Source organism: Helianthus annuus, chromosome 4, assembly GCF_002127325.2.
Source record: "Helianthus annuus cultivar XRQ/B chromosome 4, HanXRQr2.0-SUNRISE, whole genome shotgun sequence".
Classification (NCBI taxonomy): domain Eukaryota; kingdom Viridiplantae; phylum Streptophyta; class Magnoliopsida; order Asterales; family Asteraceae; genus Helianthus; species Helianthus annuus.
Window position 1 is genome coordinate 76,341,668 of NC_035436.2, and position 72,089 is coordinate 76,413,756.

The 72,089-nt window shown below is 40.1% G+C and overlaps 2 protein-coding genes and 3 long non-coding RNA genes across 5 annotated transcripts; 1 reads left to right on the top strand and 4 right to left on the bottom strand.

Moving 5' to 3' along the window:
- Positions 1-11,174: 11,174 nt before the first annotated feature.
- On the bottom strand, positions 11,175-12,530 carry LOC110883140 (ATP-dependent DNA helicase PIF1-like). The gene has a single exon (XM_022130971.1). It carries the CDS (start codon positions 12,528-12,530, stop codon positions 11,175-11,177), a length of 1,356 nt encoding a protein of 451 aa, XP_021986663.1.
- Positions 12,531-16,418: 3,888 nt separating this feature from the next.
- Positions 16,419-19,673, bottom strand: LOC110883141 (nuclear transport factor 2). Its single transcript, XM_035989355.1, has 11 exons — positions 19,658-19,673; positions 19,441-19,532; positions 19,193-19,330; positions 18,816-19,104; positions 18,498-18,724; positions 17,976-18,150; positions 17,494-17,615; positions 17,360-17,419; positions 17,224-17,290; positions 16,698-16,919; positions 16,419-16,597 (listed from the first exon to the last, which is right to left on the bottom strand). The coding sequence occupies exons 1-10, from the start codon at positions 19,671-19,673 to the stop codon at positions 16,819-16,821; spliced, it is 1,287 nt and encodes a 428-aa protein (XP_035845248.1). The 3' UTR covers positions 16,419-16,597; positions 16,698-16,818.
- Positions 19,674-20,234: 561 nt separating this feature from the next.
- Positions 20,235-30,770, bottom strand: LOC118491667. The gene is made up of 2 exons (XR_004891822.1): positions 30,657-30,770; positions 20,235-20,462 (listed from the first exon to the last, which is right to left on the bottom strand). It is a non-coding gene; the product is annotated as an uncharacterized LOC118491667 (long non-coding RNA).
- Positions 30,771-31,570: 800 nt separating this feature from the next.
- On the top strand, positions 31,571-59,257 carry LOC118491090. The gene is made up of 3 exons (XR_004890331.1): positions 31,571-31,673; positions 55,521-55,524; positions 59,130-59,257. It is a non-coding gene; the product is annotated as an uncharacterized LOC118491090 (long non-coding RNA).
- Positions 57,857-58,310, bottom strand: LOC118491089. The gene is made up of 2 exons (XR_004890330.1): positions 58,197-58,310; positions 57,857-58,084 (listed from the first exon to the last, which is right to left on the bottom strand). It is a non-coding gene; the product is annotated as an uncharacterized LOC118491089 (long non-coding RNA).
- Positions 59,258-72,089: the final 12,832 nt, after the last annotated feature.

Here is a 72,089-nt window from a genome sequence, read left to right on the forward strand (position 1 = left end):
CAATTTTTGTGTAAAATTATGGAAACAGAGATTAATTTTTGTACGTTGTATTAATACACGTGTAATTTCGTACACAAATGTATGATTATGTGAGTTTTGACAAAGTATGCACATATGCATACAATGTGATATGTACATATAAAGTATGTAAAGTAATATGTATACATTTATAGTTGCATATACAATATGTTTTACATATACAGATGCATATAGATTAATGGTAGGCATATATGCATATATATTAATGGTATGCATTTATGCATATATATTAATGGTATGCATTTATGCATACAGGTTGTTGAATAGACAGTATGTTTACATGTACATTTGCATATAGATTAATGGTATGCATTTATGCATACAAGTTGTATAGCATACAAATTGTTTTATATTTACAGTTGCACATATATATTAATGGTATGCATTTATGCATATTTATTAATGTTATGCATTCATGCATAAAGGTTTTTTGAATTTACAATATGTTAAATGCATATAGATTAATGGTATGCATTTATGCATATAGTTTGTTGTATATGCAATATGTTTACATTTTCATTTGCATATAGATTAATGTTATGATTTTATGCACATACATTAATGGTATGCATTTATGCATACATGTTGATGCATATACAATATATGTACATGTACAATTGCATACAGATTAATGGTATGCATTTATGCATATAAATTAATGATAAAATATGTAAGCGTCCATGTTATCAGTTTTAGTATATTAACTGTTGGTGTACTTACGTCTGCTGACTACGTCTTACATCGAGTCTTGAAGAATGAACAGATCAGATATGGCACGGATACCTAGAAATACAAGTTGTATAGGGATCGCTTATTAGTCAATAGACTAGGTCCGTTTTTGTGTCAGTCTTAGATCAGGATCGCTTATTAGGACATGTGCTAGGACCGCTTTTCTGTCAATGTAGGACCGCTCATACGTACATGTACGTATGAGCGGACCAGAAAGTCTATATATAGGTCCTATGAGCGATCAGAAAACACATAGTTGATGGTGTTTTGTTCCGGTACTCTGCCGAAGTGTTGTCAGATCGTGTAATCTTGCAAGATATCAATAATACAGCAAGTTTAAAGTGTATACAGCTTAAATAGCACCGAATTATTAGTTTCCGCCTCTTAATTCGGACACGAACTTCTCTGAACGACTCAAACAGGGCCGAGAACGATCCTACAATTGGTATCAGAGCTCAGGAGGAGGAGTTCTTGCCATTTTAGCTGCAATTCTTCTGTTTTTCTACACTTTCTTCATTTTTTTTCAAAATTTTTCACGGTAAAACAAGCTCAAAATCACACAGTGCACTCGAAATCATGAATTAACAAATCCTTGAAGTTTTCAGAACTAAAATCGACCTAGAAAGCTGTTTTTTAGGTGGTTCATTTATTCGGATTAGCGCAAAAGGTGACGTAAGCATCAGGATCGCTCCAAATTACTTGAATGAACCGCTCCAAGGATCATTTTTAGGTTAAGGTTCGCTCGAAAAAATCAGCTTGGTCCGCTCCAGTGACAGTTTCTAGACCGCTTATTTGACAATTTCTGAACCGCTCGGTCGGACATTGTTTGGTCCGCTTTTCGTAACATCACCTGGACCGCTCGAACGAACATCTCCTTGTTCGCTCGAACGAACAGCTTCTGGTTCGCTCATCTGGATTATTAATTTGGACCGCTCATTAGATCAATTAGTTGGGCCGCTCATTAAGACAGTATATTTCAGTTCGCTCTTTTGGACAGTAGTATAAGATTTGGAAATTGTTGTGAATTTGTGAAAAATTTGAACAATGGATACTGAATTTTATAATGCTTTTGCTACCCCCACCTCGATTACTCAGAGTGCTTTGATTGAAAACGAAACCGGAACGTCTCAGAAACCACCGAAACTCGTGGATATTGACGATTATAACGTGTGGTCTGAACGTTTTGGCAATTGGGTCGAAGCTTATCATCTCGATGCATGGGAACACACCGAGGAACCATATGTTAAACCCACAAAGAACGATGTTGTGAATGGTACTCCGCTAACACTTAGAGAGATGAGTACTGCAGATAAAAAGAAATATCGTGATGAGAAACTGATGGTGAGTTTACTTCAGCAAGCGATAAAAGAAGATATTTTGATACTGCTTCAACATGACGGAACTGCATACTCAATGTGGACAGAATTGGAAGCAAAGTTTACGGGAAGTGATGATATGTTAAAGAACAAAATGTCTCTCATGAAGAAAGAATTTGATTTGTTTCGGGGATTGAAAAATGAAAACACCAAGCAAATTACTGATAGATATTGTAACTTGGTGAGAAATATGACAAAGTTAGGCATTAAGAAAGATACTGACGAATTAATTGAAAAACTTGCAGATGCGCTTCCATATGAAACATGGGGAACATTTTTGATGATGCTGAAGTCCAACAAAGCAGAATATAAAAAGATGAAGCTAGGAGACTTCATAAAGCATTTGGAAGCTCAAGAGATGGAGCAGAGAAAGATCGCTAGGATGAAGAACTACGATGGAGAACAAGATATTAGTTTGTACTACAAGCATGGTGTTACTGATTCAACAAAGTTTTCTCCTAAGATCGAAACTGCTTACAGTGTTAAAGATTCTCCTGAGAAGACGGCATCTCAAGGATCAAGCAACAGCACAAGATTTTCATCTTTCGATCCTAACATCTCTGTTACAAAGAATGGTAGAAAACTTCAGTGTAACATTGTATTAAGCCTTGAAAATGATCAAGACTACACTGAAGAAATTGCTAAAAATCAAATGTCTTTGTTAGGGATGATTTTAGAGTCTTATAGTTGTTTTGTTGCAGGAAAGATCGGAAATCCAATGCTCACGAAAGAGGATTACGATCAAATTGATGCTGAGGAAATGGAATTGATGGATATAAAATGGTGTATGGCGAGTGTGATGAGACGTGCTGAAAAGTTTAAACAAATTACCGGCCGTGATGATTTTCGTAATGCAACCGTTTCAGCTTTAGGTTTTGATAAATCTAAAGTTACGTGTTTTTGTTGTCGGGAAAAAGGGCATTTCAAGAGGGAGTGCAAAAACCGTGAAGCTACCGGAGCCCAGAATCCTTTCGGAAATAACGACTATCATAAGAAGGCCATCTATCATCAAATCACACCACCAGCACAGCAGCAGGCACAAACAGCTCATGGGAGAGATGTGGTTGATAAAAGAGCATGTGTTGTTAGTCAGGGAAAATATGATAATTTTACCTGGGAAAAGTATCTTCAGAAAGACAGCAAAGTGTGTTTAGCTGAACAAGATAATGAGAAGTTGGTAGAAGGTTTTACTTGGGATGATTTTTGTCCAGATCAAAATCTTTTGGCCAAAGAGATGTCCAAAAATACTTCTCATGCTTTCTTTGCTAATGCTTATGATTTGAAATGTGCAGAAAGGTGCAGAAAAAGTCATGGAAGCTGCTGAAGAAAAACGAAGAAGGACCAGAGAAGAGGCAGAAGAGGAAGAGCGATTGAAGGAAGAAGCGAAAGCTGAGAAAAGAAGAAGAGCTGAATTTTTACAACCGAGCAGAAATGTCAAAGAAGTTCCAGAATTTGAAGTAAAGATTGAAACTGAACCGGTCATGGTCCAAGAAAAGTGCATGAACTGTGATTCGCTGATTAAGCAGAACAATGAGTTGTTGCACAATATTCACAAGTTGAAAGAATCATATGATACTATGAACAGAGAAATCAACAAATATACAGATTCTGATGGTGAACAAGCTGAAGCTATGAATACTTTGAAGATAGCTTATCTGAGACAGCTTGATACGGCAAACTTTAACATAAAGAAATGTGCAGATCTCGAGCTTGAGTTGGCAACACAAAAGATAGAAACTGAGAAAATTAAGAAATTATTAGATAGTTACTCATGTTCTACTTTTGTGGTTGACAGGATTTATCCGGTGGTGAAAGATTTAAAGACGTTCAAAGAAGAGGAGACATCGGATGAAGAAAAATGTGTGACAAATGATGAAGAAAAGTTGAAAGTTTCTGGTAAGAAACCGAGTGTATCCTACAATAGATGTCCGCCCCCGGTCGAAAATGGATATTCACCTCGAAAACCAAATTCAGAAAGAGTCAATAAAGCGATCAATTTGAAATGGGAGTCTGGGTCGTCGGATAACTTACTAGAAAGTATTGATGTCACATATACGTCATCAGACACTGATCATGAGTCAAAGTTAATAAAAAGTATGGTCGATCAGGTGTTAGACACAGATGACAATGAGGAATCCAAACCGAAGTCAAAACCCGAGTCAAAGTCTGGGTCCAGTGTGTCAAAGCCAACAGTCAAAAAGGACAAACGGGTTTATGATAAAGAATTTTTACTTTCGAAATCTAATTTGAATGATGAATCAGTCAAAGTGGCATATACTTTGAAAGGTTCTGACAAATTATATTCTGATGAAAGTTTTCCAATAAGAAGTGTCAGACTTGAAATGATTCAAAAGGTTTTCAAAATAACAGAAATTAATATTTCTGAAATAAAAGATTTAAATCTTAATGGAAAACCTAAACAGTACACTTCAAGAGATCAACAGAGAATCAACAAGAAAATGGGTTACAATTGTGGTTATAGTTTCCAAAAGAAACCAAACCATAATCGTAATTACAAAAAGAAAGGTCTTGGTTTTGTTCCACAGAAAAACTATAAAAATGAAAAAGTTTATAAACCAAAAACAATGTTTGTTGCAGGAAAAACAACTGAAGCTGAAAAAGAAAAATCATTCAGAAATCAGACAAATCAAGAATTCCTTGCTAAGAAGCAAGAGGATATGAAGAAGAAGAAAGATCTAAAGAAGGTTGAAAAGAGATCTTGTTTTCAGTGTAAATCTGTAGGTCATGTTGCGAAAGATTGTCCAAAGATATTTCGACCAAAACAAGAAGTCTCAAGAAAAATGAAAGAAAAAGTTGTTGAAAGACTGAACTACTAACCCGGAAATTTATTGGCTTTGAAAATTCAACTTTTGAAAAAGGAGAATGTTCAAAGAGTGCTTCAAAAAGGAAAGAAAATATGCCAAATCAGAAATGGGTTGTGAAAGGTTCAGGTAATTGTTCTGGTGATGATTCTGATTCCATAAAATCAGAGGAGCCACGTGTTGAGAAAAGGATTGAAAAGAAAGTTCCGAAAGTGGATGATGTGAATTTTCCGCCACTAAATGTTAAAAATTAGAAATCTAAAATCGGAAAAATTGAAATTTCAAATCAGTTTTATTCTGACAAGAAGAAAATGGATGTTGAAAAAACTTTCAACGGAAATGTAAAACGCATCTTTGGAAAAATGGTCAGTGGTAAGGCCCAAAGCATTAAAGTTTTTTATGCTTCCAAAGGATGGGTTTACAAGTCGGTAGAAAGGAACGATGAAAATGATGAGATTACACCCAAGGAAGGTCAGGCTTGGGTGGATATATTTTTTCAAGAATGAAAACCTAACTTGCCGGAGATCCCAAGATGGTATCGTGGATCATGAATCGGCATCCTTCTTAATCTGTGTTTGAGGTTTTGCAGGACTTGCCGGAACTCCCAGGTTTGTAAGCGAGGAGTAGGAATCGGCACTTTGAGAATTCAACCAACAGATGGTAATTGGTTGAAAAACAGGTTTGAAAGTCTTTAGTTGTGGAAAGTTGTTGCTCGTACAAGTGGTTAAACCAAGGTCATTAAATTGAACTTGATTTAATTATCATTCATGAAATTGGTAAACAATGTGATGATTTTGCCCCATTTTTACAAAAGGTAAAAGCAACTAAAATTATTTTCTGGAAAAACCATTCTGATTATAACAAACTTAAGTGTTTTGAAATCTTTTTGGGAAAATAGTTTGTTATGAGGGGGATTTCTGATTGTTTAAGCCTAACAGATGGAGAATTGAAGTGTTTCAATATCAGTTGTCATGTTCTGTACAGTTTGTTTTCAATTTTCTTTAGATGTATTTGAATTTTAGGGGGAGTAAGAATTTAGAAAATCCAAAAACATCAGAAAATGTGAAAAAGTAAAAAAAATGATAAAATTTGAAAAATGAGTTTTTGTTGCATAAAAGAGGAAATGATAGTACATCAGTGGACTATCACAGCACGCTAAAGAATTGTAAAGTCAAAATGTGATAAACAATCTTACTGTGGATGTGTCAGTAGATTTTCGCACATTTAGTAATTTGAAACGAGATATACACCTAAATCAAACTTGCTTGATTCGTGGGTAACTATTCTTGGATATATGGGTAACCCCCGAAATCTTGTTTGAAAGGTCCTGTATTCTGAGATACTAGGTCTTTATGCTCAGTGATATCTGGGGTATTATTCCGGGACTTCTGCTGTATGGAAATACTGACCTAGTCCCCGAATAATACTTTCTGCGAAAAGCTTTGAAACATAAGCGCTGCCCTCAGCAATCTGATTAAACAATAAAATTGATAGTCATTGCTGTTGTAAAAAAGATCCTCTAAAGGGGACCCACCAAAAGTCAAGCCGTCATCTCTCTGCTGAACGGAAGTTCTGACCTGAGCTCTCACGGTTTCGCATCTACCCCTTTACAGATATCATCTGTTGTATACTCACCTGTAAGACTGAATATTTGGGATCTGGATACGGGAGTATATTCAAGTGGAGTGATACACAATTAAGTTTAAGTCTATAAAACATTAATATCGTATCTCGAATCAATTGAAATTTGTGTGAAAATTTAAGTGGACAAACATACTGACAATCTAGGTAAATTGTTTAGAACTGAGAATGTTTAAAGCTTAACGGTGTTAGTGATATGTCTCAAAACTGATATGATCCTCTTGCACAAACTCACAAAAAATATTGACTGTAAATATTTCATTTATGCATTTACTTTCATTCAGAAAATCCAAAAAGATTTTTGGTGTGTTTTAGTATAAATTTTGAAAAGTCAAAAAGATTTTCGACAACTGGTGTTGAGATGCTGATTTTCGAAATTCAAAGTGCTAAACTTGAAGAACTGGTTTGGGAAGTGTTTGTGTGTAGATGGTAAAGTTGTTTTGATAAGAATCAGTAATAAATTCTTGAATGCAAAATCATTACTGTTTTGGTTTAATATAGTTTCTAAATTGTTGAAAAATTATTTTGTAGAAACTTATGGTTTGGTAGAGATTGTGCAGGACTTGAGCCAGATATTGATCTTGAGAGAGAATGGAGCCAGGTATCGATTTGGAACCTGATGGGAGCCTGTTAACGATTTTAGAACCAGTGAAAGTTTGAATTCCAGACTACGATCCCAGCTGTGTGAGAGGGGGAGTCTGAAGACACCGTGTCAACATTCAAGAGAAAAGAGTTTGTTGATGATGAAGATAAAAACTGAGGATTCTTGAAGCGATAGATATTTCAGAGGCAGATTGTCGACTGATGAAGATTGTAGATAGACATGTGCGAAGACTCTATGAAGACTCCGTCAACATCCGAGGGGGAGTCTGTTGGTGCACTTACGTCTGCTGACTACGTCTTACATCGAGTCTTGAAGAATGAACAGATCAGATATGGCACGGATACCTAGAAATACAAGTTGTATAGGGATCGCTTATTAGTCAATAGACTAGGTCCGCTTTTGTGTCAGTCTTAGATCAGGATCGCTTATTAGGACATGTGCTAGGACCGCTTTTCTGTCAATGTAGGACCGCTCATACGTACATGTACGTATGAGCGGACCAGAAAGTCTATATATAGGTCCTATGAGCGATCAGAAAACAGATAGTTGATGGTGTTTTGTTCCGGTACTCTGCCGAAGTGTTGTCAGATCGTGTAATCTTGCAAGATATCAATAATACAGCAAGTTTAAAGTGTATACAGCTTAAATAGCACCGAATTATTAGTTTCCGCCTCTTAATTCGGATACGAACTTCTCTGAATGACTCAAACAGGGCCGAGAACGATCCTACATTAACATTGTTTAATTGCATGTTTGTACAACAGGTGATGAAAGGGAAAAAAGGAAAGTGACATTTAGAGCCGATGTTACGAAAACTGATGCAAATCATTAATCTATATGCATTTAACATATTGTAAAAAGGAAAGTGACATTTAGAGCCAATGGGAAGGGTTGTTAAAAATTTTGGTGTGCGTGTGTCACTATCTAACTCATTCTTACGTTGTTTATTACGATTGGAATCAACAGCAGTATCATAGCACATTAAGAATTGGACAAGGGAGTTTGTTTCTCTAGAGATTGTTTTGAAACGTGCATTAGAACTTTCGCACCTGGATGTCATTTTCATCAAACAGCATAACGGAATATCTCTGAAATAACATGGTGCCCAACGTGTGCGAATGTTATACATATCGGTCAACCATTTGTGATTTTCAAGTTTATACTCCTTCATTAAAAGTTGCCACTGTGATTCAAATGTTTCAACTGTTATGAACAAGTTCCAAACAAGTTTGTGTATTGATTTTCTCAGATTCCCATTTGCAAGTATATCACCAGATATCTGTAAGTGGTTAACAATTCATAAATAAAAAATGTTAAATTATAATATTAGTAAAAGAATGATGATATATATGTACATTGAAATATTGAATAAGATAAAGTTAATAATATCGTTACCTTGGCGGGCAGTTTATCCGTTATGTGCCACATACATAAACGATGGGTGGATTCGGTGAATACATTTAACACAGCTTGTTTCATAGAAGCATCCTGGTCAGTAAGTATAAGTGAAGGTTGTTTTTTGTGGGCTTTAAGGAACATTTGGAGCAGCCAAGTGTATGATTCAATTGTTTCATCATATAGTAATCCAGCACCGAAAAGTACACAACGTTTGTGGTGATCAACACCAGTAAATGGAACAAAAATCATCTTGTATCTGCAACATATGTATTGTAATATGTATTAATAATACAAATCATAAAATAAAGTTACGACATGTATGTAAAAAAATGTATGTTGTGGTATGTAGGCGTGAATAATCAGAATTTATGTGTATGATGATAAAATAGAATATAGTGTTATATTAACATATGCACATATGCATATGATGTAATGTATGAGTAATGATATGAATACAAACATGTATGCAGATGATATTGTATGCATATATGCATGTGGTTAATGTTATATATGTATATTTTAAATAGCATAATATGATTATATGCAGTTATGCATAAGTTGATATGAGGCAAATAATAAATAAATATATGGTGTATGCATAAGTGCATAACATGCAAATTATAATAAATTTGAAGTAAGTATGTTATGTATATATGTATACATATTAATATACAAAAAATGAATATACAACATATGCATATGTGCATGAATTACATCTAAACATGTGATTATAAATATATTGTTATTTAATAATACTGAAAGTTGACATACTTGTTTGTATCATATGTAGCATCAAATCCACATACATCTCCGAAAGCTTCGTAATTACGTAAGGATACAAAGTTAGCCCAAAAAGCGGAACGAAGCTCGTTGTTTGTAACAACATATTCAAAGATGAAATCTTGACGGTTTTGGCTTCTTGCTTGTAAGGTGTCAACAAAAAGGTTTGCATCGCAGGCACCAATGAATAATCGAAAGTCTCTACTTACATTTTTAAAATCCACTGTAGTACCCTTCACATTTTGTGGTCCACCTTTTAAGGAAACTTGAATATTGTGGGCAATGCTTGGCCCAATTTTGTTTAACCCGACCCGATGTATAAATTGTTGATCTTCAAAAGTTACTTGTCTATTTTGTCTGAGAAGATCAGCATTTTCATTACTCATCATGCAATGATTATGTTGCTTAACAATACTATATAATTGAAATTGTTTTGTTGTTTCCAAATATCGAAAACGGGCACATGCACCACAATTAGAGACGGTGTATCGGCTACGTCGTTTGTTGTTTGTAGGTGGTAGTGATGAATCGAAAGTGTTATGTTTTGGCTTGCCATTTGTTGAACATAAAAGGTACCAATGTGTAGGAATTCTTATGCTAGGATTGGATGGGTCTGGCTTTGATTTCAAAGTGCTAATACGGACAGAAAATCTAGCCTTTGAAGCGTATTGTTTATACATCATCATAGCATCATCCCAGTGTTGGAATACACTTCCAATTGATGGCATGTATTGAATGTCAATGTCGGGAGTCCAAAATTTGGTACCATCGGGGGACGAATAAACTGAACTTATAAATGTACCTGTTGAATGAGTAAATGAATATAAGGTTCATAATGCATATTATAAAAGAATGACAGAATTATGTTGTAACCTAATGCATGAATAGTCAATATGTAAATTGTTTTTAAACAAATGTTGATGGAGTAATGTAATACCTTTCTGTTCTTTATGTAGGAATTGTAGTTGTTGTGGTGTATTTGATGAAGTTAACACATAATAAGACGATCCAGAATCAGAATATGACTGTGTGTTATACGGGATTTCAAAATTATCATCTGTCACAATGTCATATATGGGGTCGATAGATGCAACAGCACAAGATGAATCAATTATAGGAATTAACCCTTTTTCAGATTGCATTGGTGTTGGACAATGTTGATCATTTCTAATAATATTGATTGGGGCGTTTACTGAAGACGAATCAGATGATGCCATGATTTCTGCAATTAATGTGAGTAACATTTGTTGTTATTATATTGATCACATGTTGTATATTATGTATGAAGATATATATATATATATACTAGTCACTTACCCGCGCAATGCGGCGGGAGTGGAAATTTACAATAGTATAATTGTTTACCGTTAGTTTATCCGTCGTCTCATGAAATATTGTATAGTACTTAAGTTAGTTTTCTTATTCGTGATACAATGGCACTGGTTTTTCTGTTAGTTTGTCGAGTATTTGGTGATCTTCTATAAGAATAGTACAAAACAAGGAAGTAGATGTAATTAAAAACAAGAAGAGTTCAAAACAGTCAAGTAGCTAGACAAAACAATAAAAACACCATGCGGGGAGTCTTGTATCTCTTCCTGTTTTACCAATACATCCGTTCGCTTATGACTTTCTTGTACCTTCTCCTCCACTGTACCAGATTTCGACACATAAAAAAATGTTAGACGCCTACAGGTGGTTTAAAATAGTAATTAAAAGGTAATTTCTGGAAGCAAATAAGGCACAAAATCTACTAACTTACCTTCTTTTTTATTCGGATGCGATTAATTAATCACGCAACACTTCCTGGTAGACAACATTTGATGTGTAAACTCCGCTTTGTTTGAATTCTTTGGCGAGATGAACCAACACCTTCGTACTTTGTCTTGAAATCCCTCTTGATAACGCGACATAAAGTTGTCCATGTGAAAATACAGAATCCGGAAGATAAATACCAACGTTCGGAATTGTTTGACCTTGAGCTTTATTAATCGTCATGGAAAAGCTAAGTCGAATTGGAAATTGTTTTCTTTTCAGCTTGAATGGGAACATGTCATCTTCAGAAAGGGTTAGAGGGATTCTTGGCAAAAAAACTCTTTTGCCGGCATGTTGACCGACTGCAATTTCCGCATCAATAACATTTCGCATGAAACCCTTACATATCAATCGCGTGCCATTACACAGGCCATGTGATGGATCGATATTACGTAACAATATTATTGGGCATCCAATTTTTAAACGAAGCTTATGAGGCGGCAAACCACTAACATTTAGCGAGTTTAAGAACTCGACCGGATAGAAGTTGCGCTGATCGTCTTCAGCTTCATCAAAACTGTAATAAACTTTTTCCTCCCCTTGAAAAATTTCAATCATTTGATTATTAATCTCGTCAACACTATCATTTTTAGTGGACAATATTGCTCTAGAGATTATATAATCTGAAGAATACACATTATCTTCAATTGATGGAAAGATGGCATGGATCAATTCTTTTATAGCGTTTTCTCTGTTGTTGCACTGAATTGTCATGTCATCGGGTATGCAGATATAGTTTCCTTCGATTGGTTCTTCAGTTCCATCGCCGACTCTTAAAAGAAATTTAGAAAACCATGGATCTTTTAGCGCTCTCATATTTATGGTCAACCGCATATTCTTAGTCAAAGACCAAAGAGGTGACATTCGTACGCTGGAGTCTACAATCTGTGCTCGAGTGCCACGTTTAATAACCGGCAACACTTGTCTGAAGTCACCTCCCATAACCATTATCTTTCCACCAAATGGGAGACTAACACCTATAATGTCTTGGAATGTACGATCGACTGCCTCTATCGCCTGTCGTTTAGCCATCGACGCTTCATCCCATATGATTATTTTGGTAGACCGAATCAGTTTAGCGGCCCCACTCTGTTTTTTGATATTGCACATTGAATTATTTTCAAGATTAAGAGGAATCTTGAATCTCGAGTGAGCCGTTCTACCTCCTGGCATATTATTAGCCGCTGCACCTGATGAAGCTGTTGCGAGGGCAATAAGACCACGTGACCGAATTTCAGTTAGCAAGGCAATGTACAAAAATGTTTTTCCAGTTCCACCTGGACCATCAATAAAGAACACGCCTGGAAGATCATTATCAACATGCATCATGATCTCATCAAACACGTTTTTTTTGGTCCGAATTAAGTGAATCTTTGGCACTCAAGTGTTCAGGTTCCAAAACAATCCCATACTCTGCTTGTAACTCACGATAACCTGTATCTTGTAAGTTAACATCGTCTGTTATTTTAGGAAGGTCGAACTCATTGAAATTTTTACCCATGGATTGTACCAAGACACTAATTTCGGTAAGAACCATATTTTGAACTCGTTCTATACTTTGACAGTGTAACCGATGATCTTCAGACAGTGAATCAAAGTGGTCATTCCATAACTTTCGAATATCTCCAGGTTGGCAAAAAATCATTATGGTCGCAAATAACCTTCTAAGAGCATTGGGAAACTGAAACGTAGAGGCTTCTTCGAGACATTGTGATAGATATTCATCGTCTTCTATTAAGCCTAACTCAAGAGCTGATTTCCGAAATGTCGCACACTGTTGACCATTAATTGTGCAAAGATGTTCAAAAGAAGTAGGCCCTCTGACATTTGACAAAAGTAGGCGTAAGTAGTACCTTTCTCCTTCGGCTGGATTAGCGGAAACGATACGACCTCTTTGTTTTTTACCGAAACGACGACTCCAACGACCTTTTGTTCATTCTATTATGCTGACTGCTGATTGGTAATGGCATGGTTATATTGGGTAACAGTTGACATTTTCTAGGTATTATTTGTTCTTATTTTTCGGCAAATGTTGGGATTGCTTGGTTGATGTGTGGTGCTCTTGGAATGGGTTTAAAAAATGAAGATCAAAGAAGGTGTTTTTATCACAGGGGAAGAACACTGTTGTGGTCTTAAGTTTAGTTTAGATTTTATCACAGTTTGCAATAATTTAAAATATTTCATGTCTTTATATAATGAACAAAAAACTAAAAGAGAAACCTAGTAAAAATGCAAGATAAGAAAAAGACCAAAAAAAAAGCTAATTAGCCCACCGTTAAAAAACACAATTTGGTAAAAAAAAAATAACAAAAAAAAGTTAAAAATAGATAAATATTAAAATATAGAAAACTTTTAAAGGTATTAATAGAATTAAGGGTAAAAGAGTCAATCAATAATATATTTTTAAGAAAATAAATCACAATGGGTAAATTTGCAATTTTTTTCATTAAATAAGGGGATATATGCAATATTATTTATGAGTTGGGTAAATATGCAATAAAAAAGATTTAAAGGGGGATATATGCAAATCACCCTATAATATAAGTTATTGTAAAAAAATTACGGCATAATTTTTTTAGTTTAATAGTCCAAAAATACATTTAATTAAAAATAAAGAAATAAAATTTTAATTTATTGGTATCAAATAGTTGAAAAAGATCCTGTTATATTAACGAACGGAAATGTTTATACAATTTTTTTAGTATGTAAAACCACATTTTTTCCTAGTTGACAAATAAACAAAGGTAAACAGACAATTAGGAAACAGGTATATCAAACAATGAACCTTTAACCGATAAAATTTTGACAGGATTTTAACACTTTCCATTAAATAAAAAACAAAGAGGAAGTTAAACAATACATCTGGATTCAACAACAAAAACTAATTAATAAAAAAAAAACAAAGAGGCAGTTAAACAATACAGATCCAAAAACCACAGTTATTTCAACATTTACAACCTTCTAAAGTTAAAAGCCACAGTTAAAAATTACAAAAAAACCAAGACCTTAAACCTTCCCAACATGTGTGACTTAAACCCAAGACCTTCCCCTTCCCAACCTAGGTGTTTTAAAGGCTTTGCATTTACCAATGAACCACCACCCATTCGTTACTCCAGAAGTTAACATACCTAACTAAAAGAGTATAAAATGACCACACACAATAATGAATTATAAATGTCAGTAAACACATCTTGTAGAAATAACTATATGCATGCAATTGAATACATTACCATTGAACAAATATGCATTTAGTTTAGTTATTGAAAATTTGAAGGTATTAGAGGAATGTCTATATTTATTCTTGTGTAAAAAATATTCTAGTTGTTACGTTGTATACACACTTAAATATTGATGCACATATATAGTTACATAACACCCCACCAATTGTATTATCTATCCTATCTAATAAATGAGGATTTTGGGTTGCCATGTGGCAACCTTAACAATTCACCGTTTTGGAGGGAAGTGTTTTAAGAATTTAGTGATTCATTAATAATTAAATAATAATTAATAATTAACTAAACTAAATAATATATACCTCCTATCTTCCTGTTACTTTTGACGGCATCAGTTTAAAACAAAGTCAAAATTATGCCGCATATCACGTTTTCAAATCCTAATTATATATCGCTCGATTTTTCTTCCGAATATCAAATACCAAATTCATCACGATTCTGCGTTTCTGGTTAGTATCGATTTGAGATTTCAAATTCAAATCAACTCTATCTGTTAGTAATTTAGCTTTCAGCCCCGCCTAATGGATTTATTAATAAGTCATCGGCATATTACTCGTCTCTCATCTCTGTACGGCTTACTGCCGTGTTCAAAGATGATTTCATTATTACAAAAATTTACATGCAAAATACAGGCAAGTGATGTTGATGATACACATTTATAATATGAGACTACATTATGGAGGAAAATTAGCTTCTTTATAAAACTTCAATTACATAAGTACCAGTACCCATTTAACTGGTCTAATGGTATTTTCTTTAAAAATAGTTCATATTTTACACTGAATGAATTTTGGGATGCCTGTAAAAAAAAGATACTTTGTTTTGATGTTAACTCTGGAACAATTTCATGAATTCAGATGTTCAGATCATGGGTATATAGCAAGTTATCTTTGAAATTTATTAATTATTCAAAACAAAGTTCATTTCATGAATTCAGATGTTCAGATCATGGGTATATAACTCTGGAACAATTTCATGAATTCAGATGTTCAGATCATGGGTATATAGCAATGTTCAGATCGGCTTTTAAATACCAAGTTTTAAATGTGCCTCGTATGTGAAGTAAACACTAATTAACATGCTAATTATCATAGTTAACATGTGAACTAATGTTAATCAAGCATATAAATTCATACATAAACCAACTTTGATCAAACTGTAAAAGAAATAGTACTTTACATGTGAATATACATAAAGTTTCAACAATATGTAAATATGATAAAACCTAACTGAATTTTTAGTGTGAGTTTACAAAATATCATTAAAAGTACATAAAGTAGGGTGTCTACAACATTTTTATGGTGTAATTTATTTGGTTTAATCATTATACATGTGCAGGATGTTTTGGTTTGAAATTATAAATTAATTTGAATTTGAATTTGAAATAAAATTTACTAATCCAAATTTGTAACTCACTCTTTTAAAAAATTAAATACCAAGTTTTAAATATTCAATCCGTGTAATCACGGGTATCTAACCTAGTATTACCAACATTTTACAATTAAATTTATTTATAGTACAGTGTTGCGTTTCCTGTTTCTTAATTCTAAGTTGTTAACTTTTCATATATATATATATATATATATATAAATAATCTTACTGAGACACTTTTATAAAGTTGGATGTTAGATTAAACTTTGCATATCATATATTTAAAAAGATATAATAAGTGTTGTAATTTCTTTTGAAAGGGGGACTCTGTGGTGCCATGTGATGCCCAGCTTGGACTTCTTATTTGTGTTTAGTGACTTTAGAGCAGGTTTAGTTAAATAAGGGGATATATGCAAAGAGGTAGGATTTTAACCGATAAAACAATGAACCTTTAACCGATAAAATTTTGACAGAATTTTAACCCTTTCAATTAAATAAAAAACAAAGAGGCAGTTAAACAATACATCTGGATTCAACAACAAAAACTAATTAATAAAAAAAAACAAAGAGGCAGTTAAACAATACAGATCCAAAAACCACAGTTATTTCAACATTTACAACCTTCTAAAGTTAAAAGCCACAGTTAAAAGTTACAAAAAAACCAAGAAATTTAGAAGAACTTACAACAATGCAAGAGGCAGAATTTTGTTACAGACGACAAAAAATGTGAAACCTTGATGTGAGAGCCGAGAAACAATGCAAGATCCAGATGCAAAGAGTCAATATATTCTGAAATCGAAGTAAAATAGAAGCTGTTAGGTTGATGTTTTGAAGATTTAATTGATGCAAGATTTAAAAGTAGGATTTAGTTCAACTGAGATAAACTTACAATTTGAAAGTTTAATTCGTCTCAGTTGAGTGTTTGTAGAGTGTTGAGGTTGATGAAGTATTTGTAGAGACTGAAGCAAGCATGCTCTCTTTCAGACAACAGTAGATGTAAAAGCAGTAAGTCAGTTGAGTGTAGTTGAGGGTTTGTAGAGTGTTGAGCTTGATGAAGTACTTATAGAGACTGAAGCAAGCAAGAGACAACAGTAAACTCTGTTCTTTACAGCTGTAGATGTAAAGCAGTACACGGTAAGTAGTAAAAAAAACAAAAAGGACAAAAGTCAAACAAAAGATCCTGACATTACTTGGTTTTTGAAAAAGTTGAGATATATTAAAAGATATTATTCTAACTAAAGACTTATTAAGAATATCAAAAAAGTCTTTGGATTATAACTTGAAGTTGGATTCTAACTAAACCATTTGGTATTTGAAAGGGGTAATACTTCTAGCTATACTCCACGACTGAAATTTCATAGTTAAAATATTATATAGGTTAATCTTATTGTGCTTTTGCATATTCAGAGCAACACCTTTAGAGATTGTAGATCGCTTCTCTTCAACAACAGCATTTTTTCCATTGATCGTGATCGGTGAAGCCTGAACGTTAAACAATACAATGTCACATTCAACTAAATAAACAAAATCATGTTGTTAACTTGCACATACCTCAATCGCCTTTTGAACCGCATCTGGCACCTCAAATTCAACGAAACCAAAATAGAATCCCTGTTGCTGCTATATGAGTATCGGGGGTGTATAAAAAATAATGATAAACAAATGACAAGTGCGTCGAAACATACCCTGTTGTTTCGAATTTGAATACCATTGGGCTTGATAGGTCCAAACTTCTTGAATTCCTCTTCTAACAATGCATGTGTAGCATTCATTGGAAGACCCTTGATATACACAGAGTAACCTTCAACTGTCCAATAAAAAATACAAATCAGACATATAATAAATATTGTAAGACATCTCAAAAAAGTAACATTTATAAAAATTAGAGTAAAATGCCATTTTCGTCCCTGAGGTTTGACCAGTTTTGCGACTTTCGTCCAAAGGTTTGAAATCTAAGCTTGCCATTTTCATCCGGATCATTAACTCATCTATTTTTCTCTGTTAAGTCAGGGGTATTTCCGTCTTTTTTGTTAACTCGTCTTTTTTGGACGGAAGTCGCAAAACTGGCCAAACCACTAGACGAAAATGACATTTACTCCGAAAATGATTCCAAATATGATATAGTAATTACTAAAATGCCCAACTTCAACAGTTAATGTAAGAATACCTTCTTCCTCGTGAAGAGTGTTTTCAACAGCATCCGCATTGGAAGCCACTGGCTCGGCAGCTACATTAGTTGGGAGAGCGATATTCAAATGTTGTTCTTGTTTCCTTGGTTGTGGTTTTCTGGGTGCTGGTGCTGGAGATGAAAACGGCACACCATTCTGTTTCATATCCATTACCTTAAACAACAACAACAAAGCATGTCATTAAATGACTTTACAAAAGCCTATTCTTCTATGATCCTGGTTCAGATGTAGCACATGCAAGCAAAACACCATATGCAACATGTGTTGTTTTCTAGAATTTTGTAGACAGATTAGAGCTGACAACAACACGAACAGGAAAGTGTTTCAAGCCTTCAAAACCAACCCATCCCATTTGACCCGTTAGACAACCCGCCATCTTGCCACCTCTAATCTTTCTCCACAATTCATAAAACAACACGTCACATGTCTCCACATGAGTGTTAACTAACATTATCTGAAAAAGAAAATCAGATAGAACATGTTGCTAACATGTAACTTACAATAGATGCATACGACTTCTTTGGCATTTCCTCAACTTTAGTGTGAGATTCAACTGCCAGCTGTGAAGAATCCTGCACTTCATCAACAACCTCGGGAACCGGATCTTCCTCAACAACGGGAACTTCTCCATTCTCCACAAGAACAGCCGGTTCCACTTCAGATTCCTCTGTCAATACAGCAACTTGCTCGGGAATATTATTCTCCGGCACCGGAACAACCTCGGACACTGAAACTCATTTCATTTCAAAAAATTAATACGGAATAAACCAATACAAGTTCCAATATAATGACTAACATCAGTTCATCAAATGTGTCACCTTGCTCGGGAGTTGCGGAAGCCACCACATCCTCAGTAGGAGCATGGTCTTCGTCATGATGGTTGTCAATGTTCATGTAGCGAAACATGTCATTCAACACAAAGTAGCCTTTGTCTTGAGGTGCGAGGAAGAAAGATTGTGTGAACTGCTGCTGAATATTATCCATTCCTGTCATGTATCCAGTTACCAGAACGCTGACTCCACCGTTTAGGGATTCTTGAGCATCAACGGATTTGATCTCAGCCTTGAAGTCACCATAGTTAAGTGACAAGATTTTAGCATTGATTGCCTGCATGCCAGTACAAACTTTAAAAATAAAAAAACAGATACCACTGTCACATGTATTGTGAACTAAAAAGATTTAACAGAGACCGTACATCCATAGTAGTGGTTATGCTCATAGAACCATCTTCCTCGAGCCGACCAAGTTTACTGATATCCTGATAAAAACGATGAACCAGCCCAGGTGACTGGTGCAGTATATGATAATACTGCTGAATAAAAGCATTCCCAACCTGTTTGTCGCCAACAATTTAATAACATTAAATCAAATTCATTCACCTATAAACAATGCAATCAAATTCATTCACCTATAAATATTAATAAATAATTTAAACATGTTTACCGATTTTGCACCGTCCTTTGCCACCTTGAGAGCCGCCACGTTTACCAAATTTGCCAAATCAGCACATGAAAATACGATAAACAGATCATAAACTGAACTGACATAAAGAATTATGTAAATATAAACTGTTGCTGACCTTGAACAACATCAACCTTTCGAGTAATGTATTGTACTTACATTTTGAATTTCGGTAACCTTCGATTTCTGGCTTTTTAACCGTTCACCGCCTGCATTCTCGATCAGCTTTCCCTAACACCACTCTCAAATCTCCAGCATTCGCAATTGTTCTCTTACAACCGAACGGCACGTCCCCACAGACGCTATTTGCGGGCATATCCGCCATTGTTCTCTTACAACCGAAAGAAACTCATATCGTGATAACATTCGCAGACATATCTTGATCCTCAGACGCAAATCCTGAACCAAAATAAACAAATACTTTATAAAGTTTCACACTTGCACAATCGAATCGAATTCTTGAAACCGTTTAACCAAACTTACTCTTGAGATTAGCAAACAGATTCTCGTTAACGAATCTTGACGTCTCCGGTCCACCATGTCCCTCGTAGATAACATTCAAATAAATATAAATATTAATAAAAAATTTAAATAAAATTCAAATAATTTTTTCAAAGTCACACGAATTGTTTTTTAATTGAACTATAAATTTTCCTTTAACTCATGTTAAATAACATATTTTTGAAAAGAAATTATTTTATCCAAAAAGATTAGGAGTGAGAAAAAATTAGTTTTAAAAAAAAACCCATTTTGATAAATAATTTTCAAAGTACCCATTTAGGTAAATAATTTTTCCAACTACACCATTTTAGGAAAAAACTCAGCACCAATGCCCCAAACCCAAAACAGATACGTAATTTTAAATAATTTATTGGCGCCCTTATACATTCCCATGATCTCGTAACCGACTCGTGTGGACCCAGTTGACCAGACTCTTACCGATTTTGCACCGTCCATTGCCACCTTGAGAGCCGCCACGTTTACCAAATTTGCCAAATCAGCACCTGAAAATACGATTAACAGATCGTAAACTGAACTGACATAAAGAATTTTGTAAATATAAACTGTTGCAGACTGTGACAACTCGAAATTTAGAACCTTTCGTTGTAACTTGCTTGAACGTTATGTGACTAGTTAAAATGATAACGTGAACCTTTTTATGTGATAAGTGCTTTGTTATGTGTGTATTGTGTATATATGTGTACGTGTTAAATGTGAACCGAGAACCCGACACGAAACAACAAGGAACCCGACTCGAGACCATGAGGTCTCGAGTGACTAGTAATCGGTTTTGGACCTTGGGCCGAGAACCTTTGGCCGGTTAGGCCTTTGGGCCGTGAACCCCACTCGAAACCCACTAAGGGTGCACCATTTGGAACTTGACTATAAATACACCATCCTTAGTTAACTTTGCCATTTTGTTGAAACATTACACCCACACACTCTCCTACTTCTCTCTCTCACCTAAACTCTAGAACACAAACACACTCCATCATTCTTGGATCTTTGGACTTGGATCGGCTCACACACACACCCGGTTGGAAGCTTTTCACACACCCTCGAAACCCATAACCGGTTAGTGTTCTTAATGTTTTGTTGAATGTTAGTGTGTTCATGTTATGTTTGTATGAGATTATGTGACAATATGTTAAGTTGTTGAGTTATACATAGAAATCGGTTCATGAATGTTCTTGTTATGTGTTGAAAATTTGCATAAATGCTTGATGTTAAAAATGGGTTCATTGTATGTTAAAAAAAGGTGAATAATGATATTGGTTACACTTGGGTTTGGATCCGAAAAAATGGGTGTTTAAACTAAACAAATCGGCTAAGGAGTATGTTTGTCATGTTAGAATGCATGCTAGTAAATCATGTCTTGATGATTGTTCATAGTTGTGGTTGAAATAAGTGTTAAATATGCTATGAACTTGATGAATATGAGTTTGAACATTTGAAGAACACTTTGAATGATAGTTAAGAATGTGAAAACCCTTGTGATTTTGATCCATCTTTGACTAGTAACCTGATTAGGAAAACTGTTAGTGGAATGCTATTGGTAGTTTCCTGATTTGGGCCTGATTATAATGTACCATTAATCTGACCATATCTGCATCAACACGTGAACTTGAAAATGACAGCTTACCGACTCGCAATCACCCGTTGCGACTCGCAACCACAGCGTGATGACTCGAGACCACGCGGTTGCGACTCGCAACCATAACAGGACAAGCCGAAACCACAGGTTACGAGTCCGGTTGCGACTCGAGACCTTAGCATGATGAACCGAGACTACGGTTGCGACACCGGTTGCGACTCGCAACCACCTGAGATCAACACACACAGCATGACTCGAGACCATGCTTGCGAGTCCGGTTGCGACTCGAGACCACACTTTTTGGGCCTTAGTTAATGGGCCAGACTGATGGGCTTCTGTGTTAACTGCTTTTACGTGTTTGGGCCTAAGTAGTTGGGCTGAACCTATGAACCGTATGTGCTACTGTTGACTGTTAACTGTTACTGCTAAACGTGCTTGCCAAACGTGTTGAACATTTGTGCACTACTTGGTTCGAATCTGATTATATGTGATATCCGTGTTAGGACGTTATTGACTACTTGCGACTTGATTGACTTTCTGTGTTTGACTGCCGAGCAAACCAAGGTGAGTTCACACCCTTTACAAAGCATGGGATTCCCTGGGTTGGGAACGGGATTCAGGAACGTGGGTTCCTCGTCTACCTTGGGTAGGACGTCAGTGGTTCAGGAATGTGATTCCTCGTCCGGATGGACAGATAAACGTACTAGACTAAAACTCTATCACGAAGTCCCTCCTTTTTGTATCGACTAATCGCCGGGCCAATGGCGAGCGGGTCATTAGTTAGATAGCGCTATTTAGGTCTGACAAGCCTCACACCGTGCCGCAGAGGACGGGCGTGAACTAATGGATCTGTGGCACGTCAATGATGATAGACATTGATGTTTTCAGGGCACATAAACATGACTACAGTCAGCAATCGATACGGTAACGAGTCTAGTATACACATGGGGTAGCCCCCACGGCTGGAGAGCCAGATGATGTACATGGGGTAGCCCCCACGGCCGAAATGCCTGATAACTACATGGGGTAGCCCCCACGGCCGGAGTGCCGGAGTAACTGGGAACGAACTGGTCACGTTTTTAAAACTATGGGGTAACCCCCACGGCAGGATGCCAGATAAAGTAAACTGTTTTCGAAACAACTAAAACGAACGCCCACCCGTGAACTCACTCAACTAGTTGTTGACTCGTTACTACATGCTTTGCAGGACCATAGGTACTCAGTGGGAGCTTGCATGGAGGAAGATCGTTGTGGGACAGGGATTGCTACAAGACTATGTTAAACTTGAAACTTTTGGAACTTATGTTATACTTTAAACTTATGCTTCCGCTTGCAACTTAAACTTATTTGTTTTGGAACACCAATCGTGAATGGTTAAACTTTTATAACTATTTATATGCTTGTTCAGTATGATTGGTGGCTGGATCCTGGGCAGTCACGCCTCCAAGCGGTAGTACTCCGCAGGTGGGATTTTGGGGGTGTGACAGATTGGTATCAGAGCCATTGGTTATAGTGAACTTGGTTTTAATAAAGGAGAAACGTTTTTGTTAAAACCAGACTATAACCGGTATAGCGCTCGACGGTCCACAACGACACTTCGCTCCTCATGCAAGGCTCGACGTTCTAGGTAATATGATGTATGTATATTGCCTACTTGTTAGTTGCGTAGTACACTGCTCATGGTATGCTTGATTAGTATAGCTACTGTTGTTTGAACACGTGCGTGCTTACTCTGTCCTACTATCGTGCTTTCGCGAACCTCTCTCACACGTGTTACTCTTGTTATGAAGAACCATGTCTGGACGCGTTAACATGACACAAGCCCAGTTGACGGCTTTGATCAACGAACGAGTTGCCGCAGCGCTCGCAGCTGCACACGCAGGAGGTATATCCTGCAGTCCGAAATTGTTCTAGGATCATTTGGATCCTACTCTCGTGAACCAACCTTTGTGATAATCTCTGTCTTTTCTTTCACATACCTTAGGTCAGTATGCTCAGGCACCGGTGTGCACTTTTAAGACCTTTATGGACTGTCGACCCACAACTTTTAGCGGCACTGAAGGAGCAGTAGGTCTCCTACACTGGTTTGAGAAACTGGAGTCTGTGTTCGAAATGTGCGAATGCCCTGAAGCGCGCAGGGTGAAGTATGCTACTGGCACTCTCGAGGGTTTGGCTCTCACGTGGTGGAATGCTCAAGTACAAATGTTAGGGTTGGTTGCTGCCAACGCCACCCCATGGGAAAACTTCAAGGAAATGATCAGGGAGGAATACTGCAGTCGTGACGACATTCACAAACTGGAAGATGAGTTCTACAATCTTAAGATGTCGGGATCGGAGATTGAGGCATACACTAAGAGATCGCATGAGCTTGCCTTGTTGTGTCCTACTATGGTGGATCCTCCGTATAAGCGAATTGAACTCTATCTCAAGGGCTTGGTGCCAGAGATCCAAAGTCATGTGACTTCAGCGAGGTTGACTACTATCCAGCAGGTTGTACAGTTGGCTCACCGTCTCACTGACCAAGCGGTGGAGCAGAACAAGTTACCGAAGCGTATAGGTGCTGCAACTACTTCTGGTACTTCTAGTGGGGATAAACGGAAATGGGATGGAACTTCAAGCAGGGGTTCAACTTCAGTGCAAACTCAGTCTCAGCAGAGAAAGACGGACGATCACAAGAGCCCCCAGTCAGCAGTCGTCTGGTGGTCAAAGTCATGGTGGATACAAGGGGAATCACCCCAAGTGCAATCGCTGCAGCCTACACCACAGTGGGCCATGCACCAGGGGCAACTGTCATCGATGCAACAAGCCTGGTCATGTTGCAAAGGATTGCAGAAGCGCATACCCCGTCAACCAGAATCGTCAGCAACCTCAGCAGAACCAGCGACAGCAGCAGGGTAACAACAAAGGGTGCTTTCAGTGTGGAGCTGAAGGCCACTTCAAGAAGGATTGTCCCCAACTGAACCAGAACAACAACAATCAGGGGAATGGTAACAATGGGAACAACAACAACAATGGTGCTAGGGGACGTGTGTTCGTGATTGGTCAAGGTGAAGCAAGGAATGATCCCAACGTGGTGACGGGTAAGTTCCTTCTCGACGACTTTTATGTTACAGTCTTATTTGATTCGGGTGCCGATACTAGCTATGTGTCACTAGAAGTTAGTAAGATGCTTAAGCGTATTCCTACACCCCTGAGCGACAAGCACACCGTAGAGCTAGCTAATGGTAAGAGTTTGGAAGCCTCGCACGTAGTCAAGGGTTGTCAGCTTATTCTCGCTAACCAGACCTTCTCTATCGATCTTATTCCTATTATCTTGGGTAGTTTCGACGTTGTCATTGGGATGGATTGGTTATCCCAACACCGAGCAGAGATTCTTTGCAACGAGAAGATCGTTCGTATTCCTGGTTTAGGTAGTGAACCTCTCATGATTCGTGGCGACAAGAGAAGTGCTGTTGAGAACATCATCTCTCTTCTTAAGGCTCAGAAATGCTTACGAAAGGGCCACACTGCGATTTTGGCTTTAGTTACTGATACCACAGAAAAGGAGAAGAAGTTAGAAGATTTTCCCGTTGTACGCGACTATCCTGAGGTATTCCCTGAGGAATTACCTGGTCTTCCGCCCCATCGCCAAGTCGAGTTTCAGATTGATTTAGCTCCTGGAGCCGCGCCTGTAGCCCGTGCACCTTATCGTTTAGCGCCATCAGAGTTGGAAGAACTCTCCACGCAACTACAAGAACTCTTGGATAAGGGTTTTATTCGTCCTAGCTCATCGCCTTGGGGAGCTCCAGTACTTTTTGTGAAAAAGAAGGATGGTACCTTCAGAATGTGTATCGACTATCGCGAACTCAACAAGGTGACTGTGAAGAATCGTTATCCTCTACCGCGTATTGACGACTTGTTCGACCAGTTGCAGGGGTCGAGCTACTATTCAAAGATCGATCTGAGATCGGGATATCACCAGCTGAGAGTTCGGGAAGAGGATGTCTCTAAGACGGCCTTTAGAACTCGTTATGGGCACTATGAGTTTCTGGTCATGCCGTTTGGGCTGACGAACGCACCGGCAGTATTTATGGATTTGATGAATCGAGTGTGCAAACCGTACCTGGACAAGTTTGTTATAGTCTTTATCGACGACATCCTGATCTATTCTAAGAGCAAAGAAGAGCACGAACAGCATCTACGACTTATTTTGGAACTCCTTCGGAAGGAACAGCTTTACGCAAAGTTCTCGAAATGCGACTTCTGGCTTCGTGAAGTCCATTTCCTAGGGCATGTGGTGAACAAGGATGGGATTCACGTTGATCCATCCAAAGTGGAATCTATTAAGAACTGGCCTGCACCTCGTATGCCGAAGGAAATTCGCCAATTTTTGGGATTGGCAGGTTACTACAGGAGATTCATTAAGGATTTCTCTAAGATTGCGCAGCCTCTCACCTTACTAACGCAGAAAGGCGTTGTTTATCATTGGGGAAATGCTCAAGAGTTAGCTTTTCAGCATCTAAAGGATAGACTTTGCAGTGCACCTATCCTTTCACTGCCAGAGGGCACAGAAGATTTTGTGGTTTACTGTGATGCATCAATTCAAGGTCTTGGTTGTGTATTGATGCAACGAGATAAAGTCATAGCTTACGCCTCACGACAACTTAAAGTTCACGAGAAGAACTACACGACACATGATTTAGAGCTGGGAGCTGTTGTTTTCGCACTTAAACTATGGCGGCATTACCTGTACGGAACCAAGTGCGCCATCTACACCGACCACAGAAGTTTAGAACACATATTCAAGCAGAAGGAACTGAATATGCGGCAGCGACGATGGGTCGAGCTGCTGAATGATTACGAGTGCTCTATCAGGTATCACCCGGGCAAGGCCAATGTAGTGGCGGACGCCCTCAGTCGAAAGGACACTACGCCTAAGCGCGTAAGAGCTCTACAACTCACGATCCATTCTAGTCTACCTTCGCAAATACGAGCTGCTCAGATAGAAGCACTGAAACCAGAAAACATTAGAGCCGAAGCTCTACGCGGGTCAAGGCAACGCTTAGAACAGAAGGAAGACGGTGCTTATTATGTAACAGGACGCATTTGGGTCCCACTCTATGGCAAATTACGAGAACTTGTGATGGATGAAGCGCACAAATCTCGCTACTCGGTACACCCTGGTTCGGACAAGATGTACCACGATATTAAAACCACGTATTGGTGGCCTAGCATGAAGGCCCACATAGCAACTTACGTCAGCAAGTGTTTGACTTGTGCGCGAGTCAAGACGGAATATCAGAAACCTTCAGGCCTACTTCAGCAACCAGAGATACCACAATGGAAATGGGAGCAAATTTCCATGGATTTCGTTACTGGCTTACCTAGATCACAGCGCGGGAACGATACTATTTGGGTGATCGTGGATCGACTCACAAAATCCGCACACTTTTTGGCAATCAAGGAGACGGATAAATTCTCCACTTTAGCAGAAATATACCTCAAGGAAGTTGTTTCGAGGCACGGGGTGCCCACTTCTATTATCTCTGATCGAGATGCACGTTTTACTTCGGAACTGTGGCAGGCAATGCACAAGTCTTTTGGCTCACGTCTTGATATGAGCACAGCGTACCACCCGCAGACGGACGGGCAGTCCGAGCGTACTATCCAAACACTAGAAGACATGCTTCGCGCTTGTGTAATCGACTTTGGCAACAGCTGGGAAAAGCATCTGCCACTCGTAGAATTCTCGTACAATAACAGCTACCACACCAGCATTAAAGCTGCTCCGTTTGAGGCATTGTACGGACGTAAATGCCGGTCACCCCTCTGTTGGGCAGAGGTGGGGGATAGTCAAATCACTGGTCCAGAACATGTGGTAGACACTACTGAGCGGATCGCTCAAATACGACAACGCATGGCGGCCGCTCGTGACCGTCAGAAGGCATACGCCGATAAGGGCAGGAAACCACTTGAGCTCCAGGTTGGGGAGCGGGTATTACTCAAAGTTTCACCCTGGAAGGGTGTGGTTCGTTTTGGTAAACGAGGGAAACTCAACCCACGGTACGTTGGACCTTTTGAGATTCTTGAGAAAATAGGCAAGGTGGCCTACCGACTGAAATTACCAACAGAACTCGGTGCAGTTCACAACGTTTTCCATGTGTCGAATCTGAAGAAGTGTCTGTCAGATGAGACGCACGTAGTTCCTCTGAAGGAACTTACGATCGACGAACAGTTGAAATTCGTCGAAGAACCTGTCGAGATCACGGACCGGGATGTTAAGGTCCTCAAGAACACTAGAATACCTCTTGTTCGAGTTCGTTGGAACTCACGTCGCGGCCCAGAGTTTACCTGGGAGCGCGAAGATCGGATGAAACAAAAGTATCCCCAACTGTTTGAGAACAGTACAAACGCTACTGAGGCTGAAGCTACGGAATTTCGGGACGAAATTCCAGATCAACGGGGGGTGGATGTGACACCCCAGGATAACCGGGAAAACCTTACAACTTGACTAGCTTCCTCAGTGAGTGCCATCAAATTTCGGGACGAAATTTCTTTCAACTTGGGGATGATGTGACAACTCGAAATTTAGAACCTTTCGTTGTAACTTGCTTGAACGTTATGTGACTAGTTAAAATGATAACGTGAACCTTTTTATGTGATAAGTGCTTTGTTATGTGTGTATTGTGTATATATGTGTACGTGTTAAATGTGAACCGAGAACCCGACACGAAACAACAAGGAACCCGACTCGAGACCATGAGGTCTCGAGTGACTAGTAATCGGTTTTGGACCTTGGGCCGAGAACCTTTGGCCGGTTAGGCCTTTGGGCCGTGAACCCCACTCGAAACCCACTAAGGGTGCACCATTTGGAACTTGACTATAAATACACCATCCTTAGTTAACTTTGCCATTTTGTTGAAACATTACACCCACACACTCTCCTACTTCTCTCTCTCACCTAAACTCTAGAACACAAACACACTCCATCATTCTTGGATCTTTGGACTTGGATCGGCTCACACACACACCCGGTTGGAAGCTTTTCACACACCCTCGAAACCCATAACCGGTTAGTGTTCTTAATGTTTTGTTGAATGTTAGTGTGTTCATGTTATGTTTGTATGAGATTATGTGACAATATGTTAAGTTGTTGAGTTATACATAGAAATCGGTTCATGAATGTTCTTGTTATGTGTTGAAAATTTGCATAAATGCTTGATGTTAAAAATGGGTTCATTGTATGTTAAAAAAAGGTGAATAATGATATTGGTTACACTTGGGTTTGGATCCGAAAAAATGGGTGTTTAAACTAAACAAATCGGCTAAGGAGTATGTTTGTCATGTTAGAATGCATGCTAGTAAATCATGTCTTGATGATTGTTCATAGTTGTGGTTGAAATAAGTGTTAAATATGCTATGAACTTGATGAATATGAGTTTGAACATTTGAAGAACACTTTGAATGATAGTTAAGAATGTGAAAACCCTTGTGATTTTGATCCATCTTTGACTAGTAACCTGATTAGGAAAACTGTTAGTGGAATGCTATTGGTAGTTTCCTGATTTGGGCCTGATTATAATGTACCATTAATCTGACCATATCTGCATCAACACGTGAACTTGAAAATGACAGCTTACCGACTCGCAATCACCCGTTGCGACTCGCAACCACAGCGTGATGACTCGAGACCACGCGGTTGCGACTCGCAACCATAACAGGACAAGCCGAAACCACAGGTTACGAGTCCGGTTGCGACTCGAGACCTTAGCATGATGAACCGAGACTACGGTTGCGACACCGGTTGCGACTCGCAACCACCTGAGATCAACACACACAGCATGACTCGAGACCATGCTTGCGAGTCCGGTTGCGACTCGAGACCACACTTTTTGGGCCTTAGTTAATGGGCCAGACTGATGGGCTTCTGTGTTAACTGCTTTTACGTGTTTGGGCCTAAGTAGTTGGGCTGAACCTATGAACCGTATGTGCTACTGTTGACTGTTAACTGTTACTGCTAAACGTGCTTGCCAAACGTGTTGAACATTTGTGCACTACTTGGTTCGAATCTGATTATATGTGATATCCGTGTTAGGACGTTATTGACTACTTGCGACTTGATTGACTTTCTGTGTTTGACTGCCGAGCAAACCAAGGTGAGTTCACACCCTTTACAAAGCATGGGATTCCCTGGGTTGGGAACGGGATTCAGGAACGTGGGTTCCTCGTCTACCTTGGGTAGGACGTCAGTGGTTCAGGAATGTGATTCCTCGTCCGGATGGACAGATAAACGTACTAGACTAAAACTCTATCACGAAGTCCCTCCTTTTTGTATCGACTAATCGCCGGGCCAATGGCGAGCGGGTCATTAGTTAGATAGCGCTATTTAGGTCTGACAAGCCTCACACCGTGCCGCAGAGGACGGGCGTGAACTAATGGATCTGTGGCACGTCAATGATGATAGACATTGATGTTTTCAGGGCACATAAACATGACTACAGTCAGCAATCGATACGGTAACGAGTCTAGTATACACATGGGGTAGCCCCCACGGCTGGAGAGCCAGATGATGTACATGGGGTAGCCCCCACGGCCGAAATGCCTGATAACTACATGGGGTAGCCCCCACGGCCGGAGTGCCGGAGTAACTGGGAACGAACTGGTCACGTTTTTAAAACTATGGGGTAACCCCCACGGCAGGATGCCAGATAAAGTAAACTGTTTTCGAAACAACTAAAACGAACGCCCACCCGTGAACTCACTCAACTAGTTGTTGACTCGTTACTACATGCTTTGCAGGACCATAGGTACTCAGTGGGAGCTTGCATGGAGGAAGATCGTTGTGGGACAGGGATTGCTACAAGACTATGTTAAACTTGAAACTTTTGGAACTTATGTTATACTTTAAACTTATGCTTCCGCTTGCAACTTAAACTTATTTGTTTTGGAACACCAATCGTGAATGGTTAAACTTTTATAACTATTTATATGCTTGTTCAGTATGATTGGTGGCTGGATCCTGGGCAGTCACGCCTCCAAGCGGTAGTACTCCGCAGGTGGGATTTTGGGGGTGTGACACAGACCTTGAACAACATCAACCTTTCGAGTAATGTATTGTACTTACATTTTGAATTTCGGTAACCTTCGACTTCTGGCTTTTTAACCGTTCACCGCCTGCATTCACCGTTGCACTAAACTAAACCATGGGGCTAATTGTACCCAATAGATAGTGTGGAACTCCTACAAATACTTAAAACGAATAACAATTCATTAATACAAAAACAACTTACATTAAATGATATAATATCACAACAATCAAACCTTTCTGATCATGAATCACTACAATATTAGTGAAAACATTCCATCCTTCATACACATATAAACCTGATCCAAAGTTCATTATTCATATAATAAATTACCAATTACTTTCAACCACAGAATAGTTAAATCATTTCTAAACCTAACCACAAAATCTTTTATGCATGTCTTTTCAACAACTAAACCAGTAACCCTAGTTTGGACTTATCCAACTAAAAAACATTTTTAATGAACTCCCTAACAATCACAGACAAAATATCCAAACAATAGATATTTCAAGAACAATTCAAGCTCAAATTCTATCATATTTCTATTAATTAGCAAAAAAACCACAGTCAAATAAACCCTAGTAAATAAACAAAAAATTTAAACAAAAAAAATAAACCCTCGTTAATAAACAAAAAATTTAAACAAAAAAAATAAACCCTCGTTAACCACAGTCAAATTCTATAAATTTAAACAAAAAATGAAGAAATCTTGTAAATAAACCCTAGACTTGTAAATAAACCCGAGAAATCTACTTACAAAGAACAGATCTACTACAAATACACCATAGATCTTGCCAGATCTTCCACCCACAAGCACCATCGTTGACGAACCCATAACCAAAAGGAAGATCTGAAACATTACCCGTTGAAGATTCAAATAACAAAAAAATAAATAAATAAATAAATAAATAAATAAATAAATAAGATATGGTAACAAGAAAGGTACCCTACAGTCAAACCAGTAGATCTGGTGTCGGATCTACTGAAATAGTGTCGGATCTACTGAGATAGTGTCGGATCTTGAAGCCACCGGGAAAGAAGCCATAGAAATCGATGTTGTGTCGGATCTGGTGTCGGATCTGGTGTCGTCAACGATGGAGGAGCGGTGGAGGAGCGGTGGATGAAATGAAGGTTAGGGTTAGGGTTTGTAGAGAAAGGTGGAGCGTCTGGATGGATGAAACGAATTTTGTGGTTAGATAGAGTGAATGAAACATTATATTGGATCCATCAAACTAAAAACGGGTCAAGTTAACCCGGCTAAGATCCGCGTGGGTATCAGGTGTTGAAAACAAGTTTTCAACACTTTGTGCTTAACAGGTTTATACAATGGGCTTTAAAGACTTGTAAAGTGGCAAAAGACCATTCTATCCTTCCTATATGCTTTATAAAGTAGTATATATATTTATATATATATGTATATATATAAAACATAGTATGATGTAACAATAGGTAGAATGACAAACAGTGTAACATTTGTAAATGTGTGTAAACAGATGTGATCGTATTAGAAGTAACATAGATGCAAAAAGTAATATATATGCATATGTGCATATGTAGTAGATAAAATAAAGTAATAGTTAAATGTTAACAAATCAGTTTAATGTTTATGAAACAAGTGTAAATTTAATTTATGTATTAACAGAAACTAAAAACATTTAATTTGTGAATATGTATACAGATCTTAGTGAACAAAAAGACATATACATTACTTTGTAAGCTGAGAAAGGACGAATATGCTGTAAGAACGTTAGGGTTTGCAGAAATTTGATGAATTGTCGTAATACATGAATTAATTCGTTGATGTGTTGCGAATGTGACCGGAATTAAAGATACATTGTAGGAATCTTCAATCGGTGGTCGGAATCGTGGTGGCGGAGAAATGACGAATATGCTGTAAGAATGTTAGGGTTTGCAGAAATTGTATGAATTGTCGTAATACATGAATTAATTCGTCGAGGTGTTGAGAATGTGATCGGAATTAAAGATACATTGTCGGAATCTTCGATCGGTGGTCGGAATCGTGGTGGCGGAGACGGAGACGGAGGCGATAGGCGGCGTCGGACATGAGTGAATAACATCAATTTTGAATGGATATGATGACTAATTATCTGAAAATATCTTATTTTATATTCCAGCCCTTGTAGTTTGAGTATTGTTGCGTTCACACTTGGTTCTCACAGTTCTCACAATAATAGCCAGTTCTCGCATGATCTTCTCCCTATATATATATATATATATATATATATATATATATATATATATATATATATATATTATTACTACTGATAGGGGTTCATCCAGTATTGCATGTTACGCTCATCGTATTTCCAGACAAGTCTCTCCCCTATCTGTCTCATTCTCTCACTTCCTTCTAATATCTCCTCACCAAAGGTGCAGATCTCTTGCACATTCTCAGTGGTCATGGGTGGTGCGAGTGCTGGTATCGGGTCAGGGAACTGGGGCATGGGTTCTTGGTAAGGGTACGGGTTCTCTAGGATTTCCCTAATGTATTGATCATCATCCAAGTAGGGGTCTAGAGGGTCAAGGTCTGGGTAGGGTGCTACTGGGTTTTGCATGGGTTCGTCTTCTAGTGGATAGCGTTGTTGATAATCCCTATGGTCGTCAAACCAAGGGTCATAGTCTGGGGGATGGGGTGCTGGTACTCTAGGGATTTCAGCTGGATCGAAGGCAGGTGCTGGGATTTGGTTTCGATATCCATAGGTTGTGTTGGGAATAAGGGTAGTGGCTGGGGTGCTATGAGTTGTTCTAGGTTTGGGTCGGTGGTGGTGGTGGTTGCTAGTATGTGGAAGTTTGCTAGTCTCCTATTGATCATATCCTGAGTTTGAGCATTCATTTCTCTATTCGCGGCTGCTAAAGCTCGCTGTTGCTGAAGTTTTCTCATCCTTTCTACGTTCGTGAGCTCCTCTGCTGAACCATCCTCTCTTCTTGGGAGGGATTGGCTCTTCAGATTGTGCTTTGAATACGAAAATCCCTTCTTCGGTGTCAGCCGAATACCCCGAGGGGGTAGGCTGGGAAGAGGTTCCTTCATCCCTAGGTGAGTTGGACAGTTGACGGTAAGCGTCTGAAGGTCCTTTGTCACTCATACTATAAACTAACAAATTGTCAATAACACAAAACAATAATATACGGATGTGCACATAGTTACATAGATTATTTCCTAACATATAAAATTTTGGTGTCAGCAGAACACTTCTGTGTCTGAAATCAGTGGTTGTAGCTCTGATACCACCTTTCTGTCGCAACCCCCGACCCCTGCCTTAGGAGGAGGGCGGCCGCGGCCTACTCAGAAATGGTGGTATCGGTATTTATCCGTTTGGAAGCGGAAATTACATCAGGACCGTAGTTAGGAAATATTTTTATCAGAGTAAAATACCACATTTTTATAATATTAAACACATGGGAAATTCCCAAGTTTCCATTACAAGCATTTTATAGGGATAAACCCTATTTTAATAAATAAAAATATCTTCTTTATTTAGGTAACTTTTATAGCCACTTTTCCAAGCCTTCAGTGCTGTCCAGCTGGCTTCTAATTGGCTTTCACATTTTATTACCTGAAACGCGTTTAAAAACATTTTGTCAGTGGGAAATACTGGTGAGTGAATCCCAATTTAATCAAGACAGGTTTTATCAGTTTACAGTTATTGAGGGCGATCTCGCAATTACATTTGTTTATTTTTCTACTTTAATTACTACCCACGGTACTGTCAACCCGACTTGTGGTCATGTTACTACTCACAGTGTAGTAACAAATTTTGTATACAAAACCCCAACATACCGACGATAATTGTAGAATACAAATACTCAATCAATGTTTAATATAATGTAAAATATTTGAGGTTTTGTAAAAACAGTTTGCAAAAAGGTTTACAAAAAGGAGCTTACTCACATTGCTACTTTAGGGTTTTCCTTTGTGTTTTCCTGCTTATAGTCTATTAATTAAATAATGCACACGCGTTAGTATAATAACCCAATATTTACATTAGTTATACCCTCCCCGTGACAGAACTCCAACGACTACGTCGGATAGAGCCTGGACAGCCGTTACGGAGCACTAGATCAATCGGGCAGCGTATCTAATACGTAACCGGGGGTAATGATACTTACAACGAGATAGAACTTCGTTATTTAGGGGGGTATTATGCCCGATACTACTTCAAATATTCAGAATTTTAGAGAGAATTTCGAATGTTGAGCGATTTGTGAACTGAGGCCGATCAAATCTATTTATAGGGCTGATCAGACCATCTCTCTGACGCCCCGCAAAAGAGACCACAAAGGTCTTCGCGGCCCGCGAGCTAGGGTTATAGAGGCTAGGCTTGCTGATTCTTGGTTCTAGCTTTGACACGATGCTGCCACGTGGCAGCTTAGGGTGTCGCCCTGATCTAGAGATGTCGTGCCCCGCGTAACCCGAAAACAAGGTCTTCGCAGCCCGCGAGCGCCCTAATTTCTTGTTTTTATTTTATTTTTGCAAGATTAAAGGTATTTAGGGCCATTTTAAGTATACGTGGTGTATTTTAGGACGTATAGGGACATTCTAAACATTTTTAGGGTGTCGGAAATATTTTAGGAGGGTTGTTATAATTTGGTCAATATTTTATTTGTTTTGCTTGACCAAAACATTGCCCGGTTTATTTTGTGATTCTTGTGTAATATGTAAATCTGGCCAGGCCTTGTTTTGTATTTGTATATTTTATTCGGTTTTGTTATTATGGTTTTTGGCCACCAAGATGGTTCAAAGTTGTAATAGATAAGTTTTTTTTCCTTTATTGTATTTTTGTAAATATTGTAATAAACGAAGACCCGAAGACAAAACCGAGGACGCTAAACAGGAGTTATGAAGTCAGTGGGAGTTGCTCGAGATGACTTCATGCACTCAAGTCCATCCTTGTGGTTGTTTGTGTGTTGTGACCCCGTGACCTGTTTGATCTTTCTATTAGGCTCTAGCAAGATCGAACAAATTTTTGGCCATATAGATTTACATATTTGTCTTGCTATTGTGGTTGCTTTTATCTTATAAGTTGTTATAACATAACCAACCTAAATACCAACATGATTTTAAAAGGAGTTTTAAAATATTAAACAATCACATTAAAACAAGTTCTAAATTGTTTTCACAACTTGTTAAGTTTTGTTATAAAACAAAGGTTGTTTTAAAACGAATAATAACCAATTAAGTTTTGCAAATTAAACTAGTTTTAATTTTCCAAAACTATTAACCTAATAGATTTCTATTAATTTATAATTGGTTATTCCAAGTCGCGACAAACTTAGTTTTATAGCTTATCTAAAACTAATTGTCCCGAGACGTGAAAGGGTCTTTTTGGTTATGTCGCAAATTTAATATCTAAATTAAAACCGACTATAACGACCCCATTTGGTAAAAATTAAAATCAATGGTCAATGCCATCCTACTACTAGTAACACTTAGGGCATAATGCGAACCATCAGTGTTGGAGCCACAGCACAACACTTGGTGTCTAGTTTATCCTTCCATGGTGCAAGGGCTTCGTCGACACATCCGACCCTTCCACATGTGACCGTATTAGGACGACTATTACTTTTCTTCTCGTGTTACGTGCCCCAGCTGTCTTGAGAACAAAAGTGGCATAAATGAGGCCAAACGTATCAATGCAAGGACAATAGGTTATCCTCGCAGCCTCATAAACCTCGGAGTTGTGCTTTTCTCACAATTGATAATCGTTGTTAGTCCGCTTGAACCTCTTGCTAATGTTGCGTGCTACAGCTGCCTTTAGAAAGAGCTTCTAACCGGATTCTCATTCCTTATTGTCTCGCCTCACGAAATAAGAAGATATACATCGAAAATACTAATTAAAATCACCTTGCTTATATAACAGATGTCTAATGAAAACAACTCCTTCATTCTTAAGTTTATACTTGAAAAGGAAAAATTGAATAACACCAACTTTCTCGAATGGCACCGAAATCTGAGAATAGTTCTCAAGATGGAGAAAAAGCTATATATCTTATATGGCACAATCCCTACCGAGCCTGAAAGTAACATTACTGCTGCTCGCAAGGAACTGGGAAAACATAACGAGGATGCCGTTGAGGTAGCCTACCTTATGAAAGCCACCATGTCTCCTGAACTTCAGAAGAACATGGAAGATAAGGATGCTTATGACATGATCCAGCAACTAAAAGGCATGTTCTAGAAACAAGCCCGATAGGAGCGATTTGACACCATGAAACAGCTCATAAGCTGTAAAATGCTGGAAGGATCATGTATCAGTACTCATGTGCATAAGATGAAAGGATACATTGTCCAGATGAACAAGCTTAGTTATTCCACAAAACCAACCAAGTTCTAACGGTCTAGTCTAGTGGTGTTAAGAAGCCCATTAACAAGAAAAGGAAACATAAGAGCAAAGGCAAGAGAAAAGTTGTTGTTGCTGCCAGAAATGCCACCAACAACAAGCATGTTGCAAAACCACAACCTCCTGAGGAGCGTCAGTGCTTTGAATGCAACCAAATAGGGCAGTGGAAGGGAAACTTCTCGCAGTATCTAGCCAAGCTGAAGACGAACAAGGCCAATAACATTGGCACTTCTTCTGATATTCTCATTTATGTTATCGAACTTTTCACTGTTTCTAGCAACACATGGGTATTTGATACCGGATGTAGTCTCCACATCGTTAGTGACTTGCAGGAGCCTGAAAAGTGGAAGAAATTGACATAAGGCCACATGGAACTCATAGTTGGTAATGAGAGTTCTAGTTCTGACAACTAGAACATTTTGTTTTTCATGTCCCTCGCCCTTGTAGTTAATTTAAATAACTGTTTATATGCACCTGGTTTGACCAGAAATATTATTTCAGTTTCTTCACTGTTTGAATAAGGATTCAAGTACGTTTTAATGGTTTTTCTATTTTAGCCTACTTGAATGATGTGTTTTATTTTGAGGCTAAACCTCGAAATGATATTTATGAGATTGATATTCAAACACGTAATAACATATATCATCTTTCTAAGCGTAACAAAGCTGGTATAAATGAAACACATTTATGGCATTGCAGACTTGGCCATATAAGTAAGGCATGCATAAAATGGCTCCAGTCTGAGGGGATTCTTGTATCCACTGGATAGGACTCCTTTGATGATTGCGAATCTTGTTTAGCTGGCAAACTCACAAAGCACCCCTTTACCAATGTTGGTGAACGTGACCATGGTCTTCTAGGACTCATACAAACTAATATACATGGCCCTTTCAGAACCATGGCTAGAAACCATGACTAGAAAACCAGCTTGATAGAAAGATAAAAGTACTTCGATCAGATCGAGGTGGTGAATACCACAGCTTTGTGTTTCTCAATCATCTGAAAAAGTGTGGAATAATTTCAGAACCCACTCCACCTGGCACACCCCAATTTAATGGCGTGAGTGAAAGGAGAAATCAAACTCTACTTAATATGGTTCGATCGATGATGTGTAGTAACTTGCCTCACTCCATTTGGGGTCATGCTCTTATGACCGTTGCCCGCATTGTCAATTTTACTCCGACTAAAAGGGAAACAAAAACCGCCATATGATATATGGCATGGGCATAAACCCGATTTGGAATACCTTAGAGTATGGGGATGTGATGCATACATCACAAATGATTCTGATGATAAGCTCAATCCTCGAGGCGAAAAGGTTATTTTTGTCGGATACTATAAAAGAAGCGGATATTATTTCTACCATCCGTATGCAAATGTGATTTCCATCAAAGGGAAGGGACTCTTTCTCGAGGAAGAACTTCTTAATCAAGGAACTGGAAATAATGTGGTTGATCTTGAAGAAATTCGAGAACCACAAACAACCGCTAATGTAGTCAGACCGTCTAATCAAAAAGTAGTTTTTACCAATGAGTTAGACATAAACACAAGCGTTCGCAGAAGTAGTAGAATTCGCAAAGAATCTAATAGATATCTACGGCATCTAAAAGGTCTCGAAGTCTTATTAGTAGTTAAGTCTAATGACGAACCTGCTAACTATAAATCTGCAATCTTAGATCCGGAATCTGAGAAATGGCAAGAAGCCATGAACGTCGAGATGCAATCTATGCATGACAATCAAATATGGGACTTGGTTGAGCTACCCCCGAATCTCGGGCAGTAGGAAACAAATGGATTTTCAAGAGAAAAACCGATATGCATGGATGTGACACCCCAGGAAAACCAGGAAAACCATACAACTTAACTAGCTTCCTCAGTAACCGCGTGCTAAATTTCGGGATGAAATTTCTTTCAACTTGGGGATAATGTGACAACCCGCATTCCAGAACCTTTCTTTGTGTTTTGATGTAACTTGTATGAACGTTACTTGATTGATTGATGTGCTTGCTTTCAATGTATGTTACGACGTTGTTATATTATGTGCTACGTGATTATATGTGAATGCTATAAGTATAGTTGCATAACACTTGTCCTAATCGCACAAGCCCTTTTGGGCCGAACACCTCTCTCTCTCTCTCGGCTCACTATACTTGGCCGACTCGAGACCAAGGGCAGCCCATTGATGGGTTCGGCCCACTCCTTATGTGCATACATGAACCTTTAGGGGGTTTAGTTTTCTCATTACTTGCAAAAAAAGAACACACACAAACCCTAAGCTCTCTCTCCTTGGAAACCCGACGGCAGCCCCATTCGAAGTCCCTTCCATCGATCCAACCTACTTATTCGAGCATCACGGTTCGTGTTCTATTGTTGCAAGTTTTATGAATCTTGGTGTTGTGTTTGCTATGATCTTATGTGATAACTAGGGTTCCATGCTAGTAGTTTTATGATTGAGATTATACTTGTAAAATTCGGAACATGTGCCTGATTATGATGTTAATAGGTGATGTAGTTTGTTGTTCACGCAAATCGGTCTAAGGGTGTAAACCAAAGCAATTGATATAAGGTTTTGATGATTAATGATTTCAGGATTTAATGGTTGATATGTTTTGCGTGTTGTTGATGTGATCTAGGATCGAATACATACTACTGGAATTATAATTCTCGATTATATGTTGTGTTGTTATGATAGGTTGATATTGCACAAGAACTAGGGTTGCATGATAGTATTCGAAACTGTAACCTAATGATCTTTGAATGCTTAATTATTGTTCATGATTAGATGATGATTAAGGTAATATGAATATGCTTGATTGCGGAATAATTGTTGATTTGATCCAAATTGAAACTGCCAAAACTGTTAACAAATGTTACGGGATTAATAAACTGCAATTTAGGAAATTTGTTACATCTTCTGATCTCGACAAAGGTTGCGAGTCGAGACCCCCGGGGTCTCGACTCGAGATCACACATCATCAGCACAAAAACAGCATAACTCGAGACCACGGTTGCTGGTCTGGTTGCGACTCGAGACCACCCGGTCTCGAGTGATAAATGCATGACTCGAGATCCCTTAGTTGCGACTTGAGAACACAAAGACTTTAACCCGAGACCACACTGTCTCGACTCGAGATCTCTAGTCTTGACTCGAGACCATTTAATCACACATTCTGTTTGGACTTGTGTACTGTTACCAGCCCAACCATTTGGGCCGCAAACTTGGACTTTGTTTGTTACGTGATTTCTACTGTTGAACTCATATGAACTGTTAACTGCCATGATTATACACGTAAGCCATGATCAATACTTGTATACAACTTGTTAGAATACGTGTAGAACATGTATGTGCACTACTTAAACCATAGACCTGACTTGTATGGTAACCATGTTATGACGTGGTTGACCACATACAACTCAAGTGACCTTTTGTTTATCTGCCGAGCAAACCAAGGTGAGTTCACACTCTTACCAAGGCATGGGATTCCCGGGGTTGGGAATGGGATTGATTGATTACTTGTACTCTCATCGTTACCGGAATACGTATCACTGACCTCGTTAGGGGAAGGTCACTTATAGATACAGCTAGACTAGTAACACATGGGAAGCCCCCACTAATCTTCGCACACATGCCTAGAATGGCCGCGATACGAATACTAATCTTCGCAAACATGCCTGGAATGGCCGCGATATGAATACTAATCTTCGCAAACATGCCTGGAGGGCCGCGATACAAATATAACTAGTTTAGAATACATAGGAGACCCCCACTAATCTTTGCAAACATGCCTGGAAGGCCAGGATACAAATAAATACGATACATGGTTTACAAAACGAACATGTGAATTATAGGACGAATACTATAACTAAACAACCAGCTGTGAACTCGCTCAACTTTGTTGTTGACTCGTTGTTACATGCCTTGCAGGTCAATAGGTACTCATGGAGCTTGCACTGGGAGGCGCGTTCGTTGTGGACATGGATCGTGGATGCCATGTTAAACATTTATGACATTTCAAACTTATTACTTATGTTGGGTTTTACATTTATGCTTCCGCTAAACATTGAAACTATACTTTTGTTTTGGAACACCTTTCATATTGTTTGGTTGAATTACATTTACTATTGTTCAATATGATTGGTGGCTTGATCCTGGTCATGTCACGCCCCCATGCGGTGATACTCTGCCTGTGGATTTTGGGGGTGTGACAGATTGGTATCAGAGCCATTGGTTATAGTGAACATGGTTTTAATAAGGGGAAAATGTTTTATTAAAACCAGACTATAACCTGTACAGTGCTCAACGATCCACAACGACGCTTCACTCCACGTGCAAGACTCAACACTATAGGTACTGCTATTCATGTTTATATTGCCTACTTGCTAGATTACATAGAACTTTGCTCATGGTATGCTTAGATAAACATAACCGCTATTGCTTGAGAACACTTGCGTGCTTACTCTCTTCTGTCATCACACTTTTCACGAACCTCTCTCACTTATGTTCCCTTTGAAATGAAGATCATGAGTGGACGCATTAACATGACTCAAGCCCAGTTGACGGCTCTGATTAACGAACAAGTTGCTGCGGCACTTGCAGCCGCCCAAGCAGGAGGTATATCCTGCAGTTGCAACTCACTCTAGGATCTTTAGATCCTACACTCCTAAACCAACTCGTGTGCTTAACCTTGTCCTGTTCTTACACACAACAGGTCAACACGCTCAGCAACCTGTATGCACCTTTAAGACCTTCATGGACTGTCGTCCTAGCACATTTAGTGGCACTGAAGGAGCAGTTGGACTCCTCCATTGGTTTGAAAAGCTCGAGTCCGTATTTGAGATGTGTGAATGCCCTGAGGCTCGCAGGGTGAAGTATGCCACTGGTACTCTCGAAGGCATTGCGTTGACTTGGTGGAATGCGCAAATTCAGATGTTAGGGCTGGCAACTGCTAACGCCACCCCTTGGAATGATTTCAAGCAACTGATCAAGCGGGAATACTGCACTCGTGATGACATCCACGAGTTAGAAGTGGAATTCTTTTATTTCAAAATGACGGGTCAGAGATTGAGGCATATACGAAAAGGTCAAACGAACTGGCCATCTTGTGTCCAACTATGGTGGACCCTCCTATCAAACGTATTGAGTTGTATCCCAAACGACTAGCACCAGAAATCCAAAGTCATGTGACATCGGCCAACCTTGCTAATATCCAAGATATTACTCGTCTTGCTCATCGCCTCATAGATCAGGCAGTGGAACAGAACAAACTGCCCAAACGTATCAGTGCTACTAATGCTACTACTTCCGCTACTCCCAGTGACAACAAGCGGAAATGGGATGGGGATTCCAGCAAGAGTTCAGCTACAGCTCAGTCCCAGGCATAGCTGTGACACCCCAGGAAAACCAGTGAACGATGTAACTTACCTAGCTTCCTCAGTGAGTGCGTACCAAATTTCGGGATGAAATTTCTTTCAAGTTGGGGATAATGTGACAACTCGAATTTCCAAGATTCGATTTCGTATTTATTACGCGATCTTGTATTGACTAGTCGTTTATTTGCACATTTGGTTGCCATGAAATTTTATACGTTTTGATGGTTTGATTGTGCATAGTTGTTTATGCATAGTTGTTTGTATATTGTGAAACTTGTCAAATGTGTAAACTTGTTTGTGTGAAACATGGCTCATAGATCGAAGGATCACGAAACATATCCTTCGATTCGAAAGATCAACTTTCGGGTCGAAGGGTCACGAAACATATCCTTCGACCAAGGACTTTATCCTTCGAGCCAAGGCCCAGTCTTTCGACTAAAGGCCTTAACTTTCGGCCCAGGCCCAAAACCTTACGTATATTAAACGGCAGTTACGTAGTAATGCACAGAACCAATCGAAATTCCAAACCCTACTTGTGCGACGGCAGTGAAACTATTTTCCCCTTCTTCGAGATAACATCTTGTGCCGCCCCAGATCTCTGGTTAGTAAGTCTTGCCGTTGATTGTTCATACTTGTATTGTTTCTATGTGATATTGAATGATTTATTATTTTGTTATTGAACCGATCGAGTTTACATGTGTGTTGATTGAGTATATTAAATAGATAGTGATGTTATTGTTCGGTTGCTTGTGAATTGTGATATCATAAAGTTGATGACTGATTAATAATATTGAAACATGTGATTTGCTTTGATAGTGCAAACAAACTGGTTATACATCACCTCAACATTATTTTGTCGGCTCTTTTGTTAGATATGAGGGGTTGCCTGGAAACTAATATGGGTTGGGTATTATTGGCGGTTGGTAATCACTCAAGATCAAATGTCAGAAATAGTCCTAGGAGCTTGTGATTGGTGGGTGTTGGGCGGCCAAGGAAGGCCATTGGTGGAATTGTCGGCTATGTCTATTATATAATAACTAGTTTCATGTGGGGGGAGGCTTGACTTTTGTGGAAAATTCAATCAACCCATTGGTTGGTTTGGACGGCACATCATGAGACTAATGATGATCACTTTTTGATGTTATGCTTGCGCCGCCCAAACCTACTGTGATGATGATCTTTTCATATTGTTTAATAAATGTTACATGTCATAGTTGGCCCAATAACCTCTTGAGGTGCTTTACATATGTCGGCCATTGTATGGTGTTTAGTTAAGGTTAATCATGCTCACAACTATTGAATTTATTTGAATATTAATTTGATATGGGCGGCATTACACAAAACGAGGAGCTTGTCTATATGTGTTAATGATTGTTGTTGACTTCGATGATGATCATGTTTGGTTGTTTATAATTATGATGCCAGATGCTCATTTAGGGTTGTGTGGTAGCTGCCTTTTTGCATGAAACTGATTGTAACCGAAAGATACATGCCACTCGAAAGATAGTTGTTGTTACTTGCTACTCGAAAGATAGTTGTTGGGACCGAAGGATAGCTTTGACCGAAAGATGTTAGTTATACGAAACATAGTTGTGAACCGAAAGATAACTGTTTGACGAAAGATAACACATGAACCGAAAGGTAGATGTGCGTCGAAAGATAAGGGTGGATTCGAAAGATATTGTAGGTTATGAACATGCTTTGAATAATGGAACATATGTATGATTTATTTGGCATGCCATGCTTGGTGATGAGTGTTAATAATTGTATTCGTGCACGCTGATGATTTAATGTGAAATAATACGTGTTGTGCCGATATGCAAACTGACTGTTATGTGAACATTAAATTGCATGCGTATCATTGCGAACATGAACTGATTTGTTATACGTGCATACAATAGGACGTGATTAATTACTTGTGAGTGCATAACCTAGCATACCGAGCAAACCAAGGTGAGTTCACACTCCTACTAAGGCATGGGATTCCCGGGTTGTGGGAATGGGTTAAAGGTTTCAATTGACTAATAACGTACAAAAGCTTTTCCTAGACTATCACCTATCATAGTCCTCGGATGTCAGGACGGTTCCGTAGGTTGGGATAACACCTACGTGGTTCCGTAGGTTGGATAACACCTACGTGGTCATATGCCATTACTGCCTCGGATGTCAGGCACGCACGTAAAACCTACGTGTACGCATTACTTACTTCTTCCGTAGGTTGGGATAACACCTACGTGGTCATATGCAAATTACTATCCTCGATACAAAGGATACGCACGTAAAACCTACGTGTACGCATTACATACTTCTTCCGTAGGTTGGGATAACACCTACGTGGTCATATGCCAATTACCCCATACGCGCTACTGTTTCTCGGACGAAGAACAGGGATAATACGAATAGTCTAGTGGTCACATAACATGGGAAGCCCCCACCTGTATAACTTACTATTGGCCCTGTAGAGCCACCCGTTACTTACTGTTACGCATTTACTTACGGTGAACTCGCTCAACTAGTTTGTTGATCATTCTGTTACATGCCTTGCAGATCGTTAGGTACCTGGAGCTTGCACTGGAGAAGCGGGTCGTTGTGGGCAAGGATCGTGGTTTTACGCTGAGCTGTTATAACATTTAAAAACTATTAACTATTGTTGGATTATTTACTATGCTTCCGCTACACTTTGAAACTATGGTTATGTTTTGAACACCTTTCGTATTGAATGGATGGTTTACATTTATTTTACTTAATATTAATTGCATGTTCAATATGATTGGTGGCTTGATCCTGGTCAGTCACGCTCCCAAGCGGTGATACTCCGCATGTGGATTTTGGGGTTGTGACAGATTGGTATCAGAGCCATTGGTTATAGAGAACTTGGTTTTAATATGGAAAAACGTTTTTTATTAAAACCAGACTATAACCAGAACAGTGCTCTCAACGATCCACAACGACGCTTCGCTCCACGTGCAAGGCTCAACTTCCTAGGTAATAAGGTTTATGTTTATTGCCTACATGCTAGAATTTGCATAGAACTTTGCTCGTAGTATGCTTACATTACCTTGCTCACAACTTGTCATTGCATGAGAATACTTATGTGCTTACACTTTTCTGTCACCGCACTACTCGCGAACAATGCACACTTATGCTACATTTACTACTCGATCATGTTTAGATGTGTTAACATGACTCAAGCCCAGTTGACGGCTCTCATTAACGAACAAGTTGCTGCGGCACTTGCAGCCGCACAAGCAGGAGGTATAACCTGCTATTCCAGACCTATCCTAGGATGTTAGATCCTACACTCGTGACCCAACTCTCGCGCTTAACCTTGACCTATCTTTCTCGCGCAACGGGTCAGAACGCATAGCAACCTGTCTGCACATTCAAGAACTTCATGGACTGTCGTCCAAGCACATTCAGTGGCACAGAAAGAGCAGTTGGACTACTCCATTGGTTTGGGAAGCTCGAGTCGGTATTCGAGATGTTTGAATGCCTTGAGGCTCGCAGGGTCAAGTACGCCACCGGTACTCTGGAAGAAATCGCGCTAACCTGGTGGAACGCGCAAGCACGGATACTAGGGTTGGCAGCTGCTAACGCCACCCTTGGAACGAATTCAAAGAACGCATTAAAAGGGAATACTGCACGCGTGATGACATCCACAAGTTGGAAGTGGAGCTTTACCATTTGAAAATGACAGGGTCAGGAAATTGATGCTTATACGAAACGGTCGAACGAACTGGCCATCTTGTGTCCAACCATGGTGGACCCTCCAAGCAAGTGTATCGAATTGTACCTCAAGGGTCTAGCCTCAGAGATTCCGAGCCATGCTACATCGGTTAACCTCGACAACATCCAAGACATTCAGCGTCTTGCTCATCGCCTCACGGGTCAGGCAGTGGAACAGAACAGGCTGCCAAGTTGTATCAGCGCTATTACTACCGCTACCTCTTCTGCTACTCCCGCTACCCCTAGTGACAGCAAGCGGAAATGGGATGGGTATTCCAGCAAGGGTTCAGCTACCGTTCAGTCCCAAGCACAGCAGCAGCGCAAGAATAGTGATCACCAGAGCCGAGTCAGCCAACTTCTGGTGGTCAGGGGCAGGGTGGATATCGGGGAATTCACCCAATGTGTAACTAATGCAACAGACACCACGGTGGTTAGTGCAACGAGGGACGTTTCCAGAGGTGTCTCAAGATGGGCCATGAAGCTAAGGATTCAGGAGTCCACGGCCTGCAAATCGGAATCGCCAGCAGCAACAGCAAGCAGAAATCCCATGCAAAGAAAAGAAGTTGGAAGACCATCCAGCTGTGCGTGATTTTCCTCAAGTGTTTCCTGAAGATTTACCTGGTTTACCTCCTCATCGTCAAGTCGAGTTTCAGATTGAGTTAGCTCCTGGAGCAGCACCAATAGCCCGCGCACCGTATCGTTTAGCTCCAACCGAACTGGAAGAACTGTCGAAGCAGCTACAAGAGCTCTTGGAAAAGGGCTTTATTCGTCCAAGCTCTTCGCCTTGGGGAGCTCCAGTGTTATTTGTGAAGAAGAAAGACGGTACGTTCAGGATGTGCATCGACTACCGCGAACTCAATAAGGTGACGGTGAAGAACCGTTATCCTCTTCCACGCATGGACGACTTATTCGCCCAGTTGTAAGGGTCGAGTTACTACTCCAAGGTTGATCTACAGGCTGATTATCATCAGCTGAGAGTCCGGGATGAGGACGTCTCCAAGACAGCTTTCAGAGCTCGCCTGCAGTTTTTCATGGATCTTATGAACAGGGTGTGCAAACCCTACCTTGACAAGTTCGTCATTGCCTTCATCGACGCCATTCTGATCTACTCCAAGAGTCAGGAGGAACACGAGCAGCACTTACGTCTTATCTTGGAACTTCTTCGAAAGGAGCAACTGTACGCACAGTCTTCAAAATGCGACTTCTGGCTTCGTGAAGTCCATTTCTTAGGCCATGTGGTGAACAGGGATGGAATCCATGTCGATCCATCCAAGGTAGATTCGAACAGGAACTGGCCTGCACCGTGTACACCGACGGAGATACGCCAATTCTTGGGTTTGGCGGGGTATTGCAGACGATTCATTAAAGACTTATCGGAGATCGCGCAGCCGTTTACGCTACTGACACAGAAGGGTGTCACCTATCGCTGGGGAGAGTCCCAGGAAACCGCTTTTCAGTACCTAAAGAATAGGCTTTGCAGCGCGCCTATTCTCTCATTACCAGAGGGCACGGATGACTTCGTAGTATATTATGACGCATCAATACAGGGTCTTAGTTGCGTATTGATGCAGCCGGATAAAGTTATTGCCTACTCCTCTCGTCAACTCAAAGTTCATGAACGGAACTACACGACGCACGATTTAGAGCTGGGAGCTGTTGTTTTCGCGCTTAAGATATGGCGACACTACCTGTACGGTACCAGGTGCTCGATTTACACCGATCACAGGAGTCTCGAGCATATTCTTAAGCAGAAGGAATTGATTATGTGTCAACGGCGATGGGTCGAGTTACTTAATGATTACGAATGCGCCATCAAGTACCATCCAGGCAAAGCCAATGTTGTGGCTGACGCTCTCAGTCGGAAAGACACTTTACCTAGGCGTGTACGAGCCTTACAGCTTACTATTCAGTCCAGTCTTCCTGCACAGATACGAGCTGCTCAGTTAGAAGCACTGAAACCCGAAAACGTCAAAGCTGAAGCCTTGCGCGGCTCAAGGCAACGCATGGAACAAAAGGAAGACGGCGCCTACTATGTAACGGGGCGTATTTGGGTCCCACTTTATGGCGGTTTACGCGAACTTGTAATGGATGAAGCTCACAAGTCTCGCTATTCGGTACATCCAGGGTCGGATAAAATGTACCACGACATCAGCACTACTTATTGGTGGCCTAGTATGAAGGCTCACATCGCTACGTACGTTGGAAAATGCTTAACCTGTGCGAGAGTCAAGGTTGAATATCAGAAACCAGCTGGTCTACTTCAGCAGCCTAAGATACCACAGTGGAAATGGGAAGAAATTTCCATGGATTTCGTTACGGGCTTACCTAGATCCCAGCGTGGGAATGACACTATTTGGGTGATCACTGATCGACTCACAAAGTCTGCTCACTTCTTGGCTATCAAAGAAACGGATAAGTTTTCTACCCTAGCAGACATCTACTTGAAAGAAGTTGTTTCGAGGCACGGAGTGCCCACCTCTATTATTTCGGATCGCGATGCACGATTCACGTCAGAGCTTTGGCAAGCGATGCACAAATCCTTCGGCTCACGATTAGACATGAGCACAGCATATCATCCTCAGACGGATGGGCAGTCTGAGCGAACTATCCAAACTCTAGAAGACATGCTTCGAGCGTGTGTCATCGATTTCGGCAACGGCTGGGAAAGACACCTCCCTTTAGTGGAGTTTTCATACAATAACAGCTATCATACCAGCATTCAAGCCGCTCCATTCGAGGCATTATACGGACGTAAATGCCGGTCACCTCTCTGTTGGGCAGAGGTGGGGGATAGTCAGATTACGGGTCCAGAGATTGTAGTGGACGCCACAGAAAAGATTGCGCAGATACGACAACGCATGGCGGCAGCACGCGACCGTCAGAAAGCCTACGCGGGCAAGCGTAGAAAGCCATTAGAATTTGAGGTCGGGGACCGGGTTTTATTGAAAGTTTCACCCTGGAAGGGTGTGGTTCGATTTGGTAAACGAGGCAAACTGAATCCGCGGTACGTCGGACCATTCGAAATCTTAGAAAAGATTGGCAAAGTAGCCTACAGATTAAACCTACCAGCTGAACTCGGTGCAGTTCACAATGTATTTCACGTGTCAAATCTGAAGAAATGCCTATCGGATGAGACCCTTATAGTTCCTTTTAAGGAACTCACTATCGACGAGCGGTTGCAGTTCGTCGAGGAACCAGTTGAAATCACGGACCGGGATGTTAAGGTCCTCAAACACAAGAGAATCCCTCTTGTTCGAGTTCGTTGGAACTCCCAGCGTGGCCCAGAGTATACCTGGGAACGCGAAGACCAGATGAAAGAAAAGTACCCCCAGCTATTCGAAACCAATGCATCCACTTCTGAGACTGAAGCTACTACTACTGAATTTCGGGACGAAATTCCAAATCAACGGGGGGATGATGTGACACCCCAGGAAAACCAGTGAACGATGTAACTTACCTAGCTTCCTCAGTGAGTGCGTACCAAATTTCGGGACGAAATTTCTTTCAAGTTGGGGATAATGTGACAACTCGAATTTCCAAGATTCGATTTCGTATTTATTACGCGATCTTGTATTGACTAGTCGTTTATTTGCACATTTGGTTGCCATGAAATTTTATACGTTTTGATGGTTTGATTGTGCATAGTTGTTTGTGCATAGTTGTTTGTATATTGTGAAACTTGTCAAATGTGTAAACTTGTTTGTGTGAAACATGGCTCATAGATCGAAGGATCACGAAACATATCCTTCGATTCGAAAGATCAACTTTCGGGTCGAAGGGTCACGAAACATATCCTTCGACCAAGGACTTTATCCTTCGAGCCAAGGCCCAGTCTTTCGACTAAAGGCCTTAACTTTCGGCCCAGGCCCAAAACCTTACGTATATTAAATGGCAGTTACGTAGTAATGCACAGAACCAATCGAAATTCCAAACCCTACTTGTGCGACGGCAGTGAAACTATTTTCCCCTTCTTCGAGATAACATCTTGTGCCGCCCCAGATCTCTGGTTAGTAAGTCTTGCCGTTGATTGTTCATACTTGTATTGTTTCTATGTGATATTGAATGATTTATTATTTTGTTATTGAACCGATCGAGTTTACATGTGTGTTGATTGAGTATATTAAATAGATAGTGATGTTATTGTTCGGTTGCTTGTGAATTGTGATATCATAAAGTTGATGACTGATTAATAATATTGAAACATGTGATTTGCTTTGATAGTGCAAACAAACTGGTTATACATCACCTCAACATTATTTTGTCGGCTCTTTTGTTAGATATGAGGGGTTGCCTGGAAACTAATATGGGTTGGGTATTATTGGCGGTTGGTAATCACTCAAGATCAAATGTCAGAAATAGTCCTAGGAGCTTGTGATTGGTGGGTGTTGGGCGGCCAAGGAAGGCCATTGGTGGAATTGTCGGCTATGTCTATTATATAATAACTAGTTTCATGTGGGGGGAGGCTTGACTTTTGTGGAAAATTCAATCAACCCATTGGTTGGTTTGGACGGCACATCATGAGACTAATGATGATCACTTTTTGATGTTATGCTTGCGCCGCCCAAACCTACTGTGATGATGATCTTTTCATATTGTTTAATAAATGTTACATGTCATAGTTGGCCCAATAACCTCTTGAGGTGCTTTACATATGTCGGCCATTGTATGGTGTTTAGTTAAGGTTAATCATGCTCACAACTATTGAATTTATTTGAATATTAATTTGATATGGGCGGCATTACACAAAACGAGGAGCTTGTCTATATGTGTTAATGATTGTTGTTGACTTCGATGATGATCATGTTTGGTTGTTTATAATTATGATGCCAGATGCTCATTTAGGGTTGTGTGGTAGCTGCCTTTTTGCATGAAACTGATTGTAACCGAAAGATACATGCCACTCGAAAGATAGTTGTTGTTACTTGCTACTCGAAAGATAGTTGTTGGGACCGAAGGATAGCTTTGACCGAAAGATGTTAGTTATACGAAACATAGTTGTGAACCGAAAGATAACTGTTTGACGAAAGATAACACATGAACCGAAAGGTAGATGTGCGTCGAAAGATAAGGGTGGATTCGAAAGATATTGTAGGTTATGAACATGCTTTGAATAATGGAACATATGTATGATTTATTTGGCATGCCATGCTTGGTGATGAGTGTTAATAATTGTATTCGTGCACGCTGATGATTTAATGTGAAATAATACGTGTTGTGCCGATATGCAAACTGACTGTTATGTGAACATTAAATTGCATGCGTATCATTGCGAACATGAACTGATTTGTTATACGTGCATACAATAGGACGTGATTAATTACTTGTGAGTGCATAACCTAGCATACCGAGCAAACCAAGGTGAGTTCACACTCCTACTAAGGCATGGGATTCCCGGGTTGTGGGAATGGGTTAAAGGTTTCAATTGACTAATAACGTACAAAAGCTTTTCCTAGACTATCACCTATCATAGTCCTCGGATGTCAGGACGGTTCCGTAGGTTGGGATAACACCTACGTGGTTCCGTAGGTTGGATAACACCTACGTGGTCATATGCCATTACTGCCTCGGATGTCAGGCACGCACGTAAAACCTACGTGTACGCATTACTTACTTCTTCCGTAGGTTGGGATAACACCTACGTGGTCATATGCAAATTACTATCCTCGATACAAAGGATACGCACGTAAAACCTACGTGTACGCATTACATACTTCTTCCGTAGGTTGGGATAACACCTACGTGGTCATATGCCAATTACCCCATACGCGCTACTGTTTCTCGGACGAAGAACAGGGATAATACGAATAGTCTAGTGGTCACATAACATGGGAAGCCCCCACCTGTATAACTTACTATTGGCCCTGTAGAGCCACTCGTTACTTACTGTTACGCATTTACTTACGGTGAACTCGCTCAACTAGTTTGTTGATCATTCTGTTACATGCCTTGCAGATCGTTAGGTACCTGGAGCTTGCACTGGAGAAGCGGGTCGTTGTGGGCAAGGATCGTGGTTTTACGCTGAGCTGTTATAACATTTAAAAACTATTAACTATTGTTGGATTATTTACTATGCTTCCGCTACACTTTGAAACTATGGTTATATTTTGAACACCTTTCGTATTGAATGGATGGTTTACATTTATTTTACTTAATATTAATTGCATGTTCAATATGATTGGTGGCTTGATCCTGGTCAGTCACGCTCCCAAGCGGTGATACTCCGCATGTGGATTTTGGGGTTGTGACAATAGCAGCGAAAGACTGATAACTACCAGAGCCCTAGTCAGCAATCTTCTGGTAGTCAAAGGCAGGGTGGATATCGAGGAAACCTCCCAAGGTGCAATATATGCAACAGGCACCACCATGGCCAGTGCAACAAGGGTCGTTGCCAGAGGTGTCTCAAGATGGGCCATGAAGCTAAAGATTGTAGGAGCTCACGACCTGCGAATCAGAATCAGCAACAACAACAACCAGCTCCACGAAACCAGCAGCAACAACACCAGCGAGGCAACAGGGGATGCTATCAGTGTGGTGCTGAAGGCCACTTCAAGCGAGACTGCCCCCAGTTAAACCAGAACCAGAATAACAACAACAATAATCAGGGCAATGGGAACAACAACGGGGGAAACAATGATAACAACGGCGCTAGGGGTCGAGCATTTGTGCTGGGTTAGGGTGATGCAAGGAATGATCCTAACGTGGTGATGGGTAAGTTTCTTCTCGACGACTTTTATGTTACTGTATTATTTGATTCGGGTGCGGATACCAGTTATATGTCTTTGAAAGTTAGTCAATTGTTAAAGCATACACCAACACCCTTAAACACCAAGCATGTCGTAGAGTTAGCTAATGGTAAAAGTCTAGAGGCCACACACATAGTTCAGGGTTGTAATCTTGTCCTCACTGGTCAGACTTTCTCTATCGATCTCATTCCCATAGTTCTGGGTAGTTTCGACATCGTCATTGGGATGGATTGGGTATCCCAACAACAAGCAGAGATCCTATGCAAGGAAAAGATTGTTCGTATTCCCCGTTCTGGTAAAGAACCTCTCGAAGTTCAAGGCGACAAGAGTGGTGTCGTGGTTGGCATCATCTCCTTCCTGAAGGCCCAGAAGTGTTTACGAAAAGGCCACACTGCCATTTTGGCACTGGTTACTGACGCATCATCGAAAGAGAAGAGATTAGAGGACATTCCTGTAGTGCGTGACTTTCCTCAAGTGTTTCCAGAGGAATTACCTGGGCTACCGCCTCATCGCCAAGTCGAATTCCAGATCGAGCTAGCTCCAGGAGCAGCACCAATAGCTCGTGCACCGTATCGCTTAGCTCCATCAGAATTAGAAGAACTGTCCAAGCAACTACAAGAACTCTTGGAAAAGGGTTTCATTCGTCCTAGCTCTTCACCTTGGGGAGCTCCAGTACAATTTGTGAAAAAGAAAGACGGTACCATTAGGATGTGCATCGACTACCGTGCGCTCAACAAGGTGACCGTGAAGAATCGCTATCCTCTTCCACGCATCGACGAGCTGTTCGACCAATTGCAAGGGTCGAGCTATTATTCGAAGATAGATCTGAGGTCAGGCTACCATCAGCTGAGAGTCCGGGTTGAGGACGTCTCCAAAACAACATTCAGAACTCGCTACGGCCACTACCAGTTTCTAGTTATGCCATTCGGGTTAACAAACGCGCCTGCGGTCTTCATGGATCTTATGAACAGGGTGTGCAAACCTTACTTGGACAAGTTTGTGATTGTCTTCATCGACGACATCCTGATCTACTCTAAGAGTTAGGAGGAACACGAGCAGCATTTACGACTCATTTTAAAACTCCTTCGAACAGAACAGTTATACGCCAAGTTTTCGAAATGCGACTTCTGGCTTCGTGAAGTCCACTTTCTAGGCCACGTGGTAAACAGGGACGGGATTCATGTGGATCCATCCAAGGTAGACTCGATTAAGAACTGGCCTGCACCGCGTACACCAACGGAAATTCGCCAATTCTTGGGTTTGGCAGGGTACTACAGAAGGTTTATCAAAGACTTCTCGAAGATTGCGCAGCCGCTTACACTACTGACATAGAAGGGTGTCACCTACCGTTGGGGTAGTACTCAGGAAACAGCTTTTCAGCACTTAAAGGATAGGCTCTGCAGCGCACCTATTCTCTCATTGCCAGAGGGCACAGACGATTTCGTGGTTTATTGTGATGCATCCATTCAAGGTCTTGGATGTGTGTTAATGCAACGTTACAAGGTCATTGCTTATGCGTCACGTCAACTTAAGGTTCATGAACGAAACTATACTACACACGACTTGGAGCTGGGAGCTGTTGTTTTCGCGCTTAAGATGTGGCGACATTACCTGTACGGTACCAAGTGCACCATCTACACCGATCACAGGAGTCTCGAGCATATCTTCAAGCAGAAGGAATTGAACATGCGTCAACGACGATGGGTCGAACTTTTGAACAATTACGAATGTGCCATCAAGTACCATCCAGGCAAAGCCAATTTGTGGCTGACGCCCTAAGCCGAAAAGACACTACGCCTAGACGCGTACGAGCATTACAACTTACCATCCAGTCTAGTCTTCCGGCACAGATACGAGATGCTCAGGTAGAAGCATTGAAACCAGAAAACGTCAGGGCTGAAGCCCTACGCGGCTCAAGGCAACGGTTAGAACAAAAGGAAGACGGCGCCTACTACGTAACAGGACGCTCTGGGTCCCACTTTATGGCAACTTACGCGAGCTTGTAATGGATGAAGCACATAAGTCTCGCTACTCGGTACATCCGGGTTCGGATAAAATGTACCACGATCTCAGAACTACGTATTGGTGGCCTAGCATGAAAGCCCACATAGCAACTTACGTTAGCAAGTGTTTGACTTGTGCGAGAGTCAAGATGGAATACCTGAAACCATCAGGCCTACTCCAGCAACCAAAGATACCGCAATGGAAATGGGAGGAAATTTCCATGAATTTTGTCACTGGCCTGCCTAGATCTCAACGTGGGAATGATACTATTTGGGTGATCGTGGATCAACTCACAAAGTCTGCACACTTCCTGGCTATTAAGGAAACGGATAAGTTCTCCACTCTAGCAGACGTTTATCTCAAGGAAGTTGTCTCAAGGCACGGGGTGCCGACCTCTATTATCTCTGATCGTGATGCACGCTTTACTTCAGAACTGTGGCAAGCAATGCACAAATCTTTCGGCTCGCAATTAGACATGAGCACAGCTTATCACCCTCAGACGGATGGGCAGTCTGAGCGTACTACTCAAACTCTAGAAAACATGCTTCGGGCATGTGTTATCGACTTTGGCAACAGCTGGGAAAAGCATCTGCCATTAGTAGAATTTTCGTATAATAACAGCTACCACACCAGCATCCAAGCCGCTCCATTTGAGGCATTGTACGGGCGTAAATGCCGATCACCTCTATGCTGGGCATAGGTGGGTGATAGTCAGATTACTGGTCCAGAGCTTGTGGTAGACGCAACGGAAAGAATTGCTCAGTTACGACAACGAATGGCGGCAGCTCGTGACCGTCAGACAAGCTGCACTGATAAGCGCAGAAAACCACTCGAGTTCCAAGTTAGGGATCGAGTGCTACTCAAAGTCTCACCCTGGAAGGGTGTAGTTCGTTTTGGTAAACGAGGCAAGCTCAATCCGCGGTATGTCGGACCGTTCGAAATCATAGAAAGAATAGGCAAAGTGGCCTACAAACTAAACCTACCAGCAGAAACGGTGCAGTTCACAACGTTTTCCACGTGTCGAATCTAAAGAAGTGTCTGTCAGATGAGACCCTCATAGTTCCTTTGAAGGAGCTCACTATCGATGATCAGTTGCTATTCGCCGAGGAACCAGTCGAAATCACGGACCGAGATGTTAAGGTCCTCAAGCACACCAGAATACCTCTTGTTCGAGTTCGTTGGAACTCCCGTCGTGGCCCAGAGTTCACCTGGGAATGCGAAGATCAGATGAAACAAAAGTATCCCCAACTGTTCGAAAACAGTACAACCACTACTGAGGCCGAAGCTACTGCGGAATCTCGGGACGAAATTCCAAACCAACGGGGGGAGAATGTGACACCCCAGGAAAACTAGGAAAACCATACAACTTAAATAGCTTCCTCAGTAATCGCGTGCTAAATTTTGGGACGAAATTTCTTTCAACTTGGGGATAATGTGACAACTCGCATTCCAGAACCTTTCTTTGTGTTTTGATGTAACTTGTATGAACGTTACTTGATTGATTGATGTGCTTGCTTTCAATGTATGTTACGACGTTGTTATATTATGTTCTACGTGATTATATGTGAATGCTATAAGTATAGTTGCATAACACTTGTCCTAATCGCACAAGCCCTTTTGGGTCGTACACCTCTCTCTCTCTCTCGGTGCACTATACTTGGCCGACTCGAGACCAAGGGCAGCCCATTGATGGGTTCGGCCCACTCCTTATGTGCATACATGAACCTTTAGGGGGTTTAGTTTTCTCATTACTTGCAAAACAAGAACACACATAAACCCTAAGCTCTCTCTCCTCCTCTCCTTGGAAACCCGACGGCAGCCCCATTCGAAGTCCCTTCCATCGATCCAACCTACTTATTCGAGCATCACGGTTCGTGTTCTATTGTTGCTAGTTTTATGATTGAGATTATACTTGTAAAATTCGGAACATGTGCCTGATTATGATGTTAATAGGTGATGTAGTTTGTTGTTCACGCAAATCGGTCTAAGGGTGTAAACCAAATCAATTGATATATGGTTTTGATGATTAATGATTTCAGGATTTAATGGTTGATATGTTTTGCATGTTGTTGAAGTGATCTAGGATCGAATACATACTACTGGAATTATAATTCTCGATTATATGTTGTGTTGTTATGATAGGTTGATATTGCACAAGAATTAGGGTTGCATGATAGTATTCGAAACTGTAACCTAATGATCTTTGAATGCTTAATTATTGTTCATGATTAGATGATGATTAAGGTAATATGAATATGCTTGATTGCTGAATAATTGTTGATTTGATCCAAATTGAAACTGCCAAAACTGTTAGCAAATGTTACGGGATTAATAAACTGCAATTAAGGAAATTTGTTACATCTTCTGATCTCGACAAAGGTTGCGAGTCGAGACCCCACTGTCTCGACTCGAGATCACACATCATCAGCACAAAAACAGCATAACTCGAGACCACGGTTGCTGGTCTGGTTGCGACTCGAGACCTGACTCGAGACCACCCGGTCTCGAATGATAAATGCATGACTCGAGATCCCTTAGTTGCGACTCCAGAACACCAAGACTTCAACCCGAGACCACACTGTCTCGACTCGAGATCTCTAGTCTCGACTCGAGACCATTTAATCACACATTCTGTTTGGACTTGTGTACTGTTACCAGCCCAACCATTTGGGCCGCAAACTTGGACTTTGTTTGTTACGTGATTTCTACTGTTGAACTCGTATGAACTGTTAACTGCCATGATTATACATGTAAGCCATGATCAATACTTGTATATAACTTGTTAGAATACGTGTAGAACATATATGTGCACTACTTAAACCATAGACCTGACTTGTATGGTAACCATGTTAGGATGTGGTTGACCACATACAGCTCAAGTGACCTTTTGTTTATCTGCCGAGCAAACCAAGGTGAGTTCACACTCATACCTGACTTGTATGGTAACTTGTATGGTAACCATGTTAGGATGTGGTTGACCACATACAGCTCACACTCTTACCAACCCATTTTGATAAATAATTTTCAAAGTACCCATTTAGGTAAATAATTTTTCCAACTACACCATTTTAGGAAAAAACTCAGCACCAATGCCCCAAACCCAAAACAGATACGTAATTTTAAATAATTTATTGGCGCCCTTATACATTCCCATGATCTCGTAACCGACTCGTGTGGACCCAGTTGACCAGACTCTTACCGATTTTGCACCGTCCATTGCCACCTTGAGAGCCGCCACGTTTACCAAATTTGCCAAATCAGCACCTGAAAATACGATAAACAGATCGTAAACTGAACTGACATAAAGAATTATGTAAATATAAACTGTTGCAGACCTTGAACAACATCAACCTTTCGAGTAATGTATTGTACTTACATTTTGAATTTCGGTAACCTTCGACTTCTGGCTTTTTAACCGTTCACCGCCTGCATTCACCGTTGCACTAAACTAAACCATGGGGCTAATTGTACCCAATAGATAGTGTGGAACTCCTACAAATACTTAAAACGAATAACAATTCATTAATACAAAAACAACTTACATTAAATGATATAATATCACAACAATCAAACCTTTCTGATCATGAATCACTACAATATTAGTGAAAACATTCCATCCTTCATACACATATAAACCTGATCCAAAGTCCATTATTCATATAATAAATTACCAATTACTTTCAACCACAGAATAGTTAAATCATTTCTAAACCTAACCACAAAATCTTTTATGCATGTCTTTTCAACAACTAAACCAGTAACCTTAGTTTGGACTTATCCAACTAAAAAACATTTTTAATGAACTCCCTAACAATCACAGACAAAATATCCAAACAATAGATATTTCAAGAACAATTCAAGCTCAAATTCTATCATATTTCTAATAATTAGCAAAAAAACCACAGTCAAATAAACCCTAGTAAATAAACAAAAAATTTAAACAAAAAAAATAAACCCTCGTTAATAAACAAAAAATTTAAACAAAAAAAATAAACCCACGTTAACCACAGTCAAATTCTATAAATTAAAACAAAAAATGAAGAAATCTTGTAAATAAACCCTAGACTTGTAAATAAACCCGAGAAATCTACTTACAAAGAACAGATCTACTACAAATACACCATAGATCTTGCCAGATCTTCCACCCACAAGCACCATTGTTGACGAACCCATAACCAAAAGGAAGATCTGAAACATTACCCATTGAAGATTCAAATAACAAAAAAATAAATAAATAAATAAGATATGGTAACAAGAAAGGTACCCTACAGTCAAACCAGTAGATCTGGTGTCGGATCTACTGAAATAGTGTCGGATCTACTGAGATAGTGTCGGATCTTGAAGCCACCGGGAAAGAAGCCATAGAAATCGATGTTGTGTCGGATCTGGTGTCGGATCTGGTGTCGTCAACGATGGAGGAGCGGTGGAGGAGCGGTGGAGGAGCGGTGGATGAAATGAAGGTTAGGGTTAGGGTTTGTAGAGAAAGGTGGAGCGTCTGGATGGATGAAACGAATTTTGTGGTTAGATAGAGTGAATGAAACATTATATTGGATCCATCAAACTAAAAACGGGTCAAGTTAACCCGGCTCAGATCCGTGTAGGTATCAGGTGTTGAAAACAAGTTTTCAACACTTTGTGCTTAACAGGTTTGTACAATGGGCTTTAAAGACTTGTAAAGTGGCAAAAGACCATTCTATCCTTCCTATATGCTTTATAAACTAGTATATATATTTATATATATATGTATATATATAAAACATAGTATGATGTAACAATAGGTAGAATGACAAACAGTGTAACATTTGTAAATGTGTGTAAACAGATGTGGTCGTATTAGAAGTAACATAGATGCAAAAAGTAATATATATGCATATGTGCATATGTAGTAGATAAAATAAAGTAATAGTTAAATGTTAACAAATCAGTTTAATGTTTATGAAACAAGTGTAAATTTAATTTATGTATTAACAGAAACTAAAAACATTTAATTTGTGAATATGTATACAGATCTTAGTGAACAAAAAGACATATACATTACCTTGTAAGCTGAGAAAGGACGAATATGCTGTAAGAACGTTAGGGTTTGCAGAAATTTGATGAATTGTCGTAATACATGAATTAATTCGTTGATGTGTTGCGAATGTGACCGGAATTAAAGATACATTGTAGGAATCTTCAATCGGTGGTCGGAATCGTGGTGGCGGAGAAATGACGAATATGCTGTAAGAATGTTAGGGTTTGCAGAAATTGTATGAATTGTCGTAATACATGAATTAATTCGTTGAGGTGTTGAGAATGTGATCGGAATTAAAGATACATTGTCGGAATCTTCGATCGGTGGTCGGAATCGTGGTGGCGGAGACGGAGGCGATAGGCGGCGTCGGACATGAGTGAATAACAGCAATTTTGAATGGATATGATGACTAATTATCTGAAAATATCTTATTTTATATTCCAGCCCTTGTAGTTTGAGTATTGTTGCGTTCACACTTGGTTCTCACAGTTCTCACAATAATAGCCAGTTCTCGCATGATCTTCTCCCTATATATATATATATATATATATATATATATATATATATATATATATATATATATATTATTACTACTGATAGGGGTTCATCCAGTATTGCATGTTACGCTCATCGTATTTCCAGACGAGTCTCTCCCCTATCTGTCTCATTCTCTCACTTCCTTCTAATATCTCCTCACCAAAGGTGCAGATCTCTTGCACATTCTCAGTGGTCATGGGTGGTGCGAGTGCTGGTATCGGGTCAGGGAACTGGGGCATGGGTTCTTGGTAAGGGTACGGGTTCTCTAGGATTTCCCTAATGTATTGATCATCATCCAAGTAGGGGTCTAGAGGGTCAAGGTCTGGGTAGGGTGCTACTGGGTTTTGCATGGGTTCGTCTTCTAGTGGATAGCGTTGTTGATAATCCCTATGGTCGTCAAACCAAGGGTCATAGTCTGGGGGATGGGGTGCTGGTACTCTAGGGATTTCAGCTGGATCGAAGGCAGGTGCTGGGATTTGGTTTCGATATCCATAGGTTGTGTTGGGAATAAGGGTAGTGGCTGGGGTGCTATGAGTTGTTCTAGGTTTGGGTCGGTGGTGGTGGTGGTTGCTAGTATGTGGAAGTTTGCTAGTCTCCTATTGATCATATCCTGAGTTTGAGCATTCATTTCTCTATTCGCGGCTGCTAAAGCTCGCTGTTGCTGAAGTTTTCTCATCCTTTCTACGTTCGTGAGCTCCTCTGCTGAACCATCCTCTCTTCTTGGGAGGGATTGGCTCTTCAGATTGTGCTTTGAATACGAAAATCCCTTCTTCGGTGTCAGCCGAATACCCCGAGGGGGTAGGCTGGGAAGAGGTTCCTTCATCCCTAGGTGAGTTGGACAGTTGACGGTAAGCGTCTGAAGGTCCTTTGTCACTCATACTATAAACTAACAAATTGTCAATAACACAAAACAATAATATACGGATGTGCACATAGTTACATAGATTATTTCCTAACATATAAAATTTTGGTGTCAGCAGAACACTTCTGTGTCTGAAATCAGTGGTTGTAGCTCTGATACCACCTTTCTGTCGCAACCCCCGACCCCTGCCTTAGGAGGAGGGCGGTCGCGGCCTACTCAGAAATGGTGGTATCGGTATTTATCCGTTTGGAAGCGGAAATTACATCAGGACCGTAGTTAGGAAATATTTTTATCAGAGTAAAATACCACATTTTTATAATATTAAACACATGGGAAATTCCCAAGTTTCCATTACAAGCATTTTATAGGGATAAACCCTATTTTAATAAATAAAAACATCTTCTTTATTTAGGTAACTTTTATAGCCTCTTCTGTCACACCCCGACCACGTTAAAACAACAAACCGTGGCGGAAACGTCGGGGAGTGTTGCAACAGAATTATTGTTTCACAACCATGGTAACCAAATGTTTTGTTTTATTGAATTATTATGTAATGTATATTGTCTTTAAATCAAAACAAACAAACTACATATTGTTATGACTGTTTTTAAGTCACTAAGGCCTCGTTCAGGTCCTATGTGACACAAACTTCCTAGCAAGCATCATCAAGCAATATCACCTGAAACATATGTAAAAAGTAAAGTCAGCAAAGAAATTGCTGGCGAGTACATAGGTTTTGTGGGAGTATTGGATTCATGGCTCGTTTATATGTTGCAGTACCTCGTTAGACTACAAGAGTCAAAAATACAAACCTCGTTTTGAAAAGTGTATTGCAACATAATTAACCAACTCAAATCAAATTGGTTATAGTTTATAAAATCTCGTAGCCATGAGTCTTAACCCAAAAACATTTGTTTTAGTAAAATAATTTGGAAACACCTCGTAAAAGCTCGTTAATAAAACTCGTATGGTTTATATCGTTTCGAAAACCTCGTTGTGTGATATCGTTTCAAATCGTTTTCCCAAGTGCACTAAATAATGACACGAAATGTAATATGATAGAATCACTTATATATAAGAAGTACCAGCGGCGTATCTACCATGATTCTATCATACTACACCCATCCCATTATTTAATCACTACCCAAAGCCAATCGTTTAATTCGTTTATCTCGTTTCAAATCGTGTATCCCGTTTCAAATCGTTTAACTCGACCCAAAATCGTATTCGTTTTAATAGTGAAAAATACTTTTGGTCGTCTCATTAACAACATTCAAACCTTCGTGACTCGTTTAACTCGTTTCTCGTTTCGTATTAACAAACCACTAAAGGGTAAGTTAACAATCATCAGGTTCGGTCGTTACCTACATAACCCCCACACATAACCATGGGTGTAGTCTGATAACGGGATTTGTCAGATCCTATGGTACCATAACCTAATACTGGTCGGCTTGATCAGAGCTAATGAATGTCATTCGTTATGTAATTACAACCAACAAGTCTTGTTCACCTTATTGAAATCGTTCTTAGTTTTGTATAAACCATCTTAATCGTTTTTGAAATCATCGTTTAAACTTTGAAAATCGTTTTGTACATATGATTCACCCCAAAACAATTGAAAACAGTAAAATAGGGGGACTATGTACTCACTTGAGATTGTAGGGTATCCTTGATTTTGTGAACTATCGATGCACGGGCAATCAAGGAATCAAGTGGTACCTAGTATCGGATTGTTAGATAAATAAAATCGACACCTAAATCGGGAGATAGGATGGAATGAGGTTCTATAAATCAAATGAGTAATTAAACTCATATGGTATGATTTAATAGTCCCAACATTCTGATTGGAAAGCCTAGCTAAGTGCTTTTGACCCGTTTCGACCCATTATGGTAACATAAGCCACTATAATGCGTCGTTAGCGTAAAACTATGTTCGGATGGTAATCTATGTGCTATGCCAAGTCTTACATGCCCAATTATCCCTAAACATGTTACTAAATCAGATTACAAGTCAAAAATATGTTCACATAGTCAAATTACGGATTTTAGCTTCAAAAGGGCATTTTGGTCATTTCCTATTGGCATACAAGCTAACTAGCAAATGACTAACCGATCCTACGTGATCATAAGGTATAACCTCAGTGGTTATTCCCTATGCAATTATGATCACTAACTAAGCTTGGTCGGATCCAAAGATCGACCAGACGGGTCGGGTTCGGAAGTATAAGCGGTTGTTTAGACCGCTTATCTTACGACCCTAAACAAGCACAAACTAATAGTGTCGAGTTAGACATGTCAAAACATGTCTAACCTACTGATTTGGTATCAAAACAAAGTGTTTTGATACCCTAAAGTAGTTCCGTTGCAAAATGCGTGCTAAAACGCATTTTGACCGAAACTTTGACTCGACACTACAACTAGATAACGTGGTAATCAGCGGTTATAATCACGAAGGATTATAACTATCGTGATTACAATCACGTGTCAAAGTTCAATTGAACTTTGACTTGACCAATTGATGGTCAAAACCGAAAGTCAAACACTGTTTGACTTTCTGCACTACATAAGGAAAAAGCAACTAAAAGAATGAAAGAAGGCTCACCCAAGTCCTTGCTATCTTTTCTACAAAGAAGACAAGTCCCAAATGCTTGAGAGAGAGCTCCAAAGCAGATGTGAAGAGAGGAATGAGAGAATGAGCAAAGAAATGAGAAGTTTGGATGGCTATTTATACTTGTGGTGAGTTAATAGGATCATCACAAGTGTTTTGCTTGGTCATTAATGTGACAACCCGAGTTTTCAAGCTCTCTATTCGACTTAACTTGTTACATTTTGCAAGTGTGCTTTCATATTTACTTGATGTGTAATACGTGTTGTCTGTAGGTATATGAGGTGCACTATATGTGTATAATTAATAATATATTGTGTACTAATATTAGGATTATACATTATAACGAAAAGGTGGAACTTTGACCAAACACCTCTAGCCTAAAACACTTACCCCACGAAAACCACTTGGTGTTTTTGTCTGAGTGTGGGCCGGTGAAAACAGGAACTGGGCTTTGGCCCAGTAGCGAACAACTATAACAATTCTGTTATAATCTATACGATTAGAATTTAATAAAAAAAAAACGGAATGGGCTTCTGGCCCTGTAACGATCTATTATATTTTGCCCCAACCTTTGCGTAAACTGGTAACCAGCAACAACCCTAAAACCCCTTTAGTGTGCGTCGGCTGAAGGGAAACCCCCCTCCTATCGAGACAACATCTGTTCAGTTTGGTGAGTAATTATTATCCATTGACATTTATGCTTGTGGGATATCGGTTTTATGCATTATCATTTGTGAATTGAATTTAGTTGGTCCAATGAAAAGCAATCACCACTTCATTATTTGTTGGGTAGTGATCTACTGAATTGTATTAATTGCCTCACATGTGATCTACTAACAATTTAGAAATATGTGAACCTTTTGATATTGGATGAATGGAAAAAAAAATGTTGTTGAATGCTCACTATTGGACCGATTGTTATTATAGTGTAATGCATGATTAGTAGGGTTATGTGTGGCAGTAGCATGCCATGTGCGCTAAATGAGAATATGATCCTTAGATTGTGATGTAGCAATAAGCTCTTGGTGTGGTCCAATAGAAATGTAGTAGGTTGGGGTTGGTCAAATAGCAATATGAGAGCAATAACATATGTCGGCCATTGTTGGGAGTTTTGATAGGTATTTATTTGAATATTAGATAGATAAGGGTGGCATTACTTGTCTGCATGTGTTAATTGATGTGATGTATGATTCTAATGCCATGATCTAGTGGTTATTGTGTGGGTTGTTATGTGTATGAATATGATCAACCTTTTGTGATTAGGCCGATGACAAGGGAATAGGTCAGGGATTGCACATGTGCCTGACACACATGAGTTGTGTAAAGTTATATCACGTGACTACTGATTTGGTTTATATGGTTGTGACATCACATGCCGCACTACATGTTTAATTGATTTATTAGTTAAAATGTGTAACCGCTAGTTGATTTAGATTTGTTGATTGGTCAATTGTTGGTCATAGTAGGCGAAACTGTTTGAGATAATTAGGGTGCTATTGCATGTAACCGAGTTTTGATGGCTGATGTGGGTCCGACATTATATGCTTGATGAAGCCGAGTTTTATACTTATGTTAGTCCGACTTTTGATACACATCACATATGTCCGAGTTTAAGCTAGCATGTAATCATACCCGACTTTTTGACAAGGATGAAACCCTTGTCCGAATTTTATAAGGCACTAACACCTTGTCCGAGTTTTTAGTGAATCCCATGATGTCCGAGGTTTTGAATGGAATGATATATATGATGATGTCTGAATTTCCTGTGATGTTACTTAACTGGATTCGTTATATGTCATTATGTGTAACTCATGTGAAGATGCGATTAATTGTATATTGCTATGAGTCGTTTGTTACTTAATAAATACCGTATGATCATGAATGATACGTGAACTATGAGGATATAAACTGATTGAGTGAACATGCATATTATAGGACTTGACTGATTATTTGCGATCACATAACTTAGCATACCGAGCAAACCAAGGTGAGTTCACACAGCCAAGGCATGGGGTTCCCAGGGTGGGAATGGGATTGGATTACTTTATTGTACATACTCAGTTGATAGAACCTAACGATAAAACTACGACTAGACTAGTAACACTTATTGAACTGATCTTCGCACACCTGCCAAGGGTTGGCCGCGATATTATGACTGACTTCGCACACCTGCCTTTGGAAGGCCGCGAACTGAAATTTACTAATCTTCGCACACCTGCTTGGGAGGCCGCGATACAGATAAACCTAGTCTAGAACACTTGGGAGGAACATCCCCTAATATCTTCGCATACCTGCCTGGGAGGCCGCGATGGAAGCCAATACGATACATGACATAACGAACGAACATACTACTACTCACACTATACTATTACTGAACTGTTAACTGTGAACTCGCTCAACTAGTTGTTGATCCTCTGTTACATGCCTTGCAGGTCGTTAGATACTTATGGAGCTTGCACAGGGAGGAGCAGGTCGTTGTGGAGCATAGATTGTGTTTTGAAACTTATTGAACTTATGTTACACACTTGGGTTTTCGTACTTATGCTTCCGCTATACTTTGAAACTATGATTATGTTTTGAACACCTATCGTATTGAATGATTGGTTTACATTTATTATATTTGATATTAATTACATGTTCGATATGATTGGTGGCTTGATCCTGGTCAGTCACGCTCCCAAGCGGTAATACTCCGCAGGTGGATTTTGGGGGTGTGACAGATTGGTATCAGAGCCATTGGTTATAGAGAACTTGGTTTTAATATGGGAAAACGTTTTATTAAAACCAGACTATAACCAGAACAGTGCTCTCAACGATCCACAACGACGCTTCGCTCCACGTGCAAGACTCGACATCCTAGGTAATAAGGTTTATGTTTATTACCTGCTTGCTAGAACTGCATAGAACTTTGCTCGTAGTATGCTTACATTACTTTGCTCACTACTTGTTATTGCTTAAGAACACCTATGTGCTTACACTCTTCTGTCATCGCACTATTCGCGAACCTTTCTCACTTATGTTGCCTTTGATGTGAAGATCAATGGCCGGACGAATTAACATGACTCAAGCCCAGCTAGAGGCTCTCGTTCAAGCTCAAGTTGCTGCGGCACTTGCAGCTGCTCAAGCAGGTAGTATACCCTGCAGTATAGTCACACACTAGGATCTTCAGATCCTACATTAACTCTCGTATTTAACTTTGTCCTATTCGTACACAATAGGTCAACACGCGCAGCAGCCTGTCTGCACTTTCAAGAACTTCATGGACTGTCGTCCAAGTACCTTCAGTGGCACCGAGGGGGCAGTGGGACTCCTCCATTGGTTTGAGAAGCTAGAATCTGTGTTCGAAATGTGTGAATGCCCTGAGGCTCGCAGGGTCAAGTACGCCACTGGCACTTTGGAAGGAATCGCGTTGACTTGGTGGAACGCGCAAGTACAGATCCTAGGGTTGGCAGCTGCTAACGCCACCCCTTGGAATGATTTCAAGGAATTGATCAAAAGGGAATACTGCACTCGTGAAGACATTCTCAAGTTGGAAGATGAACTGTATCACTTGAAAATGGTTGGGTCAGAGATTGAGGCCTATACCAAGCGGTCGAATGAACTGGCCGTGCTATGCCCAACTATGGTAGACCCTCCAGTGAAACGTATTGAGTTGTATCTCAAGGGTTTGGCGCCAGAGATCCAGAGCCATGTGACATCGGCTAATCTTGATAATATCCAGGCTATTCAGCGCCTTGCTCATCGTATTACAGATCAGGCAGTGGATCAGAACAGACTGCCAAAACGTGTCAAGGCTACCACTACTGCTGTCACTACTTCTGCTACTCCCAGTGACAACAAGAGAAAATGGGAGGGGGATTCCAGCAAGGGATCAGTTTCTGTTCAGTCTCAGCAGCGCAAGACAAATGACTACCAGAATTCGAGTCAGCAATCATCCGGCAGTCAGGGGCAGGGTGGATATCGGGGAATTCACCCACTGTGTAATAAGTGCAACAGACACCACAGCGGAAGATGTCGCAGGGAACGTTGTCAAAGATGCCTCAAGATGGGTCATGAGGCTAAGGATTGTAGAAGCTCTCGGCCAGCAAATCAGAACCAGCAACTCCCACCGCCAGCTCCACAGAACCAGCACCAGCAGCCACAGCTTGGAAACCGGGGATGTTTCCAGTGTGGGGCAGAAGGTCATTACAAACGCGATTGCCCTCAGTTGAACCAGAATCAGAACCACAACAATAACCAAGGCAACGAGAACAACAACAACAACGGGGGAAACAACAACAACAATGGTAACGAGGCAAGAGGTCGAGTTTTCGTGTTAGGACGAGGAGACGCAATGAACGATATTTGAACTTATAACTTATCTTGGGTTTTCATTATTATGTTTACGCTACTCAAACAAAGTTTGGCTCGAACATTAATCGCATTGGGTTTTATGAATTATTTTACCTACTATATTTTATGTTTGATATGATGGATGGTTTGATATTATTGAATGCACCTGCTGTATTTATGGACCTTACGAACAGGGTGTGCAAACCCTATCTTGACAAGTTCGTCATTGTCTTCATCGACGACATTCTGATTTACTCCAAGAGTCAGGAGGAGCACGGGCAGCACTTACGTCTTATCTTGGAACTTCTTCGAAAGGAGCAACCGTACGCAAAGTTTTCAAAATGCGACTTCTGGCTTCGTGAAGTCCACTGACGGAAATACGCCAATTCTTGGGTTTGGTGGGGTATTACAGGCGATTCATTAAAGACTTTTCGAAGATCGCGCAGCCGCTTACTATGTTGACACAGAAAGGTGTTACCTACCGTTGGGGAGATTCCCAGGAGACGGCTTTCCAGTACTTAAAGGATAAGCTTTGCAGCGCACCTATTCTCTCATTGCCAGAGGGCACAGACGATTTTGTGGTCTATTGCGACGCATCGATACAGGGGCTTGGTTGCGTATTGATCCAACGGGATAAGGTTATTGCTTACGCTTCGCGGCAACTCAAGATTCATGAACGGAATTACACGACGCACGATTTAGAGCTGGGAGCTGTTGTTTTCGCGGTTAAGATATGGCGGCACTACCTGTACGGTACCAGGTGCACGATTTACACCGATCACAGGAGTCTCGAGCATATTCTTAAGCAAAAGGATTTGAACATGCGTCAGTCGAAAGGACACCCTACCTAAGCGCGTGCGAGCGCTACAGCTTACTATTCAGTCCAGTCTTCCTGCACAGATACGAGCTGCTCAGATAGAAGCATTGAAACCCGAGAACGTCATGGCTGAAGCCTTACGCGGTTCAAGGCAACGAATGGAACAAAAGGAAGATGGCGCCTACTATGTAACGGGGCGTATTTGGGTCCCACTTTATGGCGGTTTACGAGAGCTTGTGATGGACGAAGCACACAAGTCTCGCTACTCGGTACATCCAGGGTCGGACAAAATGTACCACGACATCAGAACTACTTATTGGTGGCCTAGCATGAAGGCCCACATCGCCACCTATGTTGGCAAGTGCTTGACCTGTGCAAGAGTCAAGGTTGAATATCAGAAACCAGCAGGCCTACTTCAACAACCCAGGATACCACAGTGGAAATGGGAAGAAATTTCCATGGATTTTGTTACTGGCCTGCCTAGATCCCAGCGTGGGAATGATACCATATGGGTGATCGTGGATCGACTCACCAAGTCTGCACACTTCCTGGCTATTAAGGAAACGGATAAGTTCTCCACCCTCGCAGACATCTATCTTAAAGAAGTTGTTTCGAGGCACGGTGTGCCCACCTCCATCATCTCGGATCGGGATGCACGATTCACGTCAGAGCTATGGCAAGCGATGCACAAATCTTTCGGCTCACGATTAGACATGAGCACAGCATATCATCCTCAGACGGATGGGCAGTCTGAGCGAATGATCCAGACTCTTGAAGACACGCTTCGGGCATGTGTTATTGATTTCGGCAATGGCTGGGAAAAGCATCTCCCTTTGGTGGAGTTTTCGTATAATAACAGTTATCACACCAGCATACAAGCCGCTCCATTCGAGGCATTGTACGGGCGTAAATGCCGGTCACCTCTTTGTTGGGCAGAGGTGGGGGATAGTCAGATTATGGGTCCAGAGATTGTAGTGGACGCCACAGAAAAGATTGCACAAATACGACAACGCATGGCGGCAGCACGCGACCGTCAGAAAGCCTACGCGGATAAGCGTAAGAAGCCGTTGGAATTTCAGGTCGGGGACCGGGTTTTACTTAAAGTCTCACCCTGGAAGGGTGTGGTTCGATTTGGTAAACGAGGCGAACTCAATCCACGGTATGTTGGACCGTTCGAAATCACTGAAAGAATAGGCCCAGTAGCCTACAGACTGAACCTAACAGCTGAACTCGGTGCAGTTCACAATGTATTTCACGTGTCGAATCTGAAGTAGTGCCTGTCAGATGAGACCCTCATAGTTCCTTTTAAGGAACTCACTATCGACGAGCGGTTGCAGTTCGTCGAGGAACCAGTTGAAATCACGGACCGGGATGTTAAGGTCCTCAAGCACAAGAGAATCCCTCTTGTCCGAGTTCGTTGGAACTCCAAACGTGGCCCAGAGTACACCTGGGAACCCGAAGACCAGATGACAGAAAAGTACCCCCAGTTATTCGGAACCAATGCAACCACTACTGAGACTGAAGCTACTACTGCAGAATTTCGGGACGAAATTCCAAATCAACGGGGGGATGATGTGACACCCCAGGAAAATCAGTAAACGATACAACTCACCTAGCTTCCTCAGTAACCGTATGCTAAATTTCGGGACGAAATTTCCTTCAAGTTGGGGATAATGTGACAACCCGAGTTTTCAAGCTCTATATTCGACTTAACTTGTTACATTTTGCAAGTGTGCTTTCATATTTACTTGATGTGTAATACGTGCTGTCTGTAGGTATATGAGGTGCACTATATGTGTATAATTAATAATATATTGTGTACTAATATTAGGATTATACATTATAACGAAAAGGTGGAACTTTGACCAAACACCTCTAGCCTAAAACACTTACCCCACGAAAACCACTTGGTGTTTTTGTCTGAGTGTGGGCCGGTGAAAACAGGAACTGGGCTTTGGCCCAGTAGCGAACAACTATAACAATTCTGTTATAATCTATACGATTAGAATTTAATAAAAAAAAAAAACGGAATGGGCTTCTGGCTCTGTAACGATCTATTATATTTTGCCCCAACCTTTGCGTAAACTGGTAACCAGCAACAACCCTAAAACCCCTTTAGTGTGCGTCGGCTGAAGGGAAACCCCCCTCCTATCGAGACAACATCTGTTCAGTTTGGTGAGTAATTATTATCCATTGACATTTATGCTTGTGGGATATCGGTTTTATGCATTATCATTTGTGAATTGAATTTAGTTGGTCCAATGAAAAGCAATCACCACTTCATTATTTGTTGGGTAGTGATCTACTGAATTGTATTAATTGCCTCACATGTGATCTACTGACAATTTAGAAATATGTGAACCTTTTGATATTGGATGAATGGAAAAAAAAAATGTTGTTGAATGCTCACTATTGGACCGATTGTTATTATAGTGTAATGCATGATTAGTAGGGTTATGTGTGGCAGTAGCATGCCATGTGCACTAAATGAGAATATGATCCTTAGATTGTGATGTAGCAATAAGCTCTTGGTGTGGTCCAATAGAAATGTAGTAGGTTGGGGTTGGTCAAATAGCAATATGAGAGCAATAACATATGTCGGCCATTGTTGGGAGTTTTGATAGGTATTTATTTGAATATTAGATAGATAAGGGTGGCATTACTTGTCTGCATGTGTTAATTGATGTGATGTATGATTCTAATGCCATGATCTAGTGGTTATTGTGTGGGTTGTTATGTGTATGAATATGATCAACCTTTTGTGATTAGGCCGATGACAAGGGAATAGGTCAGGGATTGCACATGTGCCTGACACACATGAGTTGTGTAAAGTTATATCACGTGACTACTGATTTGGTTTATATGGTTATGACATCACATGCCGCACTACATGTTTAATTGATTTATTAGTTAAAATGTGTAACCGCTAGTTGATTTAGATTTGTTGATTGGTCAATTGTTGGTCATAGTAGGCGAAACTGTTTGAGATAATTAGGGTGCTATTGCATGTAACCGAGTTTTGATGGCTGATGTGGGTCCGACATTATATGCTTGATGAAGCCGAGTTTTATACTTATGTTAGTCCGACTTTTGATACAC

Coding starts and splice junctions, on each gene's coding strand:
- LOC110883141 (XM_035989355.1), bottom strand. Junction 19,331..19,440: donor CAAAGGACGGTGCAAAATCG/GTAAACATGTTT, acceptor GGCGACAAACAG/GTTGGGAATGCTTTTATTCA. Junction 19,105..19,192: donor GCATAACCACTACTATGGAT/GTACGGTCTCTG, acceptor ACTGGCATGCAG/GCAATCAATGCTAAAATCTT.
- LOC110883140 (XM_022130971.1), bottom strand. CDS start 12,530: ATGATGCATGTTGATAATGATCTTCCAGGCGTGTTCTTTATTGATGGT.